The sequence below is a fragment of the Acipenser ruthenus genome, chromosome 14 (genome assembly GCF_902713425.1).
Source record: "Acipenser ruthenus chromosome 14, fAciRut3.2 maternal haplotype, whole genome shotgun sequence".
NCBI lineage: Eukaryota > Metazoa > Chordata > Actinopteri > Acipenseriformes > Acipenseridae > Acipenser > Acipenser ruthenus.
The window spans coordinates 8,424,836-8,496,924 of record NC_081202.1 but is presented as its reverse complement, the minus strand read 5'-3'; the positions used below and the strand labels follow the sequence as shown (position 1 = coordinate 8,496,924).

The window sequence follows — 72,089 nt, the reverse complement described above, 5'->3', positions numbered from 1 at the left end:
CCATAATTCAAACTGGATATACTGGACTGATGAAAAAAAAAGTTTCAGGTCTAAAACTGTGTTAGTGAAAATAAGATAAATGTGTGCAAAGTAAATAATAATAATAATAATAATAATAATAATAATACTCTCCCTAGTTAATCAAGCCAATCTATCAGTTAAGCTAATCTATCAATTAACTCCCCTTTTAAGCCCTGGGTCAAACACTCATTGTCTGCCTGTTTTTTGCATTTGCTTATTGTCTCACAGCACTGCAGACCCCAATTGTCGTTTTAATTTCTGCCATCTGTGCTTCCCTGTGCTTCGCAAGGTTTTTGCTTACATTGTTAGCCTCCCCAGGCTTGGAGGCCTATCGGTTCGCTCTCACCTCTAAGACGGCTGCTGTCCCTGAGCCAAGAGGAAACCCTGCATTCTCCCAAAGTGTCGGTGCTCCTTGTTAGTTGGGGAGACTTCTTCTAGTCTTCTCAACTGTATCCTCTCTCCTTCTCTTCATTTTCCCTTTGGAGGAAGTGAAGCTTGCTTCCTAGCCTTGGAGGGTGATCGGTTCGGTCTCAACTCCATAAGGGTGGCTCTCCGCAAGCCAATGGGAAAGAATACCATCTTCCAAAGCATGTCATCTTCCTAAAGTCATAAGCACATCATTTCTGTTTCAAGTCCCAGGGCTTATTCCTCGCAGGCCTTGCTCCTGTTCTGTGAATACTGTGTGCAATCTACATTGCATAGATTGTGCCACTGTATTTTAGCATTCTGTTTGTGGAAGGAGGGAGAGAGCTATACATTTTAATCAAGATTTCTGCTGGAAAAGATTTTCAACAAAGCAACACAATACAAGGGGTGAGGTGTATAGACCTGACAGCACACTGCCATGGTTGTAGCCATGTTGACAATAATATGACTTCGCTCTTACATCTGTGTCCAATGTAATTGTGCTTTCCATTTATCATAATGGCACATTTTTCTAAGAAGGGAAGAAATACCTGAGAGACATGATAGCATTCAACCTGTCACATTCTGACAGAAGAGTGAGATGTGATGGTGAATTGCTACAGGAGCCTCTGTTTACTGTGTAAGAAAAAATAAAATATATTTGATTATTTCTGCTGTTTCAGTATTCAGGTATTTGTTGGACAGCTGGTCGCTAAATTTAAATGAGCCTTTATAGGAATATAAAAGTCTTACTTTTATGCTGTTCATCTAAGGATAATACACATTTTTAAATGAGTTTAAGATAGTTCCTTCCCTGATTAACTAATATGTTTATATACATGGTAGTTATATTAATAATTCTTAGGGCTAAGGACATTGTTCTGTGTGTTTTGTGTAATTCTTTCTTGTACATTTGTTGCAATTATTTTGGTTAAAGAGCAGTTATTCCAGAAGCATTCTAAATGTGTTGAAGAAATGAAGAAGATGTGATTGGTCCTGAAGAAGGTGCTGTATTTTAAATACTGACATGTTCAGTTAGTGTGTAGATGCTCCTGGAGTCACTGATGTTCTCTCACGAATCCCACAACCAGCTCTACCAAGGTGCAATGGCCATACAGTACATACATTCTCTATTCTGCAGTAAAATAAAATATTGAGAACTGCAGAGGGGAGTTAGCCTACCAAAATAATTACATGCATGTGAACAAGCTGTATGGAGACATATCCAACAGAAAGAGAACTGTACTTGATGATTGTTAAGTCCTTGTGGGGAATACAAATTGCCCTTAACAAAACCACCTTCATATTTTACACCACTACGATTGGATCTTGGATTTCACTACAACAAGATTGCAGTCGTGAAAAACAAGAGGATTTTTCCTTTCTCTGCTGATAACTCTTTCCTGTGATAAGCTGCATTTATTATACAGATGGCAATGACTTTGCAGATATGTTGTAAAGCCACTGCAGACACAGCTACACAGACCAAATAAACAATTTAAATGTGTCATTTTACATTCAGACACATTTTGTTATAAAGCTAGCTTGGTACTATCTTTTTACTAAGTTTGACTCAGAATGCAACTGTATTTAGAAAACCTGTGCGAGTGATATACCTCTCTTACTGTTCCTTTCAAGGTGTGGTCGTCTTCAAAAGGTGGCCAAACATCTAATAATTACAGACTGCATCATAAATATGTAAAACAGTTTTTCAGCATTTTAATTAGTAATCTCTGCTATTTTTTCTTTACTCTCAATTTATGAAAAGTAGTAAAAAAAAAAAAAAAAAAACAGTGTAAATGTCTGCAGCCTTTATTATAGACCAAACAGGTGGTTGAAAAAAACAATGCAAAACAGCTAGCAACATTTCCGAAAATACATTTAAAATATTCTTAAAATCTATAAATGCACTTGAGTTCAATTCAGTTTACAATGCAATAAACACAACACATAAGGTTTATCAAGAAAACAATAGCTGCTTGTAAAAGAAGGAACTGCTAGTTTAAGCTCGTCTTATCTTTCTATTTGTTTTTCAGAAGCATTTTGAGTTGATCCCATTTCTTCTGCTTGACACCAGCAGTCCATTTTAATTAACTCAGTTCACAAGAATGGTTGTCATTCTTAGATACTGGGCACAAAGCCAGTTCCTGAGAAACACTGATCAATTTGTCTAAAAAGCAGAAAGATGTTTGCAAGAAAGATGATCACAAAAAAGCACTAAGCACCAAATAGGATAATATGACATATGAGTAAATGGGACAACATGTAACTTTTGAACAAAGCTTTAATGTTTTATTTGTATATATATATTTAAAATGTACAGGTTCATAACATAGTTTTGTTTATGTATAAAATAAATCATGTCTGTGTGTGTGTATCAATCAAGTCATTTAGCAGCTTATTCCAAGGTCTTAAGCATTCTTGGGTCAAATCTCTGTTATTCTGTAGCTCTGTCATTGATTTTTCGCTGTTAAAAACATAGACTCGAGTAAGAGCTTTGACCCCTGCATGTGGACAGAGCAGAAGAGTTAGAGAGAATATAACTATTGTGCACTTTCCCCAAGGTGAACCAGAAGATACTGGAGGCTACAAACATTTCACATTTCACAGTTTTGGGGTTGTTCATTGGGATTTCAGCCAAAGAAAGACACAGCTTAGAATGCTAAATGGAAATGAACATGGACGCTAATCATATTCTTAGATCTAAACAGCAATTCGTTTTATTCAACATGTTGCAAAGCATAGGCAAGACAAATGTCACACGCGGCAATGTTAAATATCTGATCACTTGGCACACATTCTAATAAGGTTAGGAAATTCCCCCTCTGTGGTTGTGACTGATTATTATTTGTTAATTTATAAGCAACTTCACTTCTCTCATAAACTGACTACAGATGGCTTTTCTCTGCTAATTTGGCTTGCTGCTTTATGTGCACAGAATGCTCATGCCTTCTGTAATTTAGAGCAGTCAGTTCAAATCATGTCCTACCTGACAAGTAACAAGTCCAACACCGCTGCACCTTCTAACACCCAAAACATTTTATATAGTCTTTCAGGATGAATGTGAATATCCAAAGCATTCAAGCACAATTGCATTTGAAAGTGTCCCTTATGAAAACAAAAAAAAAAAAACAATTACCCTAAAAGCATAACAAGACAGATATTGAGAAAATGACTGTGCTTACAGGAACAAATCTCATTGGAAATCAAATATTCTGTTTTTGCACAGCCCTAATCAGTTTAACATATACTTAGAATTGTTTTTGCCTATATATTGAAATGAAAACTACGAGGTGAAAAATTATATGAGCAGTCTTCTGAGTGGATAAAACCCAAGACAATGTTGAGGATGTTTTACTAGTTAGGACTAGTAAAGACTGTTATCTCCAAGGACACTTGATGCATCCTCTAGTCATAGCTACGATATGACAAGTGTTTTGTTCTTTTTTTGTTTTGTTTTGAGGGCCTGTCAGTTACTGCCAATTACAGTAAGTGCCACTTACGATTTGAGTTTGACAGGCTGCTGTGACTATGCTGTCAATGAACTCTTTATGATGTTAGTTTATCCAAACTGTACCGTACCTTCTTATTACAGTATTTGTTATCTGAATTAAAGTGAATAGCAGAGAGATTCCATGTCATATACATGCCTAACAATATGCATAATCTTGGATCATAAGTAAGATGAGTTAGGTTGTATGGACCAGAGTCCACATTACACAACTGCAACACAATTTGTGACCATTGGTAGTATCTGCTTAAAAGAGGCTAATGTCTGAAAAGGGTGTTTAAGCGTACTGTAGCATATGTGCTTATCTCGTATGGTGCCTACCGCTGTCCCTCACTTTTCATGAGCACTTGCACATGTTCTTGTTTTTGTACTTGCGGAAAAAGAAATTGGTGCAATTTATGATGGCCCTTTAACAATTGCTACGAAATGACTCTCTTTTTACCATACAGTAGTGCAGCTGAAAAAAGTCAAAACTCTGTCTGTTATTTGTTAAGAGAATTATGTGTAAAGCAAAAAAGTCTTATATGGTATTGTCCAATTATAATCAATAATAAAAACAGATGTATTTGTAATTTGATGAAACAATACATTTTAAAAAAGTGTTTCCTTTTAAATGCAAGTCTATTTTGAACAATCTTAGCTATTAAGTCCAGTCATACCAAAAACAAACATATTACTTGCCAAGCACATCGCAATGGCTTGCAATAGGCTACAATGATTTTTGCATAGCAACTGCAACTTACGGCACTGAGGCAGCGACAGACATTAAAATCTCAACAAACTGTAATTTAAGCATGTTATCAGAGGTACATTTCAATTATTCAGATATATCTGAACATATTGTATTCAATTTTGATTTAATACTATGAACTAAGCTAGACACTGTATAATACTGGTGTAGGATAAATACGAATAAGTGACACTATAAAGCTAACATTAGTTGACTCAGTGATTTAGTTTAATTTCACATGGTTGTCCATGTCTGAGTTTGCTCTTCCACAGCTGTATGACCGCATCAACTTGGGCACCAAACAATGCTCTTTTGCACTCAGCTGGTCATACCTGCAAAAATCTGAGGTGCCAAAACGCATAACCTGTGATGTTCACTGTGTTAGGAGTTGAGCTAAAAGAGCGGGCTCTATCACTGTGACAACAAAATCACTGATAACAACCCTTTACAAGTAGAGGGTGCAATATATGCACCCTATTGGATAGAACCCAGGGCATGTTATATGTGCATCAGTTGTCTAAGATCCTGTATATTGTATTTTAATGATTGTTTCCCAAATAATCTGTATCAAGCACTTTTCAGTGCACATGGTTCCTTTGCATACTAGAATGTGAGGACTGATGTGCTAAGAGCAATATGCCATCACTAGCCAGTGTTATCAGGATTGCCATCACTGTAAAGGGATCAAAGCATCTCGACACATCGTTTACAGTGAAGCTGATTAAAGAAATCTGGAGTCGCAAGAGCTATTAGGTACTGAAAGCTGATCTGACAGACTGGTTACTAGCGCTTCCTGTTAAGTAACAGGTGTAAACTAATTCAAAAGAGGCTGTAAGACTGACTGCAGATAATGTAAAAGATTTGGCAGAATTAAGCTAAACTTAAAACGCAGAGTTATCCGTGGGAGACTGTGACTACATCAGAATAAAAGATGGCCTGGGGGGAGCCTGACTTGGAACTACAGAAGATGTTTAGAGGAAGTTGTTGCACTATTTTATTTAAAATGTAGTCACATGTAGATGTGCTTGTATACACCACAGAGATCTTCTGGCTGATCTCCAAATGCTTGAACTAGGTTCCTCAGGGAATTGGGTAATATCAAACATATTGTGCAGTATATCTTAGTGTGCATTTTGTCTTATCTGATGCCAGATAATATTATTATATTTAGAATGACATTGAGTGAGTTTGAAAGTGTCTAACTGATATAGATCATTGATCAAATATTCATCTCTTTATATGTGGCATTATAAAGTAAGCTGATTTATTAAATCCACTTTCTAATTGAATTGCTTATTAGGTTTCATATTTTTTTCCATGAATAAGTTCTTTAAAGGCCACCAGTAAGTTGCTTTAGAATACACCACTAATTACACGCACAGTATTATTGCTAAAATAGTGCTTTTCTTACATTTATGCTGCTCTTTTTTATGTTGCCTTTTTTTCCCCGACATGTTTCGTTAAGCATAAGCAAGAACTGTAAGGTTTGTAAGATGTCGCTGAAAGGGAACAGTGTTAAAACAAAATGTTAAAACAAGACGTCTCTATACTAGAAGTATCAAAATACTAAATTAATATTGAATGAAACTGAAGACGCTCCCGTATGAAGAGAAATGAAAGCTAATTCACCTTAAGACAGGAACATATTGTATGTAGCGTATGATCATCCATAACTTTAAAAAACACTGAATTATAAATGTTACGTAACACTATTTAAAAAAAAAAAAAAAAAAAAAACTAGGTATAATTCTACCCATAGACCATGTTTATTTTCATAGATGGTAAAGCTGGATGAATGCCTTTAATGTCATATTATCAACTTAATTTAATGTTTTGTTCAGGAACTGTTTTGATTAAAGCTTCTGTCAGCCATCATGTCAGTTAAGGGAAAAAAAAAAATTGGTAAAATGGCTCCTACAATGCTTGCAAACAATGATAATCTATAGTAGATGGTGGTTGAGATTCTAAATCCTGCAATATTTGTACTGACCTACATTAGGCTGTTTCTTAACATGAGACAGGTGTGTTTTGCTAAGTAGCTGCCTAATGCAATAATTCCTCTGGGAAGCTGTTGACTGATTTACTGCTATCCACTGACCTGTAAAGCATTTTGAAGGTACTGCCTGTGTTTGAGCAATGGTATGACCTGTCTGATACAGAAGTTGTAAATATTGCATGAGAGCTGAACTTTAATGGGTCTTAAAAGCTCACAGGAACCAAAGAAAGCACAACAGGAAGATACATTCTGAACACTGGTACTTTAAGGTAATTTAAGTAGATATCATCGGGGTCCTCATACAGCATTTGGTTCTTGTTATTTTAACAAGCCTGTCAGGATTCTGTCTGTTAGCTATAGTATATAAGCCTGAACCAATGGATACTTTACTGCTATTGCCTGATGAATGCACAAGTTTGGCTCGTGTGAATTATTAGTTGTTTCAGAGCTTTCTTTAATGCTCCTGGTCAGCATCAATGCAAAGTGAACAGATGCTGCAGACACAGTGTCTTCTGAAACTGGGCACACTTCAGCCATGTCACCTCAAATATCAGTTCATTTCCAATCCTGCATCTAATCTGAGCAGTCGCTTAAATCATTTGTGTTTGTGTTTTGTTGATTTTGTGCATTATTTCTGACACTGTATTTCATGTATTTTAGCAGATTCTATTGTTTTAATAGCCAATATCAATGCTTGATTTAAATCTCGATATCAAATGCCTTTAAATTTTATTCACATATTGTAACATATTGTCAAATATTATTCATGTATCCATGCCTTTACCAAAAATGTACCCGTAAACTATTGAAAACCAAACTAGAGACATTATTGAATGAGATTGTTTAATGCAATCATATTTTTAGTAATATACAGCAACATACAGCACGGTACAGCATATTAACAAAACATGTGGAAACACAAATTATTCTGGATTCAGAATTTCCTGAACTAAATCTATGTGGCAAATGTTTTCCAAATCTTTCTGTTTGGTTTTTGGTTGTTAAGCACTAAACGTACTATACTACCAGTACCTGGTAACAGAGAACAGAAGAGCTCATCATACAGTATGCTGAATCTGACTCCCAGTGTGAATCCTCAGCTCATGGAAACAACTGAGAAATTAATAGTTTGCAATCACTCTGAAGCATTTGTTGGTAAGCATGAATAATGAACAAGCTCAAACTAAAATAGAGAACTATACAGTCATAACAGAGTAATACACAGATGAGACTTACATTTTTGTGAAAATATAGATGATATAAAGAATCTTAAGTCTCTGGCCTCATGTAAATTCTTCCATATTCAGGATTTATTTTTACATTACAAATTTTATTTTAATGTAATATCATATGTGGTAATTACTGTGTTAATACACAACTGCATGTGTAATTAATATAATTACCATGAACTTATATAGCATATAATTAACTACACAAGCATAATTAAAAGGAATTCGGCATACTTAATAAAGAATTGACAAGTCTTACGCATTAGAAATCACTTTTTGGCCTTAATTTCAGGAGTCTCACTGCATCTTAATGCATCCCTATGCTTGGGTTTCTGAGAAGTTACATATCATAAGGCTGGCTAAATAGGTGATATGGGATTTTGAAATGATCAACAGTCAAAACTGATGATATGTAAAAGGTGAATTAGGATTTTGGAGAAACCTACAAACAAATGTAGATTTTGACCTCAATTTTCTATTTCAATTTTGTAGTCCAAAGCATGATTGTTATTTCTGTTGTTTTTAAGGGGATGAGGGATCACACTGGGTGAAGGATGTGGATGTACACTGTTGTGAAAACAGCTACAGTTACCTAAAGAAACAAACACAAATTGCCCAAATCCCCAATGGCTTGATCAGCCCACTTGATAAAAGGCACTTCAAATGAATATCATTGGTATGGAATTGGCAGGTAGCATCTTCCATGGGCTTCTATTAAAACGTGAATCTTGTTTGCATATTGCAGCCTCTCTGGCTCGGGCTTGGGGGGAGGGGGGGGGGGGAAGACTTGTCAAACATCTTATTTTTGCTGGAAAAACAGCTTTTGAAAAGCAGCCTTTGTAGTGTGAGTAAAAGAAAATGTCTGTTTTTCCTTTCTCTGTTAATTTGCTTTTTAAAAGAATAGTAGACAAGAGGTGTCATGTGTGAAGTCTCATACGGATTGCTCTCAGCAGGCCAGGTTGCGCAGAATTGAAATTACTTACACGTTATTGACTGAGGCAAAGGGCAGAATTATCACAGTGGGATACATCATCTACATTTCCCAGTGTGGTATATTGGTGACGCTAGAACAAATGTACAGTGTAAACAGTATGTTACATCCCAAACACACACACACATAAAAACACTTGTTATTCAAGAAGACCTGCATTTCAACTTTAATGATGCACAGGTGTCGTTGAGCCAGCTTCCATGATGTTTGCGGTTTACTGCTACTTCACTGTCACCTGATGTTCAACTTACAAGTAAAATAACTTTATTAAATTGTCTGTAAAAATTCTGTAGTAGGTCTCCCGAGTGGCGCATCTGGTAAAGGCACTCCGAGTGGAGTGCAGGATGCACCCTATAGCCTGGAGGTCGCCAGTTCGAGTCTAGGCTATTCTATTGCCGACCGTAGACGGGAGCTCCCAGGGGGTGGCACAGAATTGGCCGAGCGCCGCCCTTGGGGGGGTTTAGGTCGGCCAAGGTGTTCTCAGCGCACCGCGCACCGGTGACCCCTGTAGTCCGGCCGGGCACCTGCGGGCTTGCCTGTAAGCTGCCCAAAGCTGCATTGTCCTCTGACACTGTAGCTCTGAGGTGGCTGCACGGTGAGTCTGCGGGGTGAAAAACAAACAGTCGGCTGACAGCACACGCTACGGAGGACATTGTGTGTTCGTCTTCGCCGATCCCGAGTCAGCGTGGGGGTGGTAGCGGTGAGCTGAGCCTAAAAATAATTTGATATGTAAAATAGGGAGAAAATAATAAAATAATTGGCAATTACTAAACAAAAAAAACAAAACAAAAAAAAAATTCTGCAGTGGAAAAATTCAAGACAGTTACAGAATACACTACATTCCAACCCCCGCACCACTGATTACTGAATGCAGCCTTTGGTGGTGGGGATGGCAACAATTCTGAATTTTCCAGGTGGCAGATGAAAATTAAAAAACAGTATTTGGTATATACACTTATGTTTTAATTTGATGATAACATCAGTGTTTAATGTGCCTTATATAAATTGCCCCGAGTCAAGGTTTTACCAGGAAACATTAGCTAATGAACACAGTAAAGAAAATAATCAAAACATCCCTGAGCAGAAAGTATGGAGAAAAACAGTTGTTATCACTCTAATTCATTCTGAACAAGCTGCTATATTAATGTGTGACTGGATAGATACACAAAGGACTAATTAAAAGCAGTTCTGTCTTTCTACCTATAGAGATCCCTCTCATTGTTGGAAAATAAAGTAAATATGGCTTGAAGTTTACTAGTGCTGAAATAATGTGACCTGCTCTCTTATTAGTGCATCGAACTGTATTAAAATTAATTGAAGCATGGAATGAAACTAGGATGAAAATGGCTACTAAGTGTAAGTGGAAAACCCAGCTTCTTCAGTAATGACTCTTTACATTATTATCATAATAATCATGACTTAAAAAAAAAAAAACCTCTTACAGCATAAGGATTGTTGCCCAATCCAAACAGGTAACACAGCAATAACGTGATGTGATATGGAACTGAAAAGCCAGAGCACTTGTTGTTATGTTTGTTTTTTTAATCGCTCTTCCTGCAGTGATTTAGAGGACAGATCTCAAACCCCAGTGTACTAGAGCAGACATTTTGAAAAGAGCTTTGAAACAGACTTTAAAGTTATAAGTGTTATGATGTTAACAATGAAAAGAAAAATGACAGGTACGTTGTTTAAACAGCTGTAGCAGCACGTGGGGCTGTGTAACACTATACTTTTCGGAACCCTGCTGCTTACTCTTTAAGTGCAGCTAAGTGCTTTATGAATGCGGCCCTTTATGTTTCACAGTATTTTTATGAAACCTCTTGTCACGGAACACCAGGGCACCTTCATCAAGCTTTATTTTTATTCATTTTTAATCTTTTCTGTGGGAAAAAAAAAACACCAAGACTCTTAAACTTGGGTCCCTAAAATGTGACACTTAAACAATCCAATAGAACTAAGAGTTTGTTTCTTTATTATCTTAAAGACTGCTGAATTCCTTTTTTTTTTTTTTAGCTCGTGTCAGCTTATGTGCAGGCTTTCAGGGTTATCACAAATTTATATTTTTCTCTTCAAAGATAACAAGCTGAACAAAACAGCATTTGTTGGAGATAGCATCAGATACTGGGTACACAGAGGCATGAATGAGAAAAGAAAATCATATATAGAAATGAAAGTTCACAAAATAAGCTTTCTGCTGTGATCAAGACTTTTAACTACTATTTTTAAGACAACATCTTAATAGAACTTTAGCGTTATGTTTGACCCTGAATATCTACTCTAAATTGAATTGTCAAACATTTTCGCAATGTTTTGAATTGAAGTGCTAAAAAGAGTATTTAATCCAGGACCCATTTGGAATTCAACACTGTTTGAATGGGTACAGTGACATTGTATTGATGTTAGAATTTGTTTTGTGCTTTTGCTTAATTATTATTTTGTTTGTTGCCGACAGGCAAGAGCTTCGGTGCAGAGATTAAAGAAGTTAAACAAAATCTAAACTCCCTTTTCATTAAACCATAATCGCAAAAGATTTCTGTTTTTCTTTCAGTTTCATAGAATTGTTAGAATAACCATACATTATCTTATTATTAAGCAACATTCCTAATGCTCTATATTTACAGGCCTTTATTCAGACCATATTAAAACAAAACAATACATAGCTGTTTGCAAACATAATATGTGGGCCCTGTTACACTGGTCAGAAGCTTGCAATCTACCATATTTTTCAATTTACGCTGTAGCGTGCAGGCTATGCCTTTGTTTTCCTATAATAGTTGCTTGTGAAGTTATGTTTTTTTTTTTTTTTAAAAAAAGGTATTTACTCCATTCTTATACATGTATTTTGCCTCCCTAACCTGCAAAAGCCAATGCCTGCAAAAGCCAAAGCCAACACTCCCTGTGGAATCTCCTGCAAAGACTGGCGACTTTGCACAGCCAAGACACAAACCTGCACTCCCCTGATTATATGATTCAACCTACACACTATGTGGGCAGTTCCTTTACCAGGTGAACCACTCGAGGACTCCAGAATAATGCATTTCAATGGATGCATACATTGTGTTGTGGCTGTATGTCTTTAGAGCTATATAACCTTGTGTGGCAAAGTGGTGTGCAGTGCTCAGGTGTAGTGGTGATGATGAAACAGAAGACAGACAACAAAGTGATTCAAAAGGGTTTTATTTTTATAATCCTGGTCTGGTGACCACAAAGAATAATCCCAGTCAATACACAGCAATGTGTATTGCACTGTTCCAAAACAATGGGTTGCAGTCCCAAAATAATAAGACACAGTTTGTAAATAATAATCACAGTAGAACACACACAAAGACACACACGTTCACAAGTCCAGAGTCAGTGCTATAGTACTCGTGTTGAAATACAATTTACAATTTCCAACTGTTTACGAGGTGTCTTTGACAACAGTAGAGAAGCTGGAAGCTTTAATCAGTTCATACATCAGGAAATGGTTGGGAGTTCCACGCTGCCTCAGAAGAGTGGGACTTTATGGTAAAGGAATACTGCAGCTACCAGTCTCCACTCTAACCGAGGAGTTTAAGTGCGCCAAGGTCAGACTGGAAATGACATTAGTAGAGTCACGCGACAAATGCATAAGGGAGGCAGCACCTGTGTTGAAAACTGGAAGAAACTGGGCGGCAAAGAAAGCTGTGGAGGATGCAAAGGCTGCCCTTCGAATTGGTGATATAATGGGGCAAGTTCCAGGGGTCTTGGTCTCAGTTCAGCTCCTCCTACATGGCACAAGGCAGCCCCAGCTCAACGGAGGAAGCTGGTAGTCAATGAGGTGCAAATGCAGGAGGAGAGGATGAGGTGTATAAAGGCCATTTCCCAGGCCAAGCAGGAAGAATGGGTGAGATGGGAGAGTGTGGAACAACGCAAGATTGGCTGGCAAGACCTATGGTCAATGGAACAGAGCAGGATCAGTTTCCTCATCAGGTCAACATATGATGTTCTCCCATCACCACAGAACCTAAACCTCTGGGTAGGAGAGGATCCCTCATGTCCTTTGTGTTCATCACCTGCAACATTAAGGCACATTTTGACAGGATGTAAGGTGGCTCTTAGCCAAGGACGGTTTACTTGGTGCCATGACCAGGTGCTGCGATGTTTGGCCTTAGCATTGGAAGACAAGCGTAACATGACCAATAAGTTGCCACCTGTTCCATCAAAACATTACACACAAAAGACAACATTCCTCTGCCCAGGAGAGCAACCAGCAAGAAAAGGTGTTAAAACCAATCCTCGCCCAGGACAACTGGAAGCTGCTAGAGACTGGATAATGCTGGCAGATGTTGGTCAACGGCTTATTTTTCCACCTGAGATTGCCACCACTAACATTCGACCAGATATTGTCTTGTGGTCTGGATCAGCACGCCTTGTTCACCTGGTAGAGTTAACAGTGCCATGGGAGGATGCTGTAGATGAGGCGTATGAGAGGAAGAAACTGCGGTATGCTCAACTAGCCACTGAAGCGGAACAGCGAGGGTGGAGAGTCCAGGTTTACCCAGTGGAGGTGGGTTGTCGAGGATTTGTGGCACACTCTACAACCCGGCTTCTCAGAGACGTCGGATTCAGTGGCCAAGAGTTGCATCGCACAGTGAAGAACTTATCTGAAGCAGCAGAGAGGAGCAGCAACTGTCTGTGGTTGAGACGGAAAGATTCTGGCTGGGGATCTCAAGCACAATAGAAAGAAAGAAACGCTGATGTATGGGTAAGTAAGCTGTGCTGAGTTGAGTGGGGGACGGAGGGGGGTGATGCTGGGACGCCAGAATCACCGTCGAGCCCTCTTGAGGTGTCGTGGGCTAGTCGACGAAACACTGAGGATGGAAGGTGCCCACTTGAAGACCTCAGAGATGTACCCTACTTAGCTCAATCCAGACGGTTGTCATGGTGATGCACTGGGGAGACCGCACTGTGGTTGATACCCGGAGTCAGCATCGCAGCCGTTGCGTGTGCTGATGCGCTAGGGAGGCAATAAGCTGATCCCTGGAGTCAGCATTACACTTCAGCCAACAACACCAGACAGAAGGATATCTACATCATCATATGGAAGGAAGCGCAAATGGATGGAGACACATATGGATCACATTCGTTTACTATAAAGCTACGTCTTAGTTGGTGCTTATCTTGGTGAGAGCCGAGTTCAAATCAGCATGAAGTTTTAACATCTACTCTCTTGTAATGGAAATCATAAACAAACAAGTAGATTTTTAGACATGACAAAACAAACAAAACTCACGGTAATTCACAGTACTCCTTCCGGTTCAGCTTAACCATACAAAGGAACAGATCACCTCGCTACGTCCCCTTTTGTACCGTCAGTCACGCCCCCTTGGTTAGCGAGTGCAACTGTTTCTCCTCCAATCCGCGGTTGCCACATCACTTCCCTTCAGGGTCGATGACTTGGTGTACAATAGCTCCGCCCCCTTTCCACCTAACCCTGGGAATGAATTGTCAGGCCATCCAGTCCAGGGCACTCTGTTCCCTTTACACAGTGCCCTCACAGGTCGGGAGGGAGGTTTATAACCAAGATTAATTATTTCTCTGTCACACCTTGTTAGAAAAATTAACTAGAATTTGTCAACAGCTTGAGTTCGCCAAAATATATAGTGGTTCATGAGGGAAACTGCAGGTATTAGTGCTGAATGAGGCAAGAACAGAGAGAGCTGTGAAGGTCAGCAAACACTTGCTGGATGGTTTGGAGGTGCAGAACAATTCCCACACCAATGCTACAGTTACTGTAAAGGTGATGGAATATGTCAGGGCAGGTGATTTGTCAATGTCCACTGTCCAGTGCACTGTGCCTTGCAATTGGGTTGTCTCCATGGCAGTATGGCTTTTAAAAAAAAGTGTTACAGCATACATTTTTTTTTAAACCTCGAGGAAATCAATGCAAACAGCAGTTTTAGGTCTTACTATAGGGATAATATCTTTTTTCTATTAATTAATCTTACCGGACATACAACATCAACTATTAGAAACTAAACAGTGCGTCGTGTTATATGCAAGGGTATGTGGATCATATTCAGAAGACGTTTAGGACAAGGTTGTACAGTAATTATTTCTTAATGGACAGAATAATGGCATAAAGTAGCTGAAAATGGCATAATATTTAGATAGGACACATGAACGTTTTACAGTGTGTTTTCTTGTACAGAAATAAAAAAAACAATTACTGTTTTTGTTTTATCTGTGCTGTTTGGTTTGTGGGGTGTTTTAATTGCATCAGCACGTTTGGATTTGGTCACATTTAGAAGACCTGGTGTTGTTCATTTGTGTGATCATTAAGCTGCAGGAATGAAGTGCTGGAATGGATGCTGTCAAGGTCATTTATCCCATGAACAGTGATAGAGTAGGAATACTTCATCACACTTCTACCAAGCAGTGCAACTTCATTTCAGCTTCCACTCCCTCTGCTTCATCCATTTTTCATATTCTCCCCTTGAGTCTCTTATCGGTCGCTTGATAGCTGAATTAGATATCAATCAATGCAAAATGTGTTTCTTTTACAGGTACACCCAATAAACACTGTGACTGGAGTGAAAACGTTTTATTTAATAAAAGCTTGTTTCAGCAATTACATTTTAAGGTGTAGTGTCCCAGACTGTTAAAAAAAAACTTTACATAATTCAGAAGGTATAGTCCATTTTGAAAATCTCTCTCTCACTCTCTCTCTCTCTTTCTCTCTCTCTCTCTCGCTCTCTCATATACCGTATATATAAGGCCCTGTGTAAACCGCGATTTCACTGGCTGCGCGGAAATTGTGAAATTAGCCCAATACCGCGATTTTGACAATATTCTTAATTTTATAATTATTATTTGTATTTCATACCAAAAAAAAATAATCACATTAACCAAACTGTACAGTTCTGCTGTGTGCCTGCGTGTATTATTCGCCATGCACATAGTGCTGTGCAGTGATTATGTCATGTGACTCTATACAATCTAGGCGGGAAATTAAAATGCTACACACTGTAAACAAGAAAATGGATGACTCTAAAAAGGCTAAAAATGTGTCTGCAGCAGATCACGTAAAGCAGTATCCAGCAGGAGTTTTACAAAGCAATGGAGATAAGCTCTTCTGCACGTCCTGCAACATTACTGTAGATCACTACCAAAAATCGACTGTTGACAGGCATTTAGATTCAAGTATTCACCGAAAGAAAAGGCGGAAATCCAAAGTAGTACTGTGACTGCTTTACCTGCAAATAAACAAAAACAGTGACTTCCATGTTTCAAAAGTCCACTGAAAACCGTGAAGCACAAAACACATGCAATTTTGCCCTGACAGAGAAGTTTGTTTGCGCAAATATCTGTCTTGAAAAATTGGACAAACAAAAGTTACGTACATTTTTCAGACTGAGGGTAGCAAATGGTGGAGTGATTCCTTCACCAGCCCAGTTGAGACGTGAATACTTATCTAAAGTTGCCGAGTAACACAAGCAGGAGATTATGGAATTGGTAAAACAGTCTGGTTGCTTGTCAGTGGTCACTGACAAGTCTACTAATGCCCAAGATCAGTATGGGTTACACATTGTATTTGTTTTACAAGACCTAAATGGTGAACATGCATCCGACGTACTAGAACTGAAAGCTGTCCTTGCAGATACAATTTACCTACAGGCTGTTAATTATAACACTGTTTCACAAGCTATTGTAAAGTGCTTGAATAACTTTGATTTTGATAATGTCAGTGCATTTATCTCTATATTTGATGTTTAAAAAAAAAAATAATAATCTGTACACATAATTTATAAAATAGTTTGGTGCACATTCCGCAAAATACAATACTTTACCCGTGACACTGGCGTGAATTTTAAAGAAAATGTCAACTGTTTTCACAGGGCCTTATGTATATATATTGTAGAAGTTTGCCCCTAGTGGTGTACTGAGGGCAATACCTCTGTCAGTGCAATGCTCAATGCAGGTGAAGGAGGCAGATGAAGGACACCAGGATTCTTTTGCGAAAGTACTGGTTTTATTGCACACACTCAGTGCGAAAGTTTAATAAAAGTATGGGAAAACACTCAGCTCAAAATAATAAAACAAAACTTGCCGTCAATAGCACTAACTAAACAAACAACTCCCTAACTATCTGAGGACTGCTCCCTTTACCTCTCTAAAAAAACAGAATGAATGGATCACTCAGTACAAATAATAAATACAAGTTTTTGACACTCAGTCTATAGAATGCTCTCTCCTCGTCAAGAACATGCGGTTTGGGGGCTCCCGAGTGGCGCATCCAGTAAAGGCGCTCCTCGCAGGATGTGCCCTATAGCCTGGAGATCGCAGGTTCGAATCCAGGCTATGTCACAGCTGGCCGTGACCGAGAGTTCCTAGGGGGCGGCGCACAATTGGCTGAGCGCTGCCCGGGTAGGGAGGGCTTAGGTCGGCAGGGGAATCCACGGCTCACCGCACATCAGCGACCCCTGTGGCCGATAGGGCGCCTGTGGCTCTGCAGCGGAGCCGCCAGATCTGTGTTGTCCTCCGGCACTATAGGTCTGGTGGCATTGCTGTGGATCTGCAGTGCGAAAAATGACGGCTTGGAAGGAGCACGTTTCGGAGGACGCGTGTTCCAGCCTCCGTTTCCCGAGTCGGCGGGGGGGTTGCGAGCGGTGAGCCGGGGATACAGATAATAATTGGGCATGCTAAATTGGGGTGAAAACCGGGGTAAAAATAATTGGCGACGACTAAATTTAAAAAAAAAAAAAAAAAAAAAAAAAAAAACGAACATGCGGTTTGTGTAGTAGGTCACGTAGCACGCAGCACGCAGCACCCTCTGTCTGATTCAGGTTTTTTTCAAGAGCTTGAACAATTTCAAACTTTTTGTAGCAAGAGAAACAGCGGCGCATTTCGTCGTTTGTTTACATGCCATTTTGTTAGCGATGATGTGCACTCGTGGAAATCAGAATACAAAACGATACTGTATCCGTTGTGAAGAAGGTGTTCTTTTAAGCGAAGTTCCTGTTCCTTTAGCTGGAGCATTTACAATGGGAAAAATCTGTTTCACCACAAGGGTGTTCCCTTAGGCGAAGTGTTCTCTTAGGAGGTGTTTCTATACACAGAGACTACTGTATAACTAAAACAGCCTTTTTTCTAAAAGTGGACAGGGAACGCCTTACCCTGTCATAATATCCACAATTTTCTGCTTTCTAAAAACCAGCGATGAGTTGTTATGCATGATATGAATACTAATATGTGGCAAAAAATTAATTAAAAAAAATTAAAAAAAACATTCCAAATCATTGCAGATATCACTCTAGGTACAAACCAGTTACCTGATTCACATCCCTGAGTAGTGTTACTTTGGTGGTCAATAGATTTTATACTCTGTTTCATATAATATTCATTTTTTTGTACCTGCGACAGCTGTTTGATGCCATCTTTATACATATTAGAATATACTTGATTACAAAAACCTCCTCTTATCTGCAACATTCAGTTGTTTTGACAAATAAGAAAAAGGATGCATGTAACTTCAACATCAGGTTATGCACCTTAAACTTTCAGGTACACATTATTACCATACTGCTGTGCCACTATGCTCATCTAAGCTTACACCCATAGCGGACATTGTGTTCAAGGTGATACAACATGTTCTAGTGCTTCATCTTTTTGGCTTGATACATGGCAAATCTACAGGCAATGATTTATAATAAGACACAACATAGTGATGCTATTGCAAAAGAGGAAATTGAGCAAACAGGCAGAGTTATCTGTCACCAGATGACAAAGTTCAAGTTCAAGAAGCTGCTTGTCAAGTACAATCGACTGAACAAGTGATATATTAGACCTTAATGGTAGCAAAAGTAAGCTATAACCTATTGCCTTTGCTGTGTAATGTGAAGGTCTTTCTACAGAGAAAAATGTAATAGGAAAACAAATTGCAGGCTATAAGTCTTTTTGGTTTTGTTTTGTTTTAAATACATACATTATATGCTGAATAGAGCATATATGCTGTTACAATTGCTGAAGTTTAAACTAATCCTCAAAAAGCATCACTATGGCTTATAATTAGGGCTTGAAGTTTTCAGGTTCTATTTTTGATTACATTACCTCCCTTTAAACTTTGATCCGATTCTGTTTCCTAATTAAACTCAGAAAAGGCTCTTTACCTTCATATCTTGATGGAGCCAGATTCTGTTTTGCTTAATTTTTATTTCAAACAGACGTGACAAATAACGTTAATTGCTCATCACTGATCCTAATTACATTTCATTCTTGTCATCGCCTAGTTTATCTTTGTGGTGGTGTTACTTTCACTCGTTTAACAGAGTTGTCCTGACAGATTTTCTTTTCAGCATAAAATGCCCAGTACCAAGTGTATACTGATACCATCATTTTAAATCTCCTTGCAAACCAAAAAATTACCTTAGTACCCAGTCTTTAATTAGCAGTTTTCTCTTTATTAGGATACAGAGACAGCTTAACAACTACTAATTAGTACTTAAAGGCAGGTAGAGATTTGGAAAATAAAAACTGAAAAGTTCAAGCCTGACTTATAATTAATATATCTGAAAAGAATTATCAGCAGTGAAAATAATAAGAGCCCCTCAAGGTCAGTCCTTGGCTTCAAGGCCAGTTCAAGAATACTTACTCTGTTCACGGCCTTGACCTTGGCTTTGACCTTGGCCTTGGATGTCCTTGGTCCGAGCATATCAAGGACATTGACTACTGTGCCGAATACAAAACAACGCTCTGTATTATCTGTGTAAATAAATAACTGGTCATTCGCACAAAGAGAGCACAACCATGGCACATTAACTCAGCTCCTATAGTTAAGCTGTAGATATTATGCTTCTTTAAATGAGCTATGTGTCATAAGTGACCAAATTGAGCACTGCACTTTTTCATTTTTCATTGATTGATTGATTTGCACTGTTTATTATAATTTTGCTGTGATTATTTGGTTGTTTTTATTTTATATTACTTACTATGTTCAGTTTTTTTCTTGGTGTGTTTACTATTTTGTTGTATTTATTGTTAGTACACTGGTGACCAAATGGTAGAACTGATTGACATTCTGAGGAACCTAATTGCATCACCTGTTACCCATTACCTCATTTAATTACTAACTGCCCTATAAAAGGTGTGCTATCAGCACAGTGCAGACAGAGAGCAGGGTGGACTGTGTTGTTGGATGATTGAAAGTATGAAGTGGTGGAGAGAAGTTGCTGGAGGAACTGGGAAAGTTGGATAAAGGAAGTTACAACCAAGTAGTAGTACTTTTGTTTGAGTGGTGAACTCTGTCTAGCTTACAGATAAATGCACAAGACTAGAATAATTTTGTTCAGTGTGTGATTGGAAACCAGCACAACACATATTGATTTTACTACTATATAGGAGTTATGAAGTGTGTGAATAGTATTATACAATAGGATTGTACATAATAATTGTGCTGGTCTGTATATAAGACAACCTGCAGGAGTATTGTTAGAAACTTAAAACTGAGACACAATACAGTGCAACAGGACTGCACTGATGGTGGCTTTGTTTTGTTCTTTTTACAGCAGGTAGCTGGGCCTGGGGTTTTGGGCTGACCCCAGTTGGACAGTGACCAGTGAGACAGCATTTGGAATGGGGAGAAGCTGGCCCTGGGTTGATGGGGCCCTGGGTTGATACCAACCTTCACTGGATACAAATAAAAGGGTAGGACCAAAACTCTATGGAGGCTGTACTGTAGTATATGTCCAAGTCCACACACTGTAGTTGAGAGCCAGTATAGCATTACATTAGTAATAAATAACTTTTAATTCTTCTCGGGAGATAGGAGACTGAACTCTCTGCAGTGTTTTGTATATCAAAGCTTTGTGTATATTGACATTTCTAACGTAAGTGTTAGCTTTTTCTCCTATTTACAGTTGATCAGAGTTTTCCTTCAGGCTGGTGAAGTTTCCTGTGTGTTTGTCACTGTGTAGTTTGTATCAGAACAACTACCAGTATTTGTCTTGCAAATATTTCCACAGTGTCTCCCTTGGTATATGTTTAACCTTGCCTTAAACAGAAAATAAACACTGACTTCAGAGAGTGTTTGTCTCTGGCCATGTTCAATTCCCTGAAAGTGTCCCCAAAACATTGACATTTGTTGTTTGCTTCCTGGGGACATTCAAGCATTATTAAGAATCCTCCTAGCATAGTGTTAATTACTCTACTAGATGAGTCAATAGAATAAAACGTATGTAGCACGGACATATCGGTTTATCGAATGCAGAACAGGTGCTGTCTCGGGTGGCAACAATAGTGTCATAATAAAGCTTGGGTGAGCTTCTTGGGACCCCTGTTAGAAAAGGTTTCATTATTTTGAAGCTCGTGGTACTGATCTTGTTACTCCCATGATTAGTCCTTGTAGTTTATTCATTTTGAACGGAGCAGTGGAAATGTAAAAAAGTTAAATGGTAATAATGATAAGCAGCACTCTCCGAAGAAATAAACAGTGGCATATGCCTTCTCATTTCAGAAGAGATCCTGACATCTTTTCAAATAGTTTGTGTAGCCTACTTGGTGACCAATGAAAGCCAACATAAATAATAATTGTTAAATATAAAGCCAAAACTCTTCAAAGAATGTAAATGTTTTCCAATAATCTTCAAAATACATTGATTATGAACAATGCAAGGCGCTTGCCTCATTTTTTTCATGTGTGAATGTAACAATGTAGCATTAAATGCCGAACATTGCATTTTTTAAGTTAATTTAAAATGGGAGCATGAAATAACACACATTAGGCTCTATGTACTAATATTACTTACGTGTTCGTAAATACTGTGAATTCATAGCCTCGTCCTTTGTAGAATTTCTACGTGAGACGTACTAAGCAGTTCTTTTTTGTGAACAACTATCGTAATTTCACCGCAAGTTCTCATTATACAGGAAAGATCAGAGTTTGCATCTCATTATAAATAGATTTGCAACGCTTAAAGTCACGATTTAGAACTTCCAGAAGTAAAGTAAACATTACAATGTAATAATGTCACACAAACAGACCCTGGGCACAGCAAAAACAAACCAAAACATAATCTAAAAGAAAGGGTCCCCAAAATTGGAAAGCATGAATAAAACAAGCTTGTTTCTACAGTATAGATGTAAGTTTAACATGGTACATTACAGTACTGTGCAAAAGTTTTAGGCACGTGTGAAAAAATGCTGTAAAGTAAGAATGCTTTCAAAAATAGACATGTTAATAGTTTATATTTATCAATTAACAAAATGCAAAGTGAGTGAACAGAAGAAAAATCTACATCAAATCCATATTTGGTGTGACCACCCTTTGCCTTCAAAACAGCATCAATTCTTCTAGGTACACTTGCACACAGTTTTTGAAGGAACTCAGCAGGTAGGTTGGCCCAAACATCTTGGAGAACTAACCACAGTTCTTCTGTGGATTTAGGCAGCCTCAGTTGCTTCTCTCTCTTCATGTAATCCCAGACAGACTCGATGATGTTGAGATCAGGGCTCTGTGGGGGCCATACCATCACTTCCAGGACTCCTTGTTCTTCTTTACGCTGAAGATAGTTCTTAATGACTTTCGCTGTATGTTTGCGGTCGTTGTCATGCTGCAGAATAAATTTGGGGCCAATCAGATGCCTCCCTGATGGTATTGCATGATGGATAAGTATCTGCCTGTACTTCTCAGCATTGAGGAGACCATTAATTCTGACCAAATCCCCAACTCCATTTGCAGAAATGCAGCCCCAAACTTGCAAGGAACCTCCACCATGCTTCACTGTTGCCTGCAGACACTCATTCGTGTACCGCTCTCCAGCCCTTCGGCGAACAAACTGCCTTCTGCTACAGCCAAATATTTCAAATTTTGACTCATCAGTCCAGAGCACCTGCTGTCATTTTTCTGCACCCCAGTTCCTGTGTTTTCATGCATAGTTGAGTCGCTTGGCCTTGTTTCCATGTCGGAGGTATGGCTTTTTGGCCACAAGTCTTCCATGAAGGCCACTTCTGACCAGACTTCTCCGGACAGTAGATGGGTGTACCAGGGTCCCACTGTTTTCTGCCAATTCTGAGCTGATGGTACTGCTGGACATCTTCTGATTGCGAAGGGAAGTAAGCATGATGTGTCTTTCATCTGCTGCAGTAAGTTTCCTTGGCCAACCACTGCGTCTACGGTCCTCAACGTTGCCCGTTTCTTTGTGCTTCTTCAAAAGAGCTTGGACAGCACATCTGGAAACCCCTGTCTGCCTTGAAATTTCTGCCTGGGAGAGACCTTGCTGATGCAGTATAACTACCTTGTGTCTTGTTGCTGTGCTCAGTCTTGCCATGGTGTATGACTTTTGACAGTAAACTGTCTTCAGCAACCTCACCTTGTTAGCTGAGTTTGGCTGTTCCTCACCCACTTTTATTCCTCCTACACAGCTGTTTCTGTTTCAGTTAATGATTGTGTTTCAACCTACATATTGAATTGATGATCATTAGCACCTGTTTGGTATAATTGTTTAATCATACACCTGACTATGTGCCTACAAAATCCCTGACTTTGTGCAAGTGTACCTAGAAGAATTGATGCTGTTTTGAAGGCAAAGGGTGGTCACACCAAATATGGATTTGATTTAGATTTTTCTTCTGTTCACTCACTTTGCATTTAGTTAATTGATAAATATAATCTATTAACATGTCTATTTTTGAAAGCATTCTTACTTTACAGCATTTTTTCACACCTGCCTAAAACTTTTGCACAGTACTGTACATGGTAATTCTGCACCCTACCTATGCTTCCTTACATGCTTTCAGTGCTTTAATTTAGCTTATATATCAGGCTCATGTCTTTGTGTGTGATTACGTCACCTACCAGCCCAGTTGCTGCCTTCCCCTGTGCACGCTACAATACTTTTCGGTGTGTTTCATTTGTCTACGCACAGTAACTTTAATTTCTAACTGGTACTGTACAGTATTATCGTTCAGCCTACACCTGCCCCCACCATGCTGTAGGAGGCACTGCACTGTGCTCCAACTGTAGGCAATGTGAGAAACTACTGAATACACGTGAGCTCTGTCCAGTTGTTCGGCTTGGATTTTGGTATCGGAGCTTTAGTTTCTTGCACTGCCTACGTAACTTAGGGTTACCATGTTTGCAGAGTGAAACACTTATTTTTTTCAATTCACTGAAGCTGCACCAACTCTGAAGCACTTAAAATAACAGTATATAAGAATACAGTAACTTAAAAAATTAAACATCGGGTGTGTGTAGGCCTATTGCCACAACTGAGGCTGCGTGGTCCAGTGGTTAAAGAGGTCCCTGGTTCAAATCCCACCTCAGCCACTGATTCATTGTGTGACCCTGAGCAAGTCACTTAACCTCCTTGTGCTCCGTCTTTCGGGTGAGACGTAATTGTATGTGACTCTGCAGCTGATGCATAGTTCACACACCCTGGTCTCTGTAAGTCGCCTTGGATAAAGGCGTCTGCTAAATAAACAAATAATAAATAACTACGTATGTTCTTTATATTGTCATCTCATAACATATAAATGTACAAAAAGCCAGATTAAAAAATAGACCTGCTTAAACATGATAAACACATAATCAGAATGAATAAACAAAATAATCCAATAAGACTGTTTATTTTTTTTTTGATAACACAACCTAATCAATTACTCTGCTATTACCTTGCTGAGCACACCAATGTAGTTTTGTACTTAAAAACATGGGTCGATTTCACAATTTTACTGTTTCTGACGGACAAAAAATGAAATACTGTTTTTGCTCTACTTGCTTTCAAACTACGCGTAAAATTTTTGTTTCCGAACGATGTTACCTTGTATAGTTCCTTTTGATTATGTGAAGCATGTTGTCGTTCTGTTTGATATTTCTACCTGAAAGCAATTAGCAGGAGCAGCGTATCACAGTCTATCATTCTACCACCAAGTAATAAAGGGGAATAGTTGTATGCTTTATGTAAGTTTAAAATAAAGCACATTCAAATATAAAATAAACCAAAACAAAATGCATTTATTGCCATTGCTATTTAATATAGACTATTAATAAATATATTTGAGGGTTTTTTAAAGTAACTAAATGCATGCAAACGGTTAAACAGGAAGTTTCACATACGAACAGATATTGAATCTACGCCTGTGAGAGGCATGTGTAAAATAACAAGGCAGAAACCGAAGTCGTAAATCAGAAAATAATGATGAGACATCAAGGTTAAGCGAAACTTCGACATTGTAATGAGATTCGTACATTTGCATACAAAAGTACTTTGAAACGAACAGTCGTAATGAAACTACCGCAGCAGGGATGAAACTAAAATACGGGAGGGAAAATTACTTTAATACATTGCGGGTAAGTCTACAAAGTCACAAAAACCTACTAAAAGTCAAGATACAAAAGAAAAATCAGTGATACTAGAGCCCATTATCTTGGCAGATGTTAAATGGAGGGTTAGGCTAGCATTAAAAAGATAAGGCTTCTGTTTTTTTCTGTGCCCAAAATACCAAATAATTTAATTTTAGGCTAAATATTAACAGTAATCCCTGGTAAATATTGCCTGGTTAATGTAAAATATTAACTGGATATTTGTGGTTTAAAGCATCATTAGAGTCAAGAGAATGCACTCTATTTCCAACCAAGACAAAAGGATATGTGCCTTTTATACATGTAAGGCTAGTATTTATACAGCATTTTCCACACATGAAATAGAGTCCTCCATTTCAATGAGTAAGCCGACTTAAAGGCTTGAAATCTCTTTGCAAACCCAACACAGACTTCGCTTTTAAAGTGCAAAACACTTTCTTTATGGAATGTAAATAAAAAAAAATTCAGCAGGGGCCTGCAGCTTTCCGTTGCTGAACTATGTGTGTACCGTACCGTGCTTATGGTTCAGATAGCAACTCACGGTTAGCTTACAGAAATACAAAGCTTCTGAAAATGAAAATCTAAATAAACAAGAATATGACATTATTGATATTGCTTTATTAAATAAGTTACAATAAACAGTCTAAAGCAAGATCACAGTAAATGCAGCCAATTAAAGGTGCCTTTGTACACTGTACACTAAATTTTCATTATAATTGTAAAAAAAAAAAAAAATCACATGAGAAACTTGCTTATTTGAGAAAATACAGGTAAGGAAAGGAAACAGAATTCACACAAAGCAATGCATTGTACTTTCTTACTGTATGTGTGGCTGAGAGTACAATCCAGTTGCCCTTTCTGGATAATGCAGACTAATGTAAAGCTGACACGGTTCTTGTATTTATTTATTTTTGACAAACCCTATTTATCCATCTACACTATGAAACCTGTCAGTAAATCTAGATTCAGTTTAGTCCAATAGCAGACTTAAATACAGCACTGCTCTCTGTAGGCCAACTTGTATTAGTTTATTTGTATAATTAACATGTGCATTTCTTCACCTGCCTGTAATACTTCACTGGCCATATAATTGTATTGAGAAATGAATAGCCCTCTGTTCTGCTTGCATGTGTTTTTCTGTTACATTTCAATTTTAACATTTGCCTTCCAAGTGTAATTTGCATTGGATGCTCATTTATTGGTAATGAGCTATATCTAGGAGAGACTGGCCAGTTTATAATCCTAACGGGGCTGAAACCAGGACTGGTTTCAAATAGGGTTCGGCACACTTCCCAAACAAAAACAAACCCATAGGATGCAAATCACTGCCATGTGTAAAAGCATCCTTTAGCGGTCTTGGGATGTACTGTAACCATAGACATGAAAAAGAATACACTAGTTCTGGACATGTAAAAATACAACATTTACTGCAGTTGACATAGGCGATGTGCCTTTTAACATTGGAAAAATATATTTGAGCTGGGATTTGAAGAAGTCCTCCATGAATAACCAACACGTTATGTTGTGAGGTTGTATTGTTTATATGACAACACTTCTGTGTATGTTAAGAATTTCTCAACACTTTTCTTTTTTCCTCCAAGTCTGTTCTCAGGAAGCTAAAGGTGAAAATAAGCACAATCACTGCCAGGTGTATTTCCTGAGCTCAGCTATTGGTATGAATAGAACAATTGATACAAAACAATTAAAATAAATATATACATAGACGGGCTGTCAAACTGCTAGTTGTCTAAAATTACTCATTGTCTTACAACTGGAAGATGAAACTAAGGTGGTGATGTAAGTTTACGTGCAAAGTGATTTGTGGGTGCAAAACCCCTCATAATGCTGCTGTAAATCGTGTATAGCAGCCATGAAGTCTGATTTTACCGGTTGCTAAAAATGTGGCCTATGTAAAGAATGGTGTTCACCTTGCATTGTGCATCCACAATCAAATTTGCACTTTGCCATCATTAATCCATTACATTTATTTTGAAATGCATTCAAATGAAGAAAAGAGCATGGAACTGAGCAGGATCTGGATACTAAGCGGACACAAACATTTACAATGACACTTGGCTCTTGTTGAGGAGAGGAAAGAACACGTTCGGAGGAGAAGGGAAAGAAGTCCCTGTACTCCTAACTCTAAAAGTGCTGCCCTAAATAGACCGATGTGCTCATTGAGACCCTGTGACAGAAATACAATGATTCTTGGTAGTAAATCTCCCTCCCGACCTGTGAGGGCACTAAGCAGCGAGAACAGAGTTCTTTGGACGGGCTGGCCTGACAGTTCTTTCCCAGGGTTCAAGGAAAGTTGGCCAGCTAAGAAGGGGGCGGAGAGAATCTGTTCCTTCGCTTTGGTTTGTGTTGTTGAACCTGAAAGGATCCGCGAGAGACCCAGTGAATATACGTATCATGAGTGTTTTGTTTGTTTGTTTATAATTGTCTTGCTTGGTATTATTAGACAACCCGGAACAGCACTGCACTACTGTCACTGATAAACCTGTATCACCCACCACGAGCACTACTGCACGCACCCAGGACTGGTGACCATGTTAGTACATTGTGGGACTGCAACCCCGTTGTTATTTACTCCGTACACTACACATTGTTGTGTATTGCCGGGGATCATTATTTGGTCATCAGACCTGGATATAAAACAATAAAAATCTTTCCAAACTGGATTATAAACCTCTCTGTCTGCTTTATTACACACTGCATCACACCTGCACCTGTACCCACTTAACCATTTTGCTACAGACCTTCATTATCATAATTGCGGATCATTATTTGTGCGTGTTGAGTAATTTGCATTGCTCTTAAGCTTACATGGGGCACAGCGCAAAATTATTGCCTGGCGGCAATGCAATTTGATTTTTGCATCCGCAATTATTTGTACTGTGCCTATAATTACATCACCCCCTAAATGTATAGCACTGGTGTAAATCATATCAAAGTGAAAGCACCAGTAAAGCTTAAATTATATACTGCAAATGAAAAAAATATATATTCTCAGGGCTTATAGAGATGGGCAAAAAGCTATGCCACATTCATAAATTAAAGCCAGGGTTGTTGGGCTACTTAAACTTTCCAAAGCAGAATAGCCCAAAATATAAAAAATAAATTTTGTAGTAAGAGATATATGGAAAATATAGCCATTTTCCAAATAAAGCTCACAGAAAAAGTACTTGTCATATAATAATACAAACACCAAGCAGTGTTTAAATCTGGTTAATCCTAAAATTGTCTAATAATGCATTTGAACAACATGTAATAAAAAATACAATTGTAATTTAAAATAAACCCCTATAGTTAATAGTTTCAAAACTCAAAGGAACATCAGTGGTTCTTTTTATTTCTTATTTCTTCTTACATTGCATCATTTGCATTCTGAACTTGAGCAGCGAGTAAACACAAGCGATAAGCTAGAATCAATGTCATGTAATTGTATGTAAAAATAATGTGATATCATGTAACAATTGTAAGTCGCCCTGGATAAGAGCGTCTGCTAAGAAATTAATAATAATAATAATAATAATAATAATAAGCTACACATATATGAGGTTAAGTTAATGCTTCAATGTGGCTTTTATGGATTAATTTTATTTGTATTTATTTTATTGGAAATAAATAATATATTAGCTGTAAAGAAGAAAATCATGTAAAAAAAAAATTAAAAAAAATATTTCCAAATTAATGAGAAATGTGACCAGTTACCACAGCAACAGACTGGTGTAGGTTTTTTATGTAAACGAAAATAAATAGAAAAATATATCATACATCATAGGTAAGTAACCAAATCCAAATGTAAATAAGATCAATGAGACTCCACATGTAAATTGGATTTAATTCAATTAAATACAATAATAAGAAAGAGCCCGAGGTGTTTCCTTTGCAGCATAGTAGCAGGTTATTGTATGAAACTGCAGGCTGGGTTATCCACCAGTAATGATGGCTGCTTTATGATTGGCAACATTAATGACTTCTTCTGTCTGACTGTTCATGCATGACACCCCTCTCGCATTATCTTACTACTTCCATTATGACTTACTTTAAGAAACATGTTGAATTGCTAAGATTCCTTTCTAATAGGACGCATTTCCCTAAAGTGTACATTTGGCCTGGTATGCTGGCTTGCAATGGGATCGTTGTGTTACCTGTTGAATACTGTTGCATGCTTGTATATAAATAAATAAATGAATAAATAAATAAATCAGCTGGTAAATATAACTAAATATTTATTGTGCTCTAATTATAACGTCAGATAAACTGTAAATGCAGCCACATTCCTTTTCACTATACAGTATAAAACTTACTTTTATAAAATTATCTGGAAAAACAAAGCACTCTGAAGGCTAATGTTATTGTTTCAGTTCAACATCATTGGTCAGGATTTCAGTAGCCTCATCACACTAATAAATTGTTTTAACATATAAGATTGCTTTACATTGTATAAGCTCAATAACAAACTTGCAGGCATGCATTTGTACTGATTTTCTCTTCAGGTAGTTGAAGACACTTAACTGCCCCTTTTGTGTTATTTTATATATTAAGATATAAAAATGTAAGAATCGCATGACCGTCACAAACTTATTTTAAGTCTACATTTGCTAAAAAACATAATGAGCGTTTCCTTTAGTTTCTTCAATTTGTTTTAATAATAGTTTGGATTTATTTTGTTATACTGTACCTTCAAAATTGAGACATTTTTTCCTGTTTTCCCTTTCAAAATGAACAGTTGTTTTAATCAGTGCCCACCTGAAGGCTTTTTTGTATAGCTGTACATTTCAGTGTGTTTTTCTAAATGAAATAACACATTACAATATTTTGTTTAGACTTGTTAATGGAACTATCAGTTAAGGTATCAGTTTAATGTAGCGGCAACATAAAGTCAAGACAGAACTGAGCCACAGAGTTGTAACTACTGAACTGAAGCCACCATCCATGTTTTTTTTTTTTTGTTGTTGTTGTTGTTTATTTTTGTAAGCTAAATGAATTGTGGAAGGGTGGGATTTCAGTTTGCCACAGACACACTTTTATTACTTTTAACTAAAGCTCAAAATAAACAAATAAACCAAAATAAAATGCTTCTTTGGGTCAGGCAGAACAAATAATATACTTAATTGTTGGTATTCTTAACACAACACCCTCCTTCCTAACCAACGTTTCTCTCTGGCCTTGCACCTTCCTCTCCCACTGCACTGACAGCAGAGTTTATATCCACCTGTCAAGCAGGTGGGCTTTTAATTAATTGATTGATTGCCAGTTGGCCAACCAATCAGTATCTCCCATTCCAGTTACCATCTCACCTGGGAAAATGAGGCTGACACAAGCAGGGAATTAATCCCTGCCCTGCTGTTTTAACATTTTTTCAATATGTACATAGAATTGTAATGGGCAAGGTCCTGTTACATACATATTTAAGAATGCTATGCAGTAATGCTGCAGTAAATCAATACTATATGACTATAATGTATACATTAGGGTCTATTCATAAAAATACTTGCTGACTGTCCTAGGTAATCGAATTTAGTTTGAAACTAACACAAGTCGTTCATATTGATATTCATAAAATGATCTGTGCAGACCGGCGACTGTCACTAAGCAATTTATGAATGGGTATATATTAGTTCAAGACCGTAATCCGTCTCCTTGTGATGACATCATCAGCTCTATAAAGATTCGCTCAGTTCCGTCGTTAGCTGTTGGGAACAGAAGCAAATGGAATCTGCTGACAGCAGCACCCAGCGTGTTATTAACAGTATGTCTGTATGATACGTGATTTATATACTGGAGAATGCAGCTCCCATCGTGTTATTAACAGCGTGCCTGTATGATATGTGATTTATATACTGGAGGATGCGATCATGTGGAATCTATCAACAGCAGCACCCATCGTGTTATTAACAGCGTGCCTGTATTATACGTGATTTATATACTGTAGGATGCAATTTGTGTCTGTTTTTTAAAAAAAATTATGTCTTTAATTATTTATGGGGGAAGGGGGGGGGTTTGAATGCGGTCAGATCACTTTTTTGACAATGACATTCTGATGCTGTCGTTAGTTTAGACTCCACCGCACCCAGCGTTCAATAACTTCAAGTTGTCGACAGCATTTTGAGTGTCGTTCAGGTTGAGGCTCAGGACCGATGAAAACGTTATGCTAATGAGGTGATCGTTAAGCTTTATCTCAATTCGTTAAAACATGCCTTCATAGACGAAAATCGTTGGGGCTTAACGACACATCTCAATTATTTCTTATTGAATAGCAACTGCTGTTAAATAGGCGCCTATGAACGAAAATCCGATCATGTACTCCTGTTTTCTCATTTCAACAGGCGTTAACCCTTTATGAATAGACCCCATTAGCTGTATACATTATGTGTAGGGGTCTACTTAAATCACGGTAAATTTACGCATTTTTCACGGGTATGTTGCGGAATAAAATTAGGATTTTGCGTACATTTCGCGGACCTGTTTAAACATTAAATAAACCTAAGTAGACAGTATTTCAGAACACTATAAAGCCTAAAGATAGTGGTACTTGCTTTCTTACTAAAACAGAGTGCTGGCATTTGTTAAAGATGACTTGCCCATACATTGAGACTGCACGTTCTGCATCCACTGAATTGGTTGGAAGTTAAGGCAAAGCTTTGCCAAGTTATACAGATGTGGAAATCTATTAGAAACAGCCCAAAAACTCGGTTACACCAGGGCGTCTGGCATACTTTTAATAAAGTCAATATATGCAGCACGTTCGTTGTCATGTTATTTGTCCCATCCAATAATTTATTTTATTAGTACCGAGTCAAAACAAAGAAGACGTGGCTATTCGGGTCTAAAATTCCAACTGTAAGCAGCAGGTTGAAGCGAGGTGGCTGTGCTGGATCGTTTTAGTACCGATTTAACTTGCAGACAGGAATACTTTTTGTCTGGGCTGACTTTCCAGTTTGGTTTCTGAAAGCTGTTTATTTTACGTTCTGTTCAGCAGCCTCTGTAGTAGCCTTTTGTTTAATGTGTGATTATGAAGCTAAATAGCGATCGATCTTATTTTCTCCAAATACACATCAAGATATGGAAAACAATTACTTCAGTCTGCATGTACAGTTTCTTTGGGAAATATCTTGAAAAGATCATCAGCCGAAATATACTTTGCTTTCTTTGTCGTCCATTTCTACTATTTACCTCCAATGCTGATAACTAGATTTTATCAACCTAAATCAAAACAATGCAGCACCAACTTTATCCCGCCCCCTCCTGCACAGTACAGGTCACATAAAAGCAGTAAAGACGCACTGATAGGCTGATTAAAACTTTGTCATTTGAATAGTAAACAAGAATGTTAACTGCTTTGGAGAATTTATTTTGTAAATGTTACTTGTGGACATTTTTTGTTTGTCTGTTTTTTGCTTAAGTGCAATGCACACGGGACGGCGAAGGAATAAAAAAGGGCTATATAGGTAGTTTGCGTCACTTGCGTTGTGCAGTAGTTCATTTAAACAAGTTTTCTTTTTTTCCCCTCTCTGTACTTGTTTGTATGCATTGGCCCCTAAGAGGTGAATTTCGCGGTGACCCCTCAATTTCACGATTTCCGCGAAATCCCCGAAATTGCGATTTAGGTAGGTCCCTATTTATGTGTAGTTAAATATTTTAAAAGATATAAAAATATTTTAATGTAGTGATAATAAGCACAGCGTGACACTAACAGGCATGACATTAAGGTGGTTCATTTCTTTGATAATTGACTACATTTATTTATTATTGTTTTATTGTTTGGATAAAACAATGTAAGCCTATACAATTGTATCAATGGTTTCAATTACCAGTTATAAAACAGGGAGAGTTGAGCTCATACGTACTAAGGTGTGTTGATGAATGGAGTATAGGAAGGTGCTGTAGTACCAGGGGAAATCTATGTGTGTATGTCTATCATTGCAGTCTCACCTGGAGGCATGGGGTTGAATTCATATGAAACAATCAAGAACACAAATCATTTTTTTTTGTTACAATGAAAAAATCTACTGAGATCTACAAATAGTGTCATTGTAGCAAAAAAGAATAAGATGTAAAAGGATATAACCTACAAAAAGGTCTTAAGATGTAAGAATGACATAGAAATAGACAGATGTATGGAAAGACAGACGACTCTGTACTGTTTATCCCCAGAATCTAACTTCATCAGAATTGGAAATGCGTTTCTCAATATATGTAAAGTGTGACGGACAAAATTCGAGAATCACGAGAATCTTTCAATACAGTATTAAAAGTAAACATTAGGCAAGCATCTCTAAGGGGTCAACCAGCTCATCCCTTAAACCACTAAGTGACAGAATGTCAAACTTTGTTCTATAAGGTTTTGCATTCACTGTGTCCTACCTTTATGTCAATCTATGCTCGTTAAAGATCTGGATTGAGAGTCTCCACAGAGCTGTTCTGACAATCATTCCTTATCGCCTTCGGCTGTGTCGGGAGTCTTTCTTTGGAACAGCCTTTGGGTTTTGGAATGCCCTTCCTGATCCCACTGTGTCATTCTCAAGCCACTCTGGGTTGAAATTTGCAGTTCAGCATCACCTGCGCTTTTATTTTATAACATGGAGTACTTACTTAGGTGTTTCCTTATATTAGTACTTGAACTATTGAAATGTACCTGTGCTGGCTCTGGCAGACACAAAGTGAATGTGCTAAACTAAAATAAACCATCAACAGGCATTGAAACCACATGATTATGCTTCACTTCATTCATAATTACGTTTTCTACATGCAATCGTTGCACATTATATAGCTAGTGCTGACAGGGTATAATTTATACAGGGAAGTGTAGTCTCTAGAATTGCCTTTGTGCAGTCTTGAGACACAGCTTTTATATATTATACCATTTGCATAACAAATTAATCATTCACGAAAGGGACTTCCATTTTACACACAAGTCAAGCGCACACTATGCAAGATTCCTGATAGGTACTGCAGTGTGGTAATTGTAAATATCAGAGGTGAATCCATCTGACAACCCCTTATTTGACTTCTCTCTTCTTTAGGCTTGAAAATAAGTTTCAGATTCTTCAGATGTATACCTACGCAGAGCTGCTGTGCTGGTCGAAGGCATTATTGTTTGGAGCACATTGCAGCACAGCAGAATGAAGGGTGAAAGTTCAAGTGCTGCAATTTCATACTATTGATCAATGGTAATGTTTGCCACCCCTGGGTTACTAATGCTGGAGTATGGTGAACAAGCAAACCATTAGGGTTAAATAGCAATCAATAGCAATACAAGCCAACTTACTTACTTTGTTGAGACATTTATATAACTTCTTTGGGTTCTGCTTCACCTCGATTAAGTTTTGCGGTTTGTGCTTTTTATTTTTATACCAGAGACAGCAAAACTACAACAATATATATTTTCCAAATAGATGAAATCTATTACAAATAATGTCTATTGAACATGTTTCATTAATAAAAAATAATTTTAGGGCCCTAAATTGGGGACATATATCATCCAATGTATCTACATTAAATATTAATAATAATTAACAATTACAATTTTAGTGATGTTCTATTTCTTATGTTGTCACTGGTTCAGATCCATCCATAGTTTCAGCTTCAGTGGTGGTAGTGATGCTAATAAGCAACTATTGATCAGTACATTAGGACATCTTGCTCTCTGAAACAGTCTAATTTAGGCCATTGCAAAGGTTTGCTTTCAGCCAAGGTCTCGATACACAGTACACAGATGTATATGAATGCATTCCCTTGATAATGCTTAGGCCCTGTCCACACTACATAACCGATCTTGAGAACCGTACTCAAACATTTTAATTAATCCAGCTCAAAGTGTCCACACTAAAGTACAGTTTCATGTTTAGTCGGGCTTAATGCGTACAAACACTATTACAATTGTTTGGTTATAGTTCCTAGCAGTGCAATGGACTGTGGGACTTAATATGATAGCATCCCACCATGCACTGTCTGTTTACAGCCTTGCAAGTGTTTTGTCAATCTCTTCAAAAAATGGACAAGTTATTCTCCTTTTTCCAGATCGTTTGTTCTGATCTTTAACAGCATGGTATCTACTCTTCAGTTGTTTCAATTTTACACTGCACCGGTTAGGTGCAAGTAGACATTTTCTGGGGAGTATTGAATATGTTCCATATAATTTAATTGGGATAGGGAAAATGAATGCAGTCTCCCCTCTATCTAGCCAGCATACGAAAGGTTTAAGGGAGAAAAATAACTTTGAAGAGAGAATGTTTGCAGTTGATGAGAGTTAAAACATTGATATGTAGACAGCTATGACTGCTAACTAATAATAATGACTCAGAATTTACTAAGGTTGGACAGTTTAAAGTAAATCTTAAAACGTTTAAGTAAATAAAAGTTTGTTTTAGGGAATAATGACTCGATAACTTATGGAGATATATATATATATATATATAATTTGATGAGAAGTTAATGGGAAAATAAACACTGCAGGAGATTTGCTGATTACATTTTGCAAGCGGGGAATCAAACTGGAGAGATACTTTTGTAACTGTTTTCAAAAGCCACAGATGGGACTGGAAAAAAACTATTCAACTTTCAACTATTCCATAAAGTGTTGGATAGAGGTTGACATCTGATTTCAATCTGAACAGAATATTGATTTCCAGGTTTGCTGGTAGAATAGCTTTTGAGACAATAAACAGAAGCTCGCCCCAAGGCATCCCTGATACATTCATACTCCTAAAACACTGATTTTTAAAAAAAGGGTGATGGCAGAAGAGGGTTTCTTTCTGTCTACCAAGTGGCATTCCTAGCTAAATACAAGAAGAGCGTTAAGACTCAATCAACCTCAAATTTGAGATTCTTACAAGTTTTTTTTGTGTTTTTTTAAGTATCACACGGGTATTTTTGAGAGACGCTGATTTCCATGCATTTCCTGATGGTATTGGAGTCCATTGTAAACCTTCACAAACATCTCACATGTCAGCCTGCCCCTCTTGATATCAAACAGAAGTTCAAGTTCTGGAAATATAACATAAAACACTGTGTCTTCCCAAAGATATTCTATCAATGTCCTCATTATGTTAAGGATGTATACCAAGATTGAATGCAAACACAAAAGGACACTTCACATGACTTTACAAATAATATAAGGATGACTTTTCTACCGAATGTAAATTTGCTCATTTCAATATACAATAAAAGTAGACTCTCATTAATTTGTTTCCTGATTGTCCAAATTAACCTATAATCTGAACCATCAGAATACAACCTATGCTAACTAGAGAGTGACACAGGAATGAAACTTCAGTCCTGTCCCATCCCATTCCATGAAAGAGTAATCATTTCCAATTCTGTTCCATCCTGTCCTGTCCACATTTTTCCCGTCCTGTCCCATCCTGTAACTTTTAAAAAAAAAAATCCTGTCCCATCCTGTCCTGTCAAAATAATCTCGTCCTGTCCAATCCCATCCCGTGATAAACAGAGATCAACTATTATTTGGAGTTACAGATTTTTTCGTATTCATATATAAAATTAGAGTTTTTAGGGTTTTGCATTAAACACTACTGGTATACTACTAGTAAATTGTTTTTAGTTTTTTTTTTTTTCAGACAAATACAGTGCAAGCACAGGGTCTTTATAAGCACAATTAATAATATAATGATGTAATATATACATTTGGTAATATAAAAACAACTGTTTAGAGTTTTGTGCTGCAGTTTCAGTTTCTAAATCGGTTACTAAGCAACTCGGCTCAGAGATTTTAGTATATCAATGCCACAATAAACTGTCAGTGAAATACAGTATTACGAACCCTTAATTCATTAAAAAACAAAACAACAAAAACATGGTATTGAAATAATATTTCATAAACGTTCAGGGAGTATCCATCATGTATTTATTTATTAAAAATTGTAGTATTATACATACCCCTTCAACATAGCGCTGAAGCAGTTTATCAGAAAAAAGAAAAAAATCTCAAGGACTCGAAGCACATTCTCTACTTCCAATGTGTGTATGACATTTAAGAAAACATTTTATCCAAGGTATTGACTGCTTTAGGATTGCAGAAACGGTGATACATGATGATTAGAAACACGTATCGTAGGATAATAAACAGATTAAATATAGTCCTTTAAATTCAAGCTGCTTTCTGAAATACCCTTACTCAAGAATCTATCTGATGACTATTATCTTTGCATATGGGCTGTTGTATTGCTTCTTTTTTGTCTTGCCTTACAAAAACCGTGTTGTGCATTTGAACTTATTGATCTTGTGTTAAACTTCAGGACATCAGGTATGCATTTATTGATGAAAGTGATCAAACCTTTGACAACTGCAAATGGTCTATCTTCAACTTGGATACTGTAATAAATGAAATTGTTTGCTGGCACCAGTGGGCAAGATGAGGTACAGTGGGTGTAATCATAAAAACGTCTCTCATAAGCCATGGCACTGCTGTATATTAATATCAAGTTGACTGATAACAACAGATGAGCCCAGCCTTGAATACAGGAACTTTTTGCCTGGCCTGCTCTCCCATTTCTTGAATCAACGTTATAGATGGCTGTCATTAAATCCAATTTGCAGATCATTTAAAAATAGGCTTACTGTCATCACAAGCTGGAGCTCAACTGTAAACCAGCTACTGGACTGTATGATATAATGGGAGTCCATTAAATTGATCTAAACCGCCGTCATATAAATCAATCACCCAGACAGACAGAATTAAACTAAAGGCACAAACATTGTTTCATTTTTATAACCTTGGACTAATTGTCTTTTTAAACAAGGTCAGTATAAGGATCTGCCATTGTTTAGAACCGTTGAATAGCCAAATGTATTCAATTTTATTGCTGATTAACTGGATATAAAAGGAATAAAATGTATTCTTTCAAAGAAGTTGAAAGTACCCCCCCCCCCCCCCCCTCCCCACAAGACAACCACAGTATTCAGAGTTTTGTAAATCCCACAGCTGCTGTGTTTCTAACTACAAAATACATTTCATTAGGTATAAAATTTCCACTGCTTTGTCTGAAAGTGTCGCACAATGCCTCATGGGAGCTGGTGCAGTTAATTAATTCAAACTATTTTCTCTCTAATCTCTAAAACATTTTCATATTTAAGACAATAAATCAGATACTTATGGAGCTTTGCCATTGTTACCCATGAACATGCCTCAGCACTAGAAGAATTACTGCTGTCCTCAAATGCCGTGCCACATTTCCAAGTCTGACCTGTACAAGGTTAAATATGACCTCACAAATCCTCTTAATACAATATAGTTCCACTACCAACATGTTTTCAGGTTAATTAAAACATACTTATATGTGCTAGCCTCTTTAATATTTAGCTGCATGATTTTAAAACACTTTTGGAAGAAACTATTTAATGACATCTTTAATGTTAGTAATTAGTTTGGTAGTGGATTGATTGAATTTTCCTTGAACCAGTGTGTAAGGTTAATGTAATTTGAGTCTGATGGCTCTGGTAACTTTGACACTAATTGGAGCTTGTGTTACACGTTAAGATAAAGTGTCAGCATGAGAGAATTCCTCCTAGATTTGCAGCAAGATAGAGCTGAGTGTTTGCAAACCTACTTTGTTCTGTTCAAACTGTTTGATTAAACTCAAAACTGAATTCATATGACCTTGAAGCCTATTCTTCATGTACAAAATGGTAAAATAATGTGCAATGAAAATAATGTGTAATGATTAGTACATGATTACCACACCAGGCAATATATATATACTATACTGTATGTGTGTGTGTATGTATGTATGTGTATATATATATATATATATATATATATATATATATATATATACTGTACTATACTGTATGTGTGTGTATGTGTGTGTGTATATGTTTGTATGTGTGTGTATATATACATATGCACTACCGGTCAAAAGTTTTAGAACACCCCCATTTTTCCAGTTTTTATTGAAATTTAAGCAATTCAAGTCCAATGAATAACCTGGTACAAAGGTAAGCGGTAAACTGCCAGAGGTTAAAAAAAAAAAAGTTTAGGTTACCAAAAACTGAAAAATAATGTACATTTCAGAGTTATACAAAAAGGCCTTTTTCAGGAAACAAGTAATGGGTTAACAACTTACAGCTGTTCTGCAGCAATGGAAGTAAATTAAGCCTTGAAAGTTGATGCTAACAATTCCTACAGGTGTCCCAACTTTTGTTGATTACTTACAAACCTTCTGTCTGTATAAAAGCAGTGTTGGAACAGACTGTGTTACTACACCCTCTTAAGCATTATTTGAACAGTATTGTACTGCAGGAAGTAGTATATTGCTCTCATAATGGCGAGAAAAAGGCAATTAACAAAGGAAGACAGACAGACCATTATAACCCTTAAAAGCGTAGGTCTTTCCTTTAGAGAAATTGCAAAGAAAGCCAAGGTGTCAGTGAGTACAGTTTCCTACACCATCAAAAGGCACTTGGAAACTGGAGGAAACTCTGACAGGAAGAGGTCTGGCAGACCCAAAGCCACAACAGAATCAGAAGACAAGTTTCTGAGAGTCAACAGCTTGCGTGATAGGCGGCTCACAGGACAACAGCTTCAAGCACAGCTTAACACTGGTCGAAGTAAGCAAGTCTCAGTTTCAACTGTGAAGAGAAGACTTCGAGCTGCAGGTTTGACAGGTCGAGTGGCAGTAAGAAAGCCATTGCTAAGATGGCAAAATAAGAAAAAGAGGCTTGCCTGGGCCATGAAGCACCGCCAGTGGACTACTGAAGACTGGAAGAAGGTCTTATGGACCAATGAATCAAAATTTGAAATCTTTGGTTCATCACGCAGGGTTTTTGTACGCCGTCGAGTAGGCGAAAGGATGGTTCCTCGGTGTGTGACACCAACTGTCAAACATGGAGGAGAAAGCGTGATGGTCTGGGGCTCTTCTGCTGGATCCAGAGTCGGCGACTTGCACAGAGTGAGTGGCACCCTGAACCAAAACTGCTACCACAGCATTTTGCAGCGCCATGCAATACCCTCTGCTATACGTCTAGTTGGTCAGGGGTTCATCCTACAGCAAGATAATGACCCAAAACATACCTCCAGGCTATGTTAGAACTACCTTAGAAGAAAAGAACAAGACGGTAGGTTTCAAATCATGGAATGGCCAGCACAGTCTCCAGACTTAAACCCCATCGAGCTGGTTTGGGATGAACTGGACAGAAGGGTGAAAGCAAAGCAACCTACAAGTGCAACACATTTGTGGGAACATCTGCAACAGTGTTGGGAAGAACTTTCCGAACAATATTTGATTTCCATTGTAGAAAGAATGCCACGAGTGTGTTCGGCTGTTATATCTGCAAAAGGTGGCTACTTTGAGTAAAAAATTTAGATTAAATTTTGTTAAACAAAACGATTCCATGATTTCTTTTTTATCTCCAATTGTTTATTTGTTCTATGCTTTAATTTCAGAGTACATTGAGACATTAAACTGCGTAAATTTCAATAAAAACTGGAAAAATGGAGGTGTTCTAAAACTTTTGACCGTTTGTGTGTGTGTGTGTGTGTATATATATATATAGAGAGAGATATATAGATGTGTTACGGTTCATGTGTACAATGTGTATTTACCAGCTCATCAGTCAATCTATAAAATAACCAGTATAAGTGTAGATTTAGCAGCTCATATCCTGAATTGCTGCCAGACAGTGATCATGGATGTAGTAGAAGAGATTGTTTACTACCATCTCCTTAGTTATTTTATACAGTGACCGGCAAGCTGGTAAATCTACACATCGATCAATCTATTTTATAGATTGATCGATGAGCTGGCAATTTACACATTTACTAGATGATCTATAGATTTACCAATTTTACACACATATATACAGGGTGATTAGAATGTAAGTGTACCACATCAACGCACCATATCACTGATGTGGTAAACTTACTTTCTAATCACCCTGTGTATATATATAGTGCCTATAGAAAGTCTACACACCCTTTCAAAATGTTCACCTTTTGTTGCCTTATAGCCTGGAATTAAAATAATAAAACAAATGAAAATGGCATGGACAAAAATGATGGGACCGCTAATCTAATATTTTGTTGCACAATTTTTAGAGGCAATCACTGCAATCAAACGTTTTCTGTAGCTCTCAATGAGACTTCTGCACCTGTTAACAGGTAGTTTGTCCCACTCTTCCTGAGCAAACTGCTCCAGCTGTCTCAGGTTTGATGGGTGCCTTCTCCAGACTGCAAGTTTCAGCTATTTCCATAGATGTTCGATAGGATTCAGATCAGGACTCATAGAAGGCCACTTCAGAATAGTCCAATGTTTTGTTCTTATCTATTCTTGGGTGCTTTTAGCTGTGTGTTTTGGGTTGTTCTCCTGTTGGAGGACCCATGACCTACGACTGAGACAGAGCTTTCTCACACTGGGCAGTACGTTTCGCTCCAGAATGCCTTGATAGTCTTGAGATTTCATTGTGCCCTGCACAGATTCAAGGTACCCTGTGCCAGGCGCAGCAAAGCAGCCCCAAAACATAACCGAGCCTCCTCCATGTTTCACTGTAGGTATGGTGTTCTTTTCTTTGAAAGCTTCATTTTTTCGTCTGTGAACATAGAGCTGATGTGACTTGCCAAAAAGCTCCAGTTTTGACTCATCTGTCCAAAGGACATTCTCCCAGAAGGATTGTGGCTTGTCAATATGCATTTTAGCAAATTCCAGTCTGGCTTTTTTATGTTTTTCTTTCTCTCAAAAAGCGACGGATGGTGTGATCAGTAACTGACGTACCTTCACCTTGGAGTTCAGCTTGTATCTCTTTGGCAGTTATCCTTGGTTCTTTTTCTACCATTCGCACTATCCTTCTGTTCACTCTGGGGTCGATTTTCCTCTTGCGGCCGCGCCCAGGGAGGTTGGCTACAGTTCCATGGACCTTAAACTTCTTAATAATATTTGCAACTGTTGTCACAGGAACATCAAGCTGCTTGGAGATGGTCTTGTAGCCTTTACCTTTACCATGCTTGTCTATTATTTTCTTTCTGATCTCCTCAGACAACTCTCTCCTTTGCTTTCTCTGGTCCATGTTCAGTGTGGTGCACACAATGATACCAAACAGCACAGTGACTACTTTTCTCCATTTAAATAGGCTGAATGACTGATTACAAGATTGGAGACATGTGTGATACTAATTAAAGAAACTAATTAGTTTGAAATATCACTATAATCCAATTATTTATTATCTTTTCTAAGGGGTGCCAACAAATGTGTCCAGGCCATTTTAGAATATCTTTGTAGAATAAGCAATAATTAATCTCTTTTCACAGCTTCTTTGCTTTATTCTATGACATACCAAAGGCATGCAAGTATACATGATAAAATAGCTTTTAATTTCATCACATTTCAGGCGGAATGAAGCATTATTTCAATGAGCTGTAAGGGTACCAACAAATTTGAGCACGTCTGTGTGTATATATATATATATATATATATATATATATATATATATATATATATATATATATATATATATATATATTGTATACATATACTGTATATATATAATTTTGTTTAAATATGCAAACTGTTTAACATTTCAGGCATGTACATTGAAACCGACAATGACTTTTTGTTCTGTGATAGATTGCAGCTGACATTTGTGTTCAGAAGGAAATCGCTATAAGTTTATAACTGGAGGCAACTATGAGTAGGGTATACAGTAGGAATAAAAACATCCTAAGTCTGTTATCACTGCAGAATTAAAATCCTGTGTCATGTGTTTAATACACTGTCCATAAGAAAAGTTACACAGCAGCACATACCTAAAGGCCATGGGAGATCTGTGTTATTAGGACAGATGTGTGGTGCTTAATTACCACTGGTCACACTGACAATATGCATTTTGCCATCTTGAATGCTTTATTAGAAAAACAAACATTAAGGTCTACTTTACATAAGCTAATCAGATGTAAGACATACCATAAGAAATGAGTTCAGAAAAAATATTTACAGTGTATCAGGCACCATGATGCATGATGTAATGCATGCTGACAAGGTTGGTTGATGGAACATGCTTTTGTAATTGCAGTCTACAGTCTGTCTTAAGTAATTGTAGATAACAGAATAATTCCATAAGTCTTTCTGGGTCATTTCACCTCAGCAGAGCTAAAATATATAGGGCAAATCTAGCTGAATATATTACACATGGCATTTATAGTATAAAATGCAGGGGTGTACAGTTTCTGTATTGATATCTCAGGAAATTCCTGGGGTACAAATTTCAAGATGAAACAAGATGGTACTTTGACACAGTATTTATACATTTTTTGATTATGTATGCATGTCCAGTTTTCCCTCTCCTGCACCAGCACACTATGCCTCAGACAGCACTGTCTGATTGCAATGCCTGCTGAGAGTGGTGGGAGGGGCGTGCCCTCACATTCACCTGCTCCCTGCTGAGAGTGGTGGGAGGGGCGTGCCCTCACATTCACCTGCTCCCTGCTGAGAGTGGCGGGAGGGGCGTGCCCTCACATTCACCTGCTCCCTGCTGAGAGTGGCGGGAGGGGCGTGCCCTCACATTCACCTGCTCCCTGCTGAGAGTGGCGGGAGGGGCGTGCCCTCACATTCACCTGCTCCCTGCTGAGAGTGGCGGGAGGGGCGTGCCCTCACATTCACCTGCTCCCTGCTGAGAGTGGCGGGAGGGGCGTGCCCTCACATTCACCTGCTCCCTGCTGAGAGTGGCGGGAGGGGCGTGCCCTCACATTCACCTGCTCCCTGCTGAGAGTGGCGGGAGGGGCGTGCCCTCACATTCACCTGCTCCCTGCTGAGAGTGGCGGGAGGGGCGTGCCCTCACATTCACCTGCTCCCTGCTGAGAGTGGCGGGAGGGGCGTGCCCTCACATTCACCTGCTCCCTGCTGAGAGTGGCGGGAGGGGCGTGCCCTCACATTCACCTGCTCCCTTGTTTCAGCAGCTTGAGAAGTTTGCATACTTTTGTTAGTATTTTATTTCCACTCTCTGATCTTTAAGATGCACATAAGAGATTTCATTTTACATTCTTTACATAAAAAGTGTGCTGCATCCTGTAGCAGTGTATATACTTTTACATTAGGGTGCAGATGATTATTATTATTTATTATTTATTTCTTAGCAGACGCCCTTACCCAGGGCAACTTACAGTTGTGTACAAAAAAACATATCAAGAATTACAGTACAATTAAGAGCAAGATACAAAATACAGTGACTTCAGTCCTAATAAGAGCAAATACAAAACACAGTACGATTTGATATCGGGCAGTTCAAGAGCAGATAAGTGTTGATACATCAGGGTTGATACGGGAGCATAGAGGAGGTACAGCTAGTCTTCTAGTGCAGGCGGAGCGGAGAGTTTGGGTGGGGGTCTAGGGAGAGATGAGGGTCTGGAGGTAACTGGGTGCAGTCTGGTCAAGGCATCAGTAGGTGAGTACAAGAGTCTTGAACTGGATGTGAGTGGTGATCGGGAGCCAGTGGAGTGAGCGGAGCAGTGGAGTAGCATGGGAGAGGCGAAGCAGAGAGAACACCAGGCGAGCAGGAGAGTTCTGGATGAGCTGGAGCGGACGGGTGGTGGATGCAGAGAGGGCGGCCAGGAGAGAGTTTCAGTAGTCTAGGCGGGAGAGTACCAGGGCCTGGATGAGGAGTTGCATGGAGTAGTTGGTGAGGAAGAACCGGCAGGTGTGTGCTAGATTGGCGATGTGCTGGGAGTAGGAGGCAGGGGTCCAGGGTTACTCCAAGGCCCTTGGCTGAGGAGGAGGGAGAGATTGTGGTAGATTCGAGGAATGGAGATAGAGAGATCAGAGGAGGGGAAAGATGAGGAGGGGAAGAAAAGAGGTCAGATTTCAAGAGGTTGAGTTTGAGGTGATGCAAGTGCATCCAGGAGGAGATAGCAGACAGACAGGTAGAGATATGGGATGGGATGGTGGGGTCAGAGGGGGTGAAGGAGAGGAGAATCTGAGCATCATCAGCATAGAAATGGTATTAGAAAATTATGATTACAGTAACCCCTAGAAAAAATGTGCACTATACTTTTGCATGTTTTTCTCATGCTTTTACCATGGTTTACTGCACTTTGCTAAGCTTTTACCAGAGTTAATCTTTTGATGGTCTATGACACATTGTACTAAAAGAAACATATAGTAATATTGAATTACTAAACAATCTTGTCCCCAGTGGTTAAATACACATTAGTGCTTATGGTTTAAGCCCTTCCCAGAACAAGTATTAGTTATTACTCCTCTGCACACCCCCTACTATGTACACACAGATTCTCTTTTTTTGGTCACAACATACCTTTAATTCTATTCTGTCCTTTCAACGTTTTAAATGAATAGACTAAACCTAAACCACTTGGTTACAAATTGCCCTTTTTCAAGTGATCATATGCCGTTTAAAAAATAGCTAAACTATAATTTATTTAAAATACTACACTCTCCTGTTAGAAATAGCTTCCAGTATGTGACCATTATTTGTAAAACATTGTGCAAAACTCATGCAGCTATTCTGGAAGGGCTCTTGATATATTAAGAATCTTTAATAATAAAATAATAATGGTAATACTTTCCAGCACAGGATGAAAACACAATGCTTTTCCTCTCAGCCAGTCTAAGATCCCACATTTATTTGCTTTCAAAAAGGTTCAGCTGGGTTTTACAGTCCCTTCAAAGCAGAAGAGGGTCTTATAGACCAGAACTTAGCTTTTAGACAGTGTTTGATCTCAACAAATACAAAGTTTGGGTTAAAAGGTCATCGAGACCTGGATGTAAATGTTTTTTTTTTTCTTTTTTAAGAGTATCCAAGAATATCCAAGAGAAAAAAGTGTATTTTTTTCAAACATCTTGAAATACCATCAATTTTATTGTCTGTAAAATATTTTCAACCTTTTACCAACATGCAATTAACCAAGCTGGAATAGCAGAAAAAATACTTAAAAGAAAAAACATACAAGATCAAAATTAAAACAAACATTCCGGGGGTCCCTGAGTGGGTAATGTGGTGTGCAGAGTGAGTCAAGGGACCACAGGTTTGCATCCTAGCTGTACAAACATTTACACGGGTTTGTTTAGGTGCTTCCTTTATTTCTTTTAAAAATCTGTAAATTGCAAGCAAGTTAATACCAAAACATTGTGGAGCTGCTTTCTTTAAAGACAGAGGACAAATGCATCAGAGAACAGAAGTTCACCTACTTACAGAGGCTTTGTTCCAGAATCGTGGAAAACTCTAAAGCCTGGTTCATACTTGTGTCATAGATGAATGTGATACGTCAGGCGCAGACAGCTAAGCTGTGCAGCCTCACTATTTACTGTATGAAGGACGCATCGTGTCGCAGCCCTTTTGACTGCGCAAAGTGGTCACAGCTGTTGTTCGTACTTTAAATACAGACTGCATTTGTGAAATTGGATACATTTACATTTAAGTAGATGTGCTGAGTTTGTACCTCTTATACAAGGGGTTTAAAAAAAAAATCAAAAGCGACATTGTTGGTATCCTCTAAACCAACAGAGAACCCGAAAAGGGAAAATTTCATGTATTAATTAGAGAGATATCTTAGATATTTTGGAATGAGGTGAAAGGGTTGATGATGTTAAGGCTGTACTCCGTTCCAAAAAAGATGCACGTCACAAGATTGTAGATGACGTAATTCCGACTTGTCGCACAGGGTCGGAGACCCTTGACTCTGACTAGAAAATTATGTCGGAGTCTAAAGTATGTGCTGCAAGTTCTATGCTCTAAAGTAATGTTTAAACTTGTCAGTAGTCAAAAGCAATAGTCTTTATATTATTGATTTTGGTGTACTATTTAAAAGCTCTTGTGTATGTTGATGTAGCTAAAACGACATTATTTGGCGAACCCTAGGTTTTTTGCCGCACCTCGCACGTGAAATGTATTAAAAATTACCGTAGCCTTAATCATACGTGGTCCCCTGTAGGAATTCTGTGCTGACTTTGTAGTCCTGTTGACATATATGTGCTATGTATTGTCTCTATTATATCATTCAAATATTCAGGAGACATTTTGTTTCCTTTTGAGGCGCTGCATCTGCCAACTGCTAATTCAATATCCTGATTTAGCTCTTTTAGACAGTAATGCATAATTTATCTACTGTAATATAAACAATCCTCCTTTCAAAGTCAAAGCTTTCATAGCCTCCAGGAAGTTTTCCATTACTATTGGACAGTAATAAGGTCAGTAGATAATAATAGTCAGTCACCAAAAAGCCAGTGAAGGATTTTTTTTTAAAGTTTAACTGGTAATTTGCGATATGATATGCCACAAGGTACCACTGGTTGAGTTGTACCCTGGTTTCTCATTCTTTTTATGCTGTTATAATATACCTCATGTCTGCCCATAACCAGTGAAAAATAGCTTTGTGCACATGTGGGTACTCACTGCTAAAATATAAAAGTTATACAACTAGTTTCAGGTTTCATGAACTACAAGATTTAATTAACGATCTATGAAATAAAAAGAGTTCCTGTTTAACAGACCTTAAAATGTAATGAATCGGACCCTCAAATTTGAATTATGAGCTTCCAGTTTTTATATCAAACCAGTTGATGTATTTTGGTCGTAACACAGTTCTTGCTCTCTGACAGAAATATACTGTACATGTATTTATGCTTTATGATGTGTTTCCAAGAGTGGAGAACAGATACTTCAAATGAAAATTACTAAGAATTAATATATGCTGAGATTTTACGCTGTTTCATTAAAATACTCCATTAATAATCACTCTGTGAACAGAGATTAGCTCTGCATTGTTCATAACATTTTCATATTTGTTTGTGGTACTGCTCTTTCTACTATATAGTCAGGTCAGTATGTTAAAGTGCAGGAAGACAGTACCTAACAGTGAATTGGGAATTGCTCGTGTTTGGATAAATACACTCCGTCTATAGAATCCCTATGTATACGGTTTAAACAAGGCACACCTAAGCTATGTGAATGGGATGACCCTTGCCTGGCTGATTAATTAGTTATGCAAATGGTCTTACTGACATGTATTCTGTAATTTTCTATTTAGTCAACAATGGTTCATAAACAAAGCACCATATTACTACAAAACACATGTTTCTACTGCATAGTCCTGAATGTCTCAGAATTCTGTCATCATTTTTGCCCGGTGGCCTGGAATTTACCATTTCTCTTATAAGTTTATGTTAAAAATGCCCCTTCATTTTTAAAAATAAATAATAAGAACACGTGAAAGAGGTGCAATTACAGAACGTGTGAATATAGCATCATTTTGTACACACCAGTAAATTAAACATGTGTTGGTACCATTACAGCTATCAGTATGGTGAAAAAAACATGACATATATGAACAGTATGTACAAAATAGTCTCAAATAAAAATGAGCAATAAAATGTTTAATTGCAATCTGATAATCGATTCTCCAGATATATGCACAACTGTAAGTGTGACATACTGACGGATGAAGGAACAGACAGACAGTATAGTCCAGGAACCTGATACACTCAATAACTTATGATAACAAATGTTAGGCTTCTGTCACTTATGAAATGGCCTGGGCAGGGGTGTGCAGTATCAGAAATACATGTACTTGAAATGCATGTTTTCATTACATTTGTATTTTGTAATTTGTAATGCAAATGCTAGTGTTGAAAATACACATTTCTGTGTATACATAGTTTTACATTGCTGCTATGTCTTTCAATTACATGTATTTCCGATACTGCCCATTGCAGGATTTCAAATGCAAACAACCTATTCACTGCAAGAATACTAATATACAGAGATGTGTAAAATAAAAGGCATCCTCAGTAGCAGACTAATAAACGAACACACAAAAAAGTATGATACTGTAGTAAACTCCCCCTTACTTGTTATAGGCTACTTTATTTTTTGCATGATAACCAACAATAATGAATCTATTGAACCCCATAAATAGCCATATATGTGTGAAATAGACAATGCTTAATCTATGGAAACTTGGTTGCTTTTCTGGAAAGAAGAATCCGCCCCTAGTCAACACGTCATCACCAAGCGCCATAAAAACTCCATGTGGCTTTCAATCATGTCGCTTCTTTTGTTTTGGTTATGCGCGGTGAGGCCAGAGCGGGAGACGACTGACTTAGAGCCTGGAGGAAAGGCTACCCTCAGCCCTGGATTCCCTGAGGTTTCCCCCTACCAATGTGCGGGTAGCTGTCGAGCACCCATAGACAAATGTATCATCCATCATTAAATCGTCTGTTCAATTCCAATTCAATAAATCATCACATTGCGGATTCTCCATTCTGAATATTGGGGTATTGTAGCTTGAAACGTATTCATTGCTCACTGTTTCAGTTCCTTTATTGACAACATTGATTTTTCTGGATGATAATTGTGTTTTGTATTAAAAATACAGTGTATCTAAACTAATTTGTATTTTGTATTGGGATACAATTACCAAAGTATTTTGAGCCTGGAAACGTGTTGTGTAAAACATGTTCTGTAATAATGTTTTTGTTTGTTTTTTTTCTTCTGTGGTGGGCAGTTTATGTATTGCCCTAAATATAATGCACAAATTGTTCCACCTCAGTAGCTTTACTCAGCTTTGTGTTTTTATTACTGCACGTATGCCATTTGGAATCGTTACACAAAGTCTCTTCTCAATGGTAGATGTCATGTCCAGTGTAAATGAAACAACGCTGTTGTCATGGATGCTGTCAGTCATTTGTCTGCAGACTGGTTACTTTGTCATGCAGACTGGTGTTTGTGACTTTTCTTCTCTGGGCCCTATTTCTCTCCTGCTTGGCCCCAGTTTGCTTTCTCCACTTCAATATACAATACATTCTACAGTACATGTTTCACAGAGACACTGGCCTTTTTGGTAATTTATCTTACAGAAGGAAGCTTTTTTTCAACACTACATGTTTTTCATGAATATTTGCTTTCCTTTTACTATTTTTAATAAATAAAGAAAGTTATGTGTTCAGCTCTTACAAAGACCGGGTTATAGGTGCTCTGGAGATTGACTTGAATTGTGTGACTCTGCAGCTGATGCATAGTTCACACACCCTAGTCTCTGTAAGTCACCTTGGATAAAGGTGTCTGGTAAATAAACAAATACAAATAATTAAATAAGTTCCCAGTTAACAATAACATTTTAGAACCTAGATATTATGGTAGCTATTCAGTATGCTTGGTGTGCTTATGATGCTTTAATTTTAGTCCAGTGACGAACCACAAAATTGCATACAATGGTTATAAGTCTTACCATTAGGGGTAGATGAACTAACATGGGCCAGTTGCAGCACAAACATACCTCAATTTGCATTTTCGTTGCGACAATTCGCAAAGTATATATTTTGTCGCATGTACTAAGAGAAAATATGTTGATGAAAAGAGCTGCAATATAGTAATTTAAATATTTGTTGCATCTTCTTAGTCAGATCTCTAGCATTATACATTGCAAGAATCATGCAACATTGTTCACATAAATAGTAGGAGTTGAGTTGTGGTTTGCTGCAGCAGAGGGTGCCCGAAGGATAACGTCTATACATGCAAGGGTGCAAGAATCAAAATAACATTGTTCTTGTTAAATGTAAACATCATCTGTACAATGCATTCTGTGCCGTCTTCGCTTTACCTATTTTAATACTGTTTTTTTATTATTATTATTTTTAACTACTTAGTAGCCTAGACAATTTACACAAAATAGATCATGGCCCTATACAGATGTGCAGAATGAGCTGGAGTTATTAGTGGCACAGGTGTGCAGTATACTGCTCCCAACACGTTGAGGAAACCAGAAATGTCATAGAAATTTGTTTTCAAGGCTTGCAAGTACACCCTAACTTTAGTGAAAATTAGGTACTTGGGTGTTCGCCTCAAATGCATTGAGCACAACTGGCAACGCATGAGAAAAAGCGGACTGGGAAATGCCAGCAAATATTGCGAATGTTTAAAGCATGCTTTCAAAGTATCTTAAGAAATTGATGCAATTATAAGTGTTACAATTGTGGCAGCTTTAGTACAACTCAATATAATATTTGAGAACCCTCATTTGCACTATCCCCACCCCCTTTTTGCAAATGTATGCAGGAACGCCCATAATTACATATTCATCTAAGGTTGAATAGCAAAAAAAAAAACCTGCTGCCACAAGGCATTCCCTTAAAAGTTGCTAACAGCATTGCGCTTGTTTAGTGCATTTCACCCTAGACTTCCAACTCGTTTGCAACTGGTTTGCGACTATTTGCGACAGGCACAACACTTTAGTACATCTACCCCTTAGTCTTTTCTATCTGGAGGTGAAGAACAAGTAATCTCTTTACAATCCTTTTAGAACTTGCTAATCTATTTGCTGTAGTTTTGAGAACAATTGTGATTAATATTACTTGCATGCTTTTTCTCATTTGTATTCATTTATAGTAGATCAAGCATTAAAAACAATTTGACAGATATCAGTTTTTTATCACAACAGGACAAATAAGCTATGTCCAATGAGTGGGGTATGCTAGTTGCTCATTATTATTATTATTATTATTATTATTATTATTATTTGTTGATTTAGCAGACGCCTTTATCCAAGGCGACTTACAGAGACTAGGGTGTGTTAACTATGCATCAGCTGCAGAGTCACTTACAACTACATCTCACCCGAAAGACGGAGCACAAGGAGGTTAAGTGACTTGGGGAAATTAAGATATTTGGATATAATTTGCTTTCCCTCAGAACTGAGTTGCTCTTAATCTTTGTCCTGCCATACAATAGTCCAGCTATAGTACCTCCAGTTCATCTATCCATAAATTGGAACCTGTATATCCCAAATTGTGGCACCATATTAATTGGCTTATACATAGAAGGCACACAACTGACTACAATGACTTTCCCAGCATGATTTATTCTATGCCCAAGATCTTTAGACACGGAAACAAACTGTGGCCCTCAAATGATTCTGGCACAGAATCTGTATTTGTTTACTGCTGTTGAGTTACACTTTCACTTTACTAGAGGCCATACAGCAGCAGTTAGGAGACCATGAACACAAGCTAATCAACCAGGTCGCACCTGTGACAGTGAGGTGGTAAGTTGTATGTGCTATGCAGGCTGTCTTTACAACTATGCCTCTGGATTACAAAGTGCAGTAGGCAACATAGCAACTGATTATTAGAAAATTCGAGCAGCAGCTGTGCTGTAAGATGAAACTCTGGAAAACAGCTAGATGCTTAGGTATTTGTGGTGTGGTAAATGTCATTTTGAGATACTGTACATCTGTAGCTATTTTTTGTCCTCCATTACTGGTCATTATCGTGTTATCAAGAAACTTGCTGTGTAACAACAATATGAAATGAATGCAGCATCATCAAATACATAAGAGTTTTGATCAGACATTTGCAGAGGTAAAATACCAATATTCCTGCTAGCTGTTAAATAGCAGTATGTTAGATTTAACTTACTGAAATGATATAGCTGAAAATCAGATACAGTGTAGTATTATATAAGAAAGGAGAACAAATAAGATTAAGGCAGAACTGTGCTTTTAAAATCAAGTAAATCATAATGTGAATGTTGAGGATTAAATACTATTGCTCTATCTTTTAAAAGAATTCTGTCCTTTGTATAGTTGCTTTGTATGACATAAAGGTCCAATTCACACTTGGTTCATTTAGGCTGTTTATTTTTAACAAAGTGGGGATTGATATGTTTGGAAGCATATGAAAATACTCTTTCCCTTTCAGAGTTTGAACCGTCGGCCCAAATGTTGATTAGAGCAAATTTTTCTTCATCCTGCTGCAATCTGTCTCATGGTGTGTCTCAAGCAACAAAAATATGGCTGAACAGAATAAACAGAAACGTTCCTTGCAGAAGTGAAAATTCCACGTAGACATGGTTATTTGATATTTCGTCGGCTTACGAACGGCCATCATACATTTTGTCTTGCTCAACCGGGTCAAAGCGTGTTGACCCACATCCTGAGTAGGTCAACCCGGGTACAACTCAGGTACGTGGTTTCATTGTGACCCGGGTAGCCAGAACCCATAGCCCACATAGCAGTGCCAATGTGAAAGGGGATTTACATCAGAGATACACAAGATACTCAACCCCACTGATTCTCTATGGGGACCTCTGTCATGCTGCATGCAAAGGGTTGTAGGATAGAGAGCTCGGGAGAAGATTTTCTATTGACAGTCAATGGAGTGGTGTCTGATTGAGCTGCTTTTGAGCTTATTTTTCAATGTTTAAAAATAAAATAAAAACTTCTATTTTGCTCTTGCCCACGGTATCTTGACGAAAAACATAACCCTTGGTAACGATGATATACCGTAATTTATATGAAAAATGCACTTTTCTGAATGCGCGTTTCACACAGTGCTAGAGTAGACAGGTGCAATTATAAAACTTGGATTTATTGGTATTAAACATCAGTTTTATATGTTTTTTTTTATTTTTAACCATTGATTTAAATTTCACTTCGATAATTTACTTCTGTAACTTATCTGTAAATATAAAAAAGGCAGAGTTAAGAATCTTGGTAATATCTTTGGTGTAAGTGTGCTGTGCATGCCTCAGACTTATCCATTCCGTTGCCGTACCGATCCACCTGTCCACACATCACTGTTCCGAGTCATATCACAACTGTACAGGTACGAAACTTTGATCTCGACTGGGTTTCGTATCGATACGGTTATACCGGTACGACACTGGTAACAACTCCAGTGTGAACAGAGGTTGCGATTCTGTTCCGCAACGATATCGGTATAAAAATGCAAGTGTGAACAGGGCTATAGTGTTCCCTCTGTCTTTGAATATGTATTAATGATGATACGAAGAGATAAGACAATTGAACTCATTTACAGTCGCTTCAATAAACATCTTGTTGAGTATCACAGACCCGTTATCTAGCTGTCCCTTAATAACTTTGGCACTTAAATCCAATTTATTTCATTTGTAATTTAATACATTGTTATTTTGATAATTAATCTAATAACATAACACTGTTCACTGATCCTTTTTTGTGGGGTCACATTTTAACAAATTTAGGGTAAAAAATGAACAGTGTAATATTTGTTCCCCACAAACCCACTCTAAATGGTTACCTGCAATCAAGTGTAAAGTTAAATTGCAACTATTCTGTTTCACACAGTAAAAGGCTTAAGAGTTATACAACATGAACAAGAATGAGTGGCTGGTACAGCTATGGATACAATAAGATTGCGTTTTGCTTCAGTGAGCATAACTGTTATAATCAAAATAATCAATGTTTCATGACCGGTTCCATTTTAACACTACAGATTTTACTACATATTTTTTTCTTGTATCGGTACCTTAAATGATATAAAAAAACACATTTAAATGAGAAGCAGGGAAAGTGTGCACAATCCATCAGGGCTTGTGTAATTTCTTAGATGCTTTGCAATTAACTTCAGAAACTGTGGCTGATTTGATTACAGCTGATGCATTTTGAGTATAGCTGTACTTGTAAAGTCAGATCCTTCATTTTAATGTTGAAGATTGGTCCTCACACACTTAAAAGAAAATGAAATAAGTGATGCAAGGAATAAATAGTCCAATTGTATGCATTGCATTTTTCTGTTTGTGCTTCCAATGTATCATTCTCAGTAACCTGGATTATACAGCTTGTTGTATAAGATTGCACTCATGGAAAGCTTTTTCTCCAGCCGTGCCTTAATAGCTTTTCCACTTTGATTCAATCACATTTATTTTAATATTGCCATTTATTACATTGTAGTTTTGGTCTTGCGAATTCATCCAACTGTAAGATGAGGTTGTGAGGGAAGAGGACATGGGGATAAATGACCAAAGCTGCAACACAGGGCATTGATAAATCGACCTTCCAAGGAACTGTTAATCATAGCTAAAGATCCAGGACCTGTACATGTTATGCAATATCAGCTGTCACCTGCAGTCAAGTAAGTCACTTTGAAATATAAAAAAAGTTCAATAGCAACGATTCTCTTTCCACTGCTGACAATAGTACAAGGCTATGTGATAAAGTCCTGCTCAGAGTGAATGACTGGAGGAGGGTGGGATAAAATAAGATGAAGTTCTGCTTCAGTGAGCAGTTACCTTTTCAAAGTCTCTAACCCACTGTCACATTGGCATGCATAGTGCGGTGTGTTGTTATCTCCACCTAGCAGGCTACACAGGTATCAATGATGAGACAGGCACAGATTGCTGTGAAACATTCAGGCACCAGTGGGCAGGGTCAGACAGAAAGCAAGGGCCACAGAATTGCTTCTAAAAGTGCTTTAACTCCCAGATCTAAGACTATTAACAAGCATTGTATGACGTTTCACTGCGTTTACATAAGGTTAACCTTAAAGGGTACATAAGGGCCTTTTTATTTCATGGTGCTACATGTTCCCATGTGTTGCTACAACTTTTTACATAAGGTGTGTGTATTGTTTTAATTTTTTTTTTTTACATTTTGACCACTTTTTTTAAATGTGTGTATTGTTTTATTTATTTATTTATTTATTTATTTACATTTTGACCTTTTTTAAACTTTTAAATTGCATTCCTTGCCTCAAGATGGCTTCCCATGTACCCGCATGGACCTCTTAGAACTACATTTACCATCATCCTCCTGTTCACTGGTAAATCCATCTCACTTACATATGTGAGAAGGAGGATAATGGGAAATGTAGTTCTGAGAGGTCCATGCGGGTACATAGGAAGCCATCTTGAGGCAGGGAATGCAATTTAAAAGTTTAAAGTCCTTATGTCACCTATTTCACATTACAATCTGATTATATTTTATTAAACTACACTATAATAGTGTTCTAAAAATATATATATCATCTGTAAGAAATTTACAATCATAGTGCTTCTGCCAAAAAGCCCTGATTTCGAATCTTGACATCTGTGACGTCACTAGGGGAAAACACAAACTATAAACCATAAACATGCATGCATATGTCTATGGCATAAACAAAACGATCATACATACAGGCCTATTTTGCGATGGTTAAACTGTGTCAAAAATACATTTCACCTCAGATAGGCGCAAGGGAATGCATTGCATGAAAAAAAAGCACTGTATTCTGTGAAAGTAAAATCAGCGAGTTTGTCAGTGCACAATGCAATGATCACTCCATACAACACGGAACACGAAGACTAAAGCTTTTTTTTGTTGGTTTCTGGCAGGTACAAATTTTATTTTTTCTCTTTCGTAAGACACTGGTACACAAGTTCACAAACACAGCCCTTTACAAAGACAGCTTTTCATGAAGACAATCGTCAAGTAAGTGACCATTGATTCATTTTCCCCTGACAACAGCGGAACCATTTAGAAACCGCAATACCTTTTTTTTTTTTACCAGCCTTAATTAAACAATTTTGTACCGTAATTTTTTTTTATATAGCTGCATCTATAAAACACTTCATACAGATATAAAAATGATTACCATAGTTTTTTTTTCTTACCCTGTGCACTAGTGCTCAATACTACTAGGCTATCCACTGCGCATAATCAGTTCTCTGCAAGTGTTGCGTTTGTTTTTTCAGACGTCAGATATTATTATTATCATGATTATTATTATACAATATACCGTTATCAAATATACTCAGTGGCCCAAATCTACCCAAAGAAAATAAACATGAGCACGGCTTTCATATTGCTGACTTAATAAAAACAATAACGTCAGAGTACTAGAAGCAAACACATTGCATGCTCAAGATTTCTGATGCAGAAATCAAAAGAATGAATCCACTCATTCAGCTTTTTGAGGTAAGCTTTCGATTTTCTATTTTATCTTTAAGGTAATGTTCATATGCACATTACTGGGTAAGGGCGTCTGCCAAGAAATAATAATAATGATGACATGCACTTCACAAGGAGGTTAGGCCTATTTAATTTCACTATATCGGGGAAAGCATAAGTGTTAATTTCATGAATGAATTTGAAGAGCGATACGTGACCATGCAAGTCATCTCGGCCCTGTAATATCAGCAATGCTTTATTACTGAAGTGGATGGGAAAGGGTAAACACTATTTGCAATATATAAATGGTACAAAAACAAATATGGAAATACACAAAGCCATCTTGTGACACAGCATATCAAATTAAATGCTGTAAGTGCATGCTCACTCTCAATCTTGGCCAGTATGTCAGAATTCTACACTGTTAGCAGTCTGGCTTGATATGGCCAATTGACATTTTACAGTAATACAATTAACTGGTTTCAGACATACTTAATATTAATATTGTCAGAATACATTTGTGGGCAGCTGCTCTATCTTTTGTGCCATTCCAACTTGTACCATCATCACTCTATGCCATGTTATCTATATACAGTGGTTCACATAACTTATCGTTAGGTTCTCATGTGAATACCAGTATAAATGGTTTTTATTTGTTAGCAACCATAGATGGTGGCAGTTTCTCATTGGGTCTGGTCTACTCAAATGACCCACCCACACTCATCCACATACACAGCAGGTCTGCGTCAATGTAAGGGGGGCTGATTAGGGCGGTATTTAATAATTTAGCACCAGTAGGCTCTCTGGTGCTAAACTTTCAAAACAGTCTAGCATCAGTTTTCAAAATGATTTGCACCCCTGCCAAGGATGGTGGGTTCAGGATCAAAGGTTTCAGTGGTCATCTTACACATATGAATATGCATCAAGGCAGACAGGCGTGAGGCTGATTAAATGCTTAATGGCAGTGTCAGAGACCACAACAATAGTTTCTGAATGTTTAAGTAAGAGTCTGGATTGCTGGTTATTACAATTTTAACAAATCATCACACATTATCTGTTTATTTCAGTAGCCTACCACCAAATTCCAGCCCTGGAGATTCAAAAGCAAAAAAACTACACACTTCTTCACTTTATTAGTGTTGTTGAACACGTTAGCTTGATGGCACAACGGTATTTATAGAAGGATATGGGAATACCGAGGGAATTGTTTTTCTTTTAAGTAAAATGCTTATTTAAATTTATTTTTTTTGAACTCCCATTTAAATATAATGGCACTCAAACATCTCCGGGAAGCATCTCTGGGAAGCAATGTGTCAGAGAGCTTCCACAACATCCCTCTTCTCTGAATGGACAGCTAAATCAAGATCCCTGCTATCATTGGTTGTTTTAAGTGTCCATTAAAAGAAAAGGATTGAAGCTATGATTATGAACTAGAGTGACTCCACCTGTCACTCTCCATTTTTTTTATAAAACCTTGAAGCAGCCACTGATAGCGCCTTCAGGGATGGACTTTTTAGTGATCTGGAACCCTCCAGCCTTAAGTGAAATATGGGGACTGGTATTTAATTATGGTCAGCGATAATAATCTCAGTTATTCAGAGATTGTTCACAGATCCCAGAGACCTTGAGACTCAGTAGAAAATAGGGAGGTTAGGCAGATATGGGTCACAGCCATATATGAAAAATGGTTTCCTGTTGAAAATGTACTGTGTCTTAAAAACAATATAGAAGTCTGCATTTGTTTTATTGGTGCGCATGCATACCTGCGTATCAATTATGTGAACCTCTGTCTCTATATTATATATTACTACTTAAGCATCATCATTATATCTTTATATTATTCACCTACTATGTAAATTACAGATCAGTTTGCTTTCATATTTTTAAACTGATTGAAGATGATATTTAAGTGTTGGCTTTTTTTTTGCATTTATAGTTTATAGAATGTAACTTACTGACTGACTGGTAATTGACATTGAAAAGCATTGGTCATAAATTGTGAAAAAAAATTAATTTCCAAATATGTGTTTCTATTTGTGGCAATACAACAATTGTCAATCAAGCCCAGAGAAAGAAATGGAGACCAGAACAGATTCCATATAGTTTGTTAAAATATCATAATATTTTTTTTATTTCATTCTACATTGACATGGTGTACTTTGAATTTGTGCAGCAGTATTGTTCAATATAATTTTCTTTGGCTTTTTTATTGAAGAACTAGTCTGTAGAACGATTAAATATGCACAGAAAAGGGGAGTGCATCTTTAACTATGGCTTATTGCATCCTATTAAAAGTCAGAGGATGTGAAGGGCTAAACTGTGGAATTTGTCACTAATCTGTTTTTGGTGATAATAGAGCATGCCCTATAATTAAAAGATGAAACAGGACCAGTGTCTTTCTAAGCCATCACCAAATTGAGCTGAATGGCCCTAGAAGTCAGGCATCACCTTTGTAATGGAATAATTTGCTATTAATATTGGTGGGGAGACTTTTTAGTACATTTTCCGAGTGGCTGTCATTTTTCTAACCTGTCAGGTAATTTCACATTACAGAGAAAACCCTTCCAGGCATATATAACATTATCTGAAGAAAGTGATGCATCCCTGTTACCAGACAACCAATTCTGATTTGTCATTTGATGGGAAAGTCATTATAGGATGATTATGAATCAAACACTGTTGAAAGTCAAGTTACAAGATGAATCGTTTTGCAAAAGTATTTTGCATTTAAATGACGTTACCCTGCCTACTCCTAAAGCACATTTTTGTGTCGGTTTTCCGAAGTGCCTTTAATTGCTTGAGCAAAAACATGTCCATCATTCTGCTTTAATTGCCTTATTTTTTCTGTTAGTTGCACTTCTTTGCCTCTAAAACATCTGTTTTTATTTGACACCCCTTTCAGACACAATTTACCATGTACATATGTTGTTTCAAAGACAAGGCACCTTTAATATGTCCTGGAAAATTATTATTCAAACTCTTGTGCCAATATTCAGTTCTTGGTTTTTCTCTAAAGACAATATTAGTAAAACGTCAAGTATGATCAACTGAAGTCCACCCAATATGTATCGTTCTATTAAATTTAATTCAGGCTGATATTTTACATTACCATTTTCAGAAGAGCTTAACTCTACAGCAGATAATTTGAGATTCATTGACTATTGATATATTGTACATTAATATGCAAAAGCCCAAGCTATCAAAAGATTTGACACTGGTTAATACAACTGAAACTAACGGGCATAGTAGCTATATTTTACATAATTGGGGAGCAATCAAAGTATGTCACAGAGTTCTCATTAAGTGATACTGTATTCTTGAAAATACAGCACCATCGCTGTGATTCCATTTGTGACTGAGACACATGCATCGGTTTCATGTCTTTTAAATATGAATATAAATAAAATATGAATAAAAAAATACTTCAAAATGAATGTTTCTTACTTGACGCACCTTTCTACCTGATTAAAAAGAGGCTGATCGTGTATAAGAACACTAGCATAGCCTTGCAGGAAGCAAAGCACTACTAATGAGTCTTCTATTCTAAATTAGATTTCCAATCTCATAATATTATCTTGGGATTCATGCAAAATGTACAGCCTGTAATGAGTGACCAGCGATTGTGCAGGTAATACATTACATGAATTTTATTAAAATTCAAATGAGGTGTGAGTTGTAGTGTGGCGAAATGCAAAACAGTAAGAAAAAATAATGGCAAGTTGATGTAGGATTATTAAAAAAGTGAACATGTACTGTTGTGTATATTTATACGTGTATTCTTTCACCTTAAATTGACTTAATTGAAACGCATTGGCAATTGCACTGACTCATTAGGTTAAATAGGCCTCCCTCTTTACTGATTGTGAACTCCCCTGTATATAACCCTCAAAGGATACAAATGCTTCAGATTCAGAGCCGAATAACAAATGTCTTTTTAATATTTATTATTTAGGATATCACATTATTAAATATTAAAATATTTGTAAATGTACTGCCTGGAGGTGGTGCAAAGTGTAAGTTGGCATGCAATTGGTAATCAAAGAGCATTGGAACTTATAGGAAGTGTTGATTTGAACATAGCAAGCAAATTAACCCTTCAGTAGCGCTGGATAGAACAACTACATGAAACAAAAACAACTAAAAACAAACAGGTAAACAGACCTGTCAATTTCATTGACGTGTTGTGTATGTATCAATGCACAGAACAAAATAGTCCACAGATTTTTTGTTCCAGAAGACTGGAAGATCAACAAGACCTTCAACCCTACAGCTTGTCAATGAATGACAGAATATCAATAGAGATATACTGACTGTATTTGTTACAACAACAGGATTAGCAAGTCTTAAACAAACCCCACTGGAGCACTGACTATTGGCAGTGATTAATTTACTGATATCTATCATTGACAGGCCCTGCACCGTCAACTCATAGTAAATTAATGTACATCCCCATGTGGCATGTTCCTTTTCTGTGGTTTCAGACCTCTTGTTTCAATATCACATATTCAGTTTATTCTCATCATCTATGAACAGTGGCATAGCCAGGATTTTGTTTCCGGGGTGGATGTAGATTTTTTGATGACTGTTAAAACACTGGCGTTGCAAGGATTTGGTCCTGGGGTGTGTGTGGGGGGCGGGGGGGGGGCTAATGGTGAATCGCCCGGATTTCGTTTCGGGGGGGATGGAAATTTTTGCAGATGGGGAATAATTACGGCTGTCAATTAATCGCAGTTTTACCTACCCGGGTGAGTATTAACAATTTTCAGTGAACAAAGGTTTATTTTTTTTCCGTACTACATTAAGGCACACTGAAAAAGCGCAAATTTCACTCTGCAAAGATGTACAGTATGCCACAGTCCATTAAGCCCATCAAAACCGCTCTTTCTAAGATGGAACAATTGCTTTTATTGGAATTTCAGAGGAAATTATGCAATATCTCAAGAAAAGCCTTGGTAGTAATAAATCAAAAGGAGAAAACTCCCTTTAGTTGGACTTATTTCTAGTTCTCTTAGATAAGAAATGTACAGCACTTCTCATGTTGACAGTCCAAAGAAAAATGCTTCTACCTTGCCTACATCACACAAGGAAATGATATGTCACTGTAACATTTCTTAGCTTTACAGATGTTATTTGTTTTTAAACAAAACAGTTACAAATGCATATTTCTTTAAAAATACATTACAATAATGTCATAGTTATAGAAAATAATGCATGGGGTACTGTGTGATATGAGAATGTAATGTTCACCCTTGGGGTGGGATGCTACATAAACCCAGAAGGTGAAGCCTGAGGGGTTAATCTAAGCATCCCACCCATGCATCATTTTTCATAATCTTTCGTGAGCCAGTTTTCCCTTTTTATGTGAGTGAGAAGAGACAGCATCTATGTGAGGTACAGTTGGAATTCCTTTCAGTTTGACAGCTGGGGTCACACTGCGTCCAGTTATTACTGGAAATGTCAACTGAGCCCATTGAAAAAAAATGCTCACCAGTTCTTATAACCCTTTATTGCATGGTGTGTTGAAAACAATAAAAAATAATAAACTAAAAATTTGAGATCATTTTTATTTATCCTGTTTAGAGAATGAAGTTTACAAGACCAAAACATTAACTAATAATGTACTTGAAGAAGTTTCTAAAGTAGTCGTGAGTAGTTGTTTCTTGATGTGAACTAGATGCAAAGAAATGCACATTTTTTTCAGGTATTAGTTTGGTCTATTCAATTTATGCAGGGAATCATTTTCCCATTACAGAGCAAGCAGAAATAACGCTCAAAGCAAAACAGTACAGAGCACACTTTCATATGCAAACTGCACGAAGCAAAACTCAAGTTCAAAACAGAACAGAACAAAAGAATATAATGCAATACTGTAGGTTTGGTCCTCTAGGACTCCTCAATCGACAAGTCTCCAATACTAGTCTGAATGAGAGGGAAAGTGAGCTGAGCTGAGTGTGCCTTGATTAAGTAGCCACTGACCTCAGCCCCCCTCCTTCCTTCTCTTTGTGGGTTCAATCACCCCAAGCACCCTGTGGAGGGTCTCGTTTACGAATCATAAAGAAAACTGCCTAAGATCGTGTTATCTTGGTGTGACCCTTTGTTCTTTTGTGCTTAACCTCCGTTATCTCTCGAGTGCATCGGTTCCTCCAGCAATGTGTGATTTGTGTTTATTCCAGCAGTCAGACGGTCGTCGTCAGTGCAGTTAAATGCAATCTTGCAGTCTCGCATTTACCAGTTACTATACCTCCTCTGATAATCTCCTTTTAAAACTAACAGAGTGTATAAACCTGCAAACACATGTATCTTATATTGCGCTAAAACTTCTTTCCATGTTATCCAACAGTACTGTTACACAATATGATAAAAAATGAAAAAAATCAAGGACATCTTATTATAACCTACTTGCACACTAATGAGATAGCTGTGTAATCTGATGTGTACCACAAGCAATATATGAAGCTGGTGATTCTTTCTGCACCATCTGTACAACAGGATGTTCATCAGAGATGGGTTGTAGCAGGCACTGGACCTGAGGTGTCTACAGGAACTCCCCAACTTTATTAGCAAGAGACGAATAGAAATAATAAACAAAATATACTGATCAATTATCTTTCAGGTTCAATGAACAATTGTATGCCTGCAACTCTATTTCTGTTAATCACCCCCTGTGTGCCCCCTAATTTACCCTTTTACACCTACATAGTCAGGATTAAGACTGACACCTTCAGACATGTAAATGTCTGTGTTTAGTTCATTACCAATAACATAAATGAGTCTCTCACAACTCTGAATATTTTACTTCGATAGGTTTTTGCATTGCGTTGCAATTATATCTCTTACTGACTGAATGAGATTTGCGTACATTATTTAGCAAACAATAACCCCCACCCAGTTGTGCTTTGTCCTATGTACTGGTAATTAGAGTTGTTTTCACATGCTAGCAATGCAGGTGTTATGGGACAACATCTTTATGTATTGATGGGTCTTTTACAGCATACATTTTCCAGTTTATCGTTAATGGGAGAAGTCACCTGAAGAAAAGCAAAAGACATTGAAAACTGCAATTCATACATTTTCTAATGTTTCTGTTAATTTTATTAAATTTACCATTAAAAAAAAATGTCATGGAAACCTTTGTAAGGATGGTGCCAATAATCCAATAATTCATTTAATTCAAAAGACAGGGTTTTGTAAGAATAATTATATTTTTGTTGTTGTTTTTAAACAGTTTTTTTTTTTTTTTTTAATACTTGCCCATATACAACCCAGCAGCCTGAACTTGTTCCACATAGCTGCAAGTAGTAAATCTATCTTTAAATGTGTAAAGACTGTACCTGTCTTACACCAATCAGAGGGGTTATTTATGAATAAACCTCTCTGGGCTACAGATTCATCACTTTGCTTTGTTGTTAAGAAGGCCTCAGCAGAGCTGTGCAATTTACCAACCAGCAAGTGTAATTTATTTATTGTCAGCAGCAAGACCCTGAACAAAGAGTCAGTACAAATAACAGCTCTAACCAGCCCTAAATAAAGATTACAGGAATATGATGTCTTCTTTTTACATTATCAGGGGGTGAGTAGTCAGGAAATTGACTTGAATTTATGCCTTGTAGTGGAGTAACCTGCCACGGTCCCTTGGTATAATGAGCCTTCCTAAAGCTTCTTAAACAGCAGTGACGTTCTCAAAAAGAAATAACTGGCAAATGTTTCCTCAGGTGTGAACCAATGGTGGCGAACAGGAGGCAAATTACTCCCTAAGAAGAAAGAGGAAAATGTCATAACAGTTGACACAATTAGAACACAAAGCTGAGTTAACCTACATAGTGTACCAGAAAAATATGGCTAATGCCATTTGAAGAATTTCTCCCTGCTTTTCTTTGCTGCCATGGAGGAGTGGTTTAATTTATATTGTGGCTATGCGGTGCAAGGAGCTGCCTCTAATTGAAGAGTCACTTACTTTATAACAAGGTCAAAGCTTGCTGGGTTGCCAGCCTGATAAGGCGTTAAGCTCTGTTTAGAATAGTCTGTTGAAGATAGGGGTCTGAAGCAGCAGAAATACCATCACTGCACTATATATATATATATATATATATACAACATGTAACCTCCAACAAAGGATGAGTAAAAAGAAACTGACTCTTTCTGGTCATGGGAGTCCTGTTTTAATTTGTATGGGTTATTGTAGTCTTGTGAGGTGTCGCAGCAAATTGAATCGGTATGAAAAAGGGTTTCAGATGGAAATTTGAATGGTTGCAGTAATGCAAGAGTAAGTCATTGTTTCTGATGTGATGTTTTTGTTTTTAGGTGATATCAATTATTTAATATGATTATTTGTACTTAATATGATTATTTGTATAAGTTTAAATGGCCAGACAGATTGCTTTATATTTACAGTGGCAGTGATAAGTTTAAGCATTTATTTATTGATGTTTTTGGATACATGTATTTTTTTTTTTTACATATTGAATTGACACTGCAATCCAGTTCCCAATCAAGAGGACGGAAGATCGACAGGTGTTCTTTAAACTCGGCCAACCAAACGGATGATAACCAAGCTACTAAATCCAGGAAGTGAGGACCGAGCCTGGGAGGTCTCTGCTTAGACTGGTTGGGTGTCTGAATCACGATTACATTAACTAAGCTCAGAGCATTCTTCACTAATCCACAGGAGCACAATGACCAAAACGCTCACTGTTGGTCTCCAGTCTAGATCAACAACTTAACATGGCCATAATTCAATCCATTGAGTTCCTGCTTATGTGACCCTGCATTCATGTGGATATCCTTTAATAGATGAACAACTGTGAAGTATTTATTGATTTGGCTATATAATTTTTAAAAGCTAGAGAGGCAGAACATCTACACAATTTCAATTTGGACAGTCATTCTAGCAGGATCGAGATTCTGAGATATTATATATATAAAAAAGAAATAGGTGATTACAGTATTATGCTGTGCTATATGATGTCTCTTTTTTACATTATGTGGGGTGAGTAGTCAGGAAATTGACTTGAATTGATGCCTTGTAGTGGAATAACCAGCCAGCCAGGGACATTTTTTTTATATTATATGGGCAATGATTATATATTTCATAAAGGGCAGGAGTTGGATCGGTTACCTTTTCCCATAAGAAGCGTTAACCACTATTCAAAATCAATTTTTCAATATCTAGCTTTAATCTCTGCAATGACAACTGGCAATAGCATTTAATGCCAGTCCCCGATACTGCAATAGTAGTGGATTTTAAAGAAAATTCCAGTTTTTTGATAGTTTCTTAGTTCAGACAGATATTAGAATGTTTGAATTAAATGTAGGCTTTTTAACTTCCACTTGCCGACTCATTTTTATTGCATGCATGCTCTGGAACCAGGTAACACCACCAAACCGCAGCCATAACAAATTCAGAAACTAGGCAGGCATGCAAAGAGAAGGAGATTACTCTGACATGTGTGTGATAATGGGGTGAGTTATAAGGTCTGCTGTATAAATCCTCCTTAGGGACGCCCACTGCACTCCAAGGTGGTAGCCTCTTTTAGTTGTTTGCCCGTTGTACCAAAAAGTGGAAATGTGGTGGATTAGAAAATTAGAAAAGGATGAGAGCTGGTAGCAATGAATAACTTTCAGAAATATTTAGATGAATTCTTCCTAAGCCAAATGGTATTTTATTCACAGACTCTAAAGAGAAAGTTACATTTCAGAACCCTCTTTGAAAATCAACTTATCAAATCTTCTTTTCAAATAATCCTATCCTGTGCAAACTTCAACATTTGGCAGGCATACATTTGAAAAGCAATTCTGATATTGTGCTTTAGTGTTCTGCATATCCATATGCTGCAGTTTAGCTTCTCTGGGGATGATCTGCAAATTGATTTCTGTAAACTTAGATGATTAAACATTTAATATTGAAAGTACTGAGAAATTCAATTCAAAGACATCAAAAACTTTGGATGAACAATTCCATACTTCAGATTTAAAAGGGACAAAAAAGGATACATGAAAAACATAAGGAGGATGATGAACAAGAGGATGCTATTGGAACCATCAATGTTCGTCCAAATTCCTAGTAGCTAATTGATCACTGAACTTAGTTTTGTTAGTCAATAACTGACAATATAGCTTGGTAACCAGTAACATATACTCACAACTCTCTGTGTAAAAAGTATCTCCTACCCCCTGCCCTATGTCTGTCTCTACTCAATGTTCAACTGTGTCCTCTGGTCCTGGTATCTGTTAAATTTTAGGGTAAAAAAAAAAACTGAAATCGACAACTTATTGGGTGAGTTTTTTTTTTTTTTATGTGCTACATACATAATCATTCTTAACTTGTGTATCTATTTATATTTGAGCATTATTCACATAACAATTTATTTCTCTAGGAGGCTAAAAAAAATAGAGTTTATAGAGTCAAATGTTTATATTAGTGAGTCATCTGCGGCTTCTGGAACATTGATTCTGATCACTAAAAAGTGCTAAGGCATATTTGATTTGCACATATTGATATTATTTATGCAATTCTGTGTATGCATCTGACCTTAGGAAAATACATAAGTGCAAATATTAATCAACTGGAATTAGATAAATGAAGAGCCAAGATTAATATACTGTATACACAGTGGAGGGGATAAATGAGTTTGTATTACAGCCTCTTTGGGAGTTTGCAAAACAATCATGAGAGCAGCTTTCAAAAGATTTCCTATAGAATCTATTTGAAATGCATCAGAAATGTCAGTGTTGTGCAGCGTACTGTATACTGTAGTAAACTTATTTACAGATAATACAGCTAATATGAGCACAGCATGGCAATGGGGAGCTTCATGTTGTGACAGGAATCGTCACTGTACTATAACATCTAAAGCTATGTCCTAAGGATTGATAATTTTGTAATCTGAAAGAAAACAAAATAAATAATACAAAATTAAAAATAACAATTAAGCACTTTACAGTATGGACTTATGGTAGCATATTGAAAAACAATCTTGAAAAACAAGATACTACCATTGTCCATATTCACCATACATGTAATTCTTTTAAGACATGTTAAATTATATGTAAGACAGTATTCATTCTGAACAACCACAACCAGCCCTAAAATTAAGTATTCTTGGAAACAGCCATCATAAGGTTTACATATTTAAATTATTGACATGATTATCATGCACAGCAATGGCAATACCATTACCCCATTAATATGACTATAACCAGACACCTTGTTTTTGTGAGCCTCCTGTTTCATCTCGACAGTTCATATAAGAGTTTTCTCTAGGTCTTGCGGCAGTAGCTCTGTACCATCTAGCATCACCCCTAATATAAATGGAAGTCGAACACCCAACCCTCTACCCACATGAGTAGGGGCACAAAATCAAAATATCTCCCCATGACAGTATAAACATAATACATTGACAGAATAAAGTTCCTAGAATCATTTCCTCAACTCTGACTCCCACAGCTTCTTTGCAGGTAAAATATTAATGAGCTGAAAGAGTAAGAGTACATTAACTTGAGATGAACACGGTAAACATCAAACAGCACTCTTAGCATTAATGAGAGTCACCATCCCTCATCATTTGTCAACGTCGTTCCACCCTTTATTTGTGTTGGTATTAGTCTTCAGCTACGGGATAGAGAATCAGAATTTAAAAGTGGACATGTTCTCTTGAAACAAAAACGCTTTAAAACAAAACATTAACAAGTATTGTTACTGTTTTGACTGTTTTATTTCATCTTTGTTGTGGACAGTGGGCAAGGGTGTGCTATCTAAATCATAAGGAAATGATTTAAAATGTGACACAAAACACAAGTTATTAAAAGTAGAGGAGAACTGATGTGCGCACACGCACAGTACTGAACGACAAGTTGCTGCATGACCCACACACAGATAAGTGTGATTGGCTGGAGGAGTTCTCGCTAGACTAGAGGATAGACTTTGCAACAGCAAAAAAAAAAAAGTGTAGTCACCAAGCAAAAAAAAAAACCCAGCTGTGCTGAATACGAATATACTATTATTGTTTAGCACAACTCTACTTTGTAAGTGTTTTCATCCCCACAGCAAATAGAATGTATCTTTTAAAGACTTCTTTTTAGATCATAATTAAAGTTTTTAATAATAGCCTGGCATAGATATAACTCTGTTTCCAGTGGAAGGGTTACATCTAGACCAATAGAAGTGATTTGAGACCAATAATGTAAAGCCATATAATCTATCTGGTATTAAGATTGGAACAACTTCTAAATTTGCACCTGTTTTAAGTCTCTGAATCTCAGCCCTACAGGCTTAATCCTTTAATCTACAGAAATGTATTTCATTTTCATATTGAGGATGTGAAATGCATACTCAAAAGGAGCTTCAGTAAACAAATGTTCTACTTTTATCTGAGAAAACTTTGGTTTAACTCCTAAAATATGTGCTGCACTACTTGCACTGAAACAAGTTCCTGGCAAATGCTGAAGTAGACCTGTGTTTATTTTGTTAATTTGTCAGTTGTTTTGGACCCAACTTTGAAGTGTTCATGGTCAATTGTATCTACAGCACTGTTTGCCATTGCCTCAAAATCCTTAGACACACAGATGGTGTTTGAGTAAGAACGTGATGCGCTGTGCTCCATTGCACAGTAGTACATTATATCTGTGAACGGAGTAGTGCAGAGAGGCAACACAGTTGCAGAAGTGATGGAGGGGAGTCAGAGGAGAAAAACAGTACAGATGAGAAGGGCAAACACCCCGTGTTTTAAATAGAGAAAGGGGTCAGTAGTTGAAGCTGGTAGACATTGACCCATTTCCTGAAACTCACTTAGGCTTCAGTTCGCCAATGTTTAGGTACAGAGGTTTGTTTTGGCCTAGGAGTCTCAAACTCTCCCAAACCTGTCTCACGAAGACAGGGAACATGGGACACCACTTACAAAATACTGTAATGATCTCGGTTCCCGCAGGCAGGCGCATCACACAGGGCAAGGCAATCCACACACAGGCGGAGGGCAGGAGCGAACCCGGGACCTCTCACACTAAAGCATAGCACCAATACCGCTGTACAAAAGAGCCAGCTCCCTTGCAAGGAGCGTATATTATTATTATTATTATTATTATTATTATTATTATTATTATTATTATTATTTATTTCTTAGCAGACGCCCTTATCCAGGGCGACTTACAATCGTAAGCAAATACATTTCAAGTGTTACAATACAAGTAATACAATAAGAGCAAGAAATACAATAACTTTTGTTCAAGCAAAGTACAAGTGTGACAAACCACAATTCAATAATACAGCAGATAATAGTGATAGTGACATCAGGATATGATTAAATAGTGATAGTTACAATAGGATATGATTAAATAGTGATAGTTACATCAGGATATGATTAAATACAAAGTACTACAAGTTAAACACTTGGCAGATTACAGTATTCTGAAGTACAGGATTAAATGCAGTAAAATAGGGGGCAGATAAGAGCAAAATAAAGCACATTTAAATGAAGGGTGATAGTGTCCCAGGATACAAACAGAGGAGTTCTACAGGTGCTGTTTGAAGAGGTGAGTCTTAAGGAGGTGCCGGAATGTGGTCAGGGACTGGGCAGTCCTGACATCTGTAGGAAGGTCATTCCACCACTGCGGAGCAAGGGTGGAGAAGGAGCGGGCTTTGGAGGCAGGGGAGCGTAGCGGAGGTAGAGCTAGTCTTCTAGTGCAGGCGGAGCGGAGAGGTCGAGTGGGGGTGTAGGGAGAGATGAGGGTCTGGAGGTAGCTGGGTGCAGTCTGATCAAGGCATCTGTAGGCTAGTACAAGAGTCTGGTACAAGAGAGAACTGGATGCGAGCGGTGATCGGGAGCCAGTGGAGCAAGCGGAGTAGTGGAGTAGCGTGGGCGAAGCGAGGCAGAGAGAACACCAGGCGGGCAGCAGAGTTCTGGATGAGCTGGAGCGGACAGGTGGCGGACGCAGGGAGGCCAAGCCAGGAGGGAGTTGCAGTAGTCTAGGCGGGAGAGTACCAGGGCCTGGACCAGGAGCTGGGTAGCATAGTTGGTGAGGAAGGGTCGGATTCTTCGGATGTTGCTCAGGAAGAATCGGCAAGTGCGTGCCAGAGTGGAGATGTGCTGGGAATAAGAGAGGCAGGGGTCCAGGGTGACTCCAAGGTTCTTAGCTGAGGAAGGAGAGAGTGTGGTAGATTCCAGAGGAACAGAGATAGAGAGATCAGAGGAGGGGGAGGAGGAGGGAAAGAAAAGGATTTAGAGAGGTTGAGTTTGTGGTGATGCGAGTGCATCCAGGAGGAAATAGCAGACAGACAGGTAGAGATACGGGAGGAGATGGTGGAGTCAGAGGTGGGGAAGGAGAGGAAAATCTGAGCATCATCAGCATAGAAATGGTATGATGTCTCTGTGTGTGATTACCTACCAGCCCTTATGCTGCCTTCTCCCGTGCACGCTATAATACTATCTAAAACTGATCCTTAAAGCTGAGTTTGAGAAGAGGACTCTGTTTGGTTACTATAGAAGTGCTGTACCTGTAGAAGGGTCAAGGAAATTAGGGAAATTGCAGACCAAGAGAGGTTTGGTAGGCTGTTGGACGTGTTGATGTTTCATAAACCCTGCAATGAAAGAAAGGAAGTAATAGGTGTAGACTGCTCGGTCTTTATAGCAGTTTACAGTGAAAGGCAGTCTAAAGACAGCATATGGTAGGGTCAATCTTTATCAGATTAGCCCCATAGAGTGAAAGGGCAGTGCTGACAGAAGTGTTATTTATCATAAAATTGCACTTGTCTATAAAAAAAACCAAAAGCTAGCAGAACTAAGGGTGAGATTATCTGAGGTATGGACTAGCAGACAAAGCTTTTTCCATGGAACATTCACTATAATCCTTTTTATTTTTGTATTTCTTATTTTTGCATTTATATAGCCTCTCAATATGACACACATGCAGGCATTCTTAGTCAAATCTTTTCATTTGTTAAGCAATTCTGTTCATACTTGTTATCAGCCTTCACAATTTCACAGGCATTACAAGAAACATAAAAGCTGCATTTACCAGCACACTGATATTTTCTAAATATGGCCCTTACTATATGTGCATTAAAGCCAGAATGTTTTTGATGGCATTAGTACAATTTCTGTCTTAACATCAGTGCTAATACCCTCTTCAGCAAATGATTTAACCCACAGTTTGTGTGCTTGAATTATAATGTTATTAACGTTTTCTTAATAGCACTTTGTGAACTCATTTGGGATGTTCCCAATCCACAAAGGTGTAGGACACTTGTTAGCA

General features: G+C 37.6%; 1 long non-coding RNA gene across 1 annotated transcript; it reads left to right on the top strand.

Annotated features, from left to right (window-relative positions):
- Nucleotides 1-20,026: 20,026 nt before the first annotated feature.
- On the top strand, nt 20,027-67,014 carry LOC131697406 (uncharacterized). Its single transcript, XR_009307237.1, has 3 exons — nt 20,027-20,114; nt 20,409-20,547; nt 65,328-67,014. It is a non-coding gene; the product is annotated as an uncharacterized LOC131697406 (long non-coding RNA).
- The last annotated feature ends 5,075 nt before the right edge of the window (nt 67,015-72,089 follow it).